Source organism: Phodopus roborovskii, unplaced genomic scaffold (assembly GCF_943737965.1).
Source record: "Phodopus roborovskii unplaced genomic scaffold, PHOROB, whole genome shotgun sequence".
In the NCBI taxonomy this organism is placed as follows: domain Eukaryota; kingdom Metazoa; phylum Chordata; class Mammalia; order Rodentia; family Cricetidae; genus Phodopus; species Phodopus roborovskii.
The window spans coordinates 12,902,666-12,955,568 of record NW_026125295.1 but is presented as its reverse complement, the minus strand read 5'-3'; the positions used below and the strand labels follow the sequence as shown (position 1 = coordinate 12,955,568).

The following is a 52,903-nucleotide window of genomic DNA, read 5'->3' as shown; positions in this document are numbered from 1 at the left end:
TCAGCTCTATTTGACCTCACTCAGCGCGCCTGACCCATCTGCCATGTATCCAGAGACTCTTAGGGAGGAGGCTGGAAGAGCAGACTTGGGGAGGAGGAATGCAGCTGTTCTTCTGGAAGCGGGGATCTTCCAGAATAGCTAATGTTTCAAGTATGTGTGTATTTGAGAAAAGTCTGGGAAGGGTGATCTTGAGAACGGTGTGCCCGTTTGGAGCTGCTTGAACTTTCATTTATTTCTCGGAGAGTCTTTAATGTCCCGAACGCTGGTTGTATAGAGATGAATGAAGCTCAAGAGGTCAAGGAAGGCTCCTTGTGAGTGGTCCTTGGATGGCCCAACAGGCCGAGGGAAAATTGGCAAGAAAAACGGTTAAGAGCCTGACGCATAATGTAACTGAGGAAAATTCTACTTAGACAAGGATACTAGGTAGAATTACTGCGGCAGACAGAGGTGGTAAAACTTCACAGTGAGTGAAGATTTGGGTTGGACTTGGGTATATGATAGGCTTTTATCAGAAGTGATGGACAGAACAGTTGGCAAGAATGGGGGATTAACATTAGAGACCAATAGGATCAGACTTTTCTACTGTGCTTCCTCGGTGCCAGAGTTAGCTTATGAGCCTATCAATCTGCTAAGACATTGGGTGAAAAGGAGAGTGTTCAGGCCTAGAATGCCTTAGGTCTTGTGTTTTGTTTTATAATATATGTTTTGCCTGCATGTATGTGTATGCACCTCATGCATGTCTGATGCCTACAAAAGTCAGAAGGCATTGGCTCACTTAGAACTGCCTTAGTTTTTTTGATTCAGCTGCTAGTAGTTTCCTTTAGCTGCCCAACGTGTTGACTGCTTAAGCCTCCTAGTCCCCTCCTTCCTTGTTGACAGTGCCTTGACATGTATCCAAAGCTGGTCTGGAACTCCAAAACATCTTTCCTCCCCCAAGTGCTTGGATTATAGACATGATCCACCATGTTCAACTGGTTTGTTTTGCTTTGTTTTTTTGTTTTGTTTTTTGAGATGGCCTCAAACTTTCAACTCCTGTCTCAGTCTCCAAGCACTAGAATTGTAGGTGCGAACTCTCATGCCTGGCTGAACACTCAAGTCTTAATAATTAAGGTCTGTGGTTCTGAAAAGAGAGAGGACTGTTCATTGTCAGGAGGGATTAGATTCCACAAAATAAAAGAGAAGTAATTTCTCTTGGGGGCAGATCAGAAAGCAGTGACTGCTGATAAGTTATTTCCAACAGCACAGTGCCAGGCTGGGAGTCAGGTGGCAAAATCTCATTTGTCTAAAGCCCAAAGAAGGTGCTCTTTGGAGATGACCAAAACAAGCTGATTTTTTAAAATTTGTTTTATGTGTTTCACTTACATGTATGTCAGAGACCAGAAGAGGGCATCAGCTCCCCTGGAACTAGAATTACAGTAAGCCATCATGGGGGTTCTGGGAATTGAACCCTGGCCCTCTAGAACAGCCAGTAGTGTTATTAACTGCTGAACCATCTCGCTAGCCCCCAATCTGGTGTTTAACAATTTTGATTCTCCTGCATCAGCTGCTGGGATTACAGGTGTGCTGGCTGGGCTTGGTGGTGAAGATCTGTAATGCCAACTACTCAGGAGGCTTAGGTTGGGGAAATCACACATTTAAGGTCTGGCTGAGCAATTTAGTGAGGCATATATATATATATATATATATATATATATATATATATATATATATGTATATATATATATGTATATATATATAAATACATATATACATACACACATATATATATATATCACATATCACACAGGGAAAGTTTATTACTTCCAGTTGTATGAATGACCTAGAGGGCAAACCAGAAGTCTTGTGTTTCAGTAATAGGGGGTGGGACAGTGTTAAAGTATTTGCATCCTGTCTCCCCTAAAATAGGGCCAGTTTCTGGCCATGATGGCACAAACCAGTAATCCCAGCATTATAGAGGCTGAGGCTGGAGGATTTCAAAGTCAGGGCCCATCCAGTCTATAAAGAGTTCCAGGTCACTTTGTGTGATAAGGTCTACCTCAATTCCTTCCCAAACAAGATTTGTTTCTATTCTGGGCTTTTTTCACTTTGTGCTTGGTAGCAGGTAACATTTGGCAGGAGCTGCCACTTTGCAGAGTATGATCGGGGAAGAGTCACTATTTGTTTTCTTCCAGAACTGGGGTCTGAAATCTAGGGCTCTTTGAATTATCAGGCCAGTTCTCCTTGTCACTGAGTCACATCCCCAGTCCCTTTTTTGGATGCGACTGTTACCCAGTCATGCCTTCAAGTTGTGATTCTCCTGCTTCAGCTTTTCAAGTAGTTAGGATTTTGTAAAGGTAAGACAGAAATAGTCAAGTTGGTGGAACACAGCCAAGGGCTTGGACCTTCTTACTGCTTTGCAAGAGGGTCTTTATATGTTTGTTTGCTATACATGTATTTCCTCACCACTAAGAAAATGTCCAGTATAAATATGAACAGAAAATACAAAGCTGGGCATAGTGGCTCATGCCTTCGATCCCAGCACTCAGGAGGCATGCCTGTTCTAGTCCTGGGACAGCAAGGGTTACATTGAGAGATCCTGTCTCAAACAAACTAACCAACAAAAACACAGTGAGGCTTGTCAGACCACTGTGGCTGCAAATGGACTAAAGGGTGAATAGTAGGAATCAGAAGGAAAGGAATGGTGTCCAGACTACTTCTCAACTGGTGGGTTGCCACCCCTTTTTGGGGGCACATATCAATAATTTACATTATGATTCATAGCAGTAGCAAAATTAGTCATGAAGTTGCAATGAAAAAAGTTTATGATTGGGGTCACAACATAAGGAACTGTATTAAAGGGTTAAAGCATTAGAAAAGTTGAGAACCACTGCCTTAGGGTCTGATTTGAAGAACTGTGGTTTTTGTTTTTTTAAGCACTGAAGAACTTTAAGCCAATGAGAAACAAAATATGAATTATGAGTTATGGCTTAGCAAGATCAACCTTTTCCCTCTTTGCATTTGTCAGATGTGTGACCCAAGCTTGGGAATCCTACTCACTAAGGCAGGGTGTCTCAAATGAACTCCAAACTCACTATATGGAGGCTAGCTTTCCAGCTTGCGTCTGCCGTGAATTAAAGTAGTTTGTCTTTCAACACAAATAGGGCAACTTGGATATTGTGAAAGACAGGTGTTTTTCTTTACAAAATGTACTTCCTTTATACCAATCTCTGTAAAAGAATACCATTAGATAAACAACGACACAAGAATGATAGCCTTTTAATGAGCTGGTTTAATTCAAAGTGATACAGAAAACAGAGGAAACAGCAGGCTCTGGTAGGATCCCAGACTGGGTTTACTTTAAATTCACAGCTGAGGTAGGAATTGCTGAACACTAGAGACAATGAGCCATTGTATTACTCATTTTATTTTTACAAAAGTTTATTACAATGTACAACAGGCTCTAAGATAACACTTCATTCTAGCTGTAGGTGGCAAAGATGTTATAGTAGGGAATCCAGATGTTTAAATAGGAATGGAAGAGGGTCACCATCATCTCAGATATGAGGAACAGCTTATTTTTTGCCAGATTTCTTAATTCCACCTGTGGCTGCAAAGAGAAAAGTTGATTAAGGAAAAATATAGATAGTATTACTTGGCTCTTGAACTGAGCATTTACTATGGCAAGAACAAACATAGTTCCTTTATCAATACCATCTCTCCTAGGCAAAGATAGCGCTCCGCCTACATTATTGTGTCCTTCAGATTAGCTTAGTAGCTTTCCTGCCACAGCAACCCACTTCACAGATAAGTCTTGATGTTTGGTGTTCAAAGTTTTAAGCTTTCATGTGAGAAGTCTTAATTCTCACCTGGTAGTCTTTCTATTTTTGTAGTTTTACTTTTTATTTATGGCAAAGTCATATCCAACAGTACCAGTAGGCTTCAAATTCACTCCTTTTTTGTACCCCGCTCCCCACGCTTTGTTTTGATTTTCTTTTCTTTTTTAAAACAGAGAAAGAACACAGAAATTGATGTGTAGGGAGGTGGAGAAAGTTGGGGGAGGAGAAAACATACTCAAATCATACTGAATGAAAAGAGTTTTCCATCAGGTGTGGTGTTGCATGACTTAATACTAGCACTTGGGAGGTAGAGGGCAGAAGGATCTCTTGTTTGTGGCTAGCCTGGTCTACATATTGAGTTCTAGAACAACCAGGACTATATAGCAGTAATTGCCAACCTTAAAGCTGTAACCCTTTAGTACAGTTCCTCATGTTGTGGTGGCCCCTGACCATAAAACTTTTTGTAGCTACTTCATAACTGTAATTTTGCTAATTAATCATGATGTAAATATCTGTTTTCCAATGGTCTTAGAAACCCATGTGAAAGAGTGGTTTGACCTAAGGGGGTCATGGTTGAGAACCACTGACATAGAAAACCCATCTCAAAAAATTAATCCTTCTGTCTCAGTCTCCATCAGCCTGGATAGCTGTTAGAATTAGTGGTGTACACCACCATGCCAGGGCTCTGCCTAAGTAATCTAACTTTTTTCCCTTCATATTTTATGTGTGCCTGAATGTGTGGGCCAGAGGCTCACCTGGGTTGTATTCCCCATCAACCTTGTTTTGGTTTTTTGGTTTTTTTTTTTTTTTTTTTTTTTTTTGAGACAGGGTATCTCATTGGCCCAGAGGTTGCCCAGTGGGCTAGACTGGTTGTCAGAGACCCCCAGGGATCTGCCTGGCTCTGCCACCACAGGGCTGGGATTGTAAGTAGACACCAGTATGCCTGACTTCTCTCTCTCTCTCTCTCTCTCTCTCTCTTTTGAGACAGGGTTTCTCTGTGTAGCTTTGGAGCCTGTCCTGGAACTTGCTGTAGACCAGGCTGGCCTCAAACTCACAGAGATCTGCCTGCCTCTGTCTCCAGAGTGCTGGGACTAAAGGTGTACCACCAATGTCTGGCTAGAACAAGTATCAAAACAGGCTCCAAAGTTACAGAGAAACCCTGTTTCAAAAACAAACAAACAAACAAACAAAAAAACAAAAGCCCAATACATTTGATACTCAGTAGATAATTAGTGAAATGTCTGTACAATTAATTATGCCTAATATAAGAATGAGAGGTCAACAAAGCAGTGATGGTGCACACCTTTAATCCCAGCACTCAAGAGGTAAAGGCTGGCAGAGCTCTGTAATCTGAGGCTAGCCTAGTCTACACAGTAAGGTCTAAGACAGCCAAGGCTATACAGACAAACCCTGTCTTGGAAAAAAAAAAAGTACAAATAAAAAGAATGAGTGTGCAAAAGAAACGTGACAAAATAAATCTTTTAATAAAGTCGGCATAGAGACACATCGCAGCATTTGGAGGCCTAGGTAGTAAGATAAGGAATTCAAGGCAAGCTCAGGTTGTATCAGGAGACCTTGTTTAAAACAAGAAGGCTGGGCAGTGGTGGTGCATGCCTTTAATTCCAGCACTAGGGAGGCAGAGGCAGCAGGCAGAGACAGCCAATCTCTGTAAGTTCCAGGAAAAGCTACACAGAGAAACCCTGTCTCAAAAAACCAAAAACAACAACCAAGAAATCCAAATAGATAGTATTCTAAGAGAAGTATTTCTAGTGGATTTCTCTTATCAGAAATAACTGGAACTGTAAGTGTTTAGGGTTTGGGGAACTTTGGCATATACATAGTTCAGGAATGGGACCAAATTATGAACACAACATTCATTTATGCTTCACCACCCCCCCCCCCCGCCCCCGCCATACAGACCCAGTGCACATAGCTTGAAGTTAATGTAATCTAATATTTCCACTTCCTCAGCAACTTGACTGCAATTCATTATCCATGGCTGAGAGTAGAAGTTTCTACTTCTGGTGAGGTTTTAGATCTGGAGCATTTTGGATTTACAGATTATAAATGTTCAACCTGTATAGGATTTCACCAAGGTTTAACCTTCTTATACATAATCACAGATTAAAGGAAGGCCCCAGTTACCTGACCTCATTCTAAAACGCAATCTTGACATCTAGAATTTCATTGCTGTGTGGATAAACAAGAAACCTATTGCAAGAGGTCTTGTGGTGACAATTCCAGTATCTGTACTGCACAGATACCAGACAGAATAATCACTAGTTAGAAAATAGAAAATAGTGCTTTTACAATGCACACAAGCTAGGCTGGTGGCACACACTGACATCTCAGCTATCTAGGAGATGAAGGCAGGAGAATCATAAATTCAAGGTCAGCCTGAGAAACTGAGCAACAACACGCCTCGATAGAATGACAGTATAGGTTTTGTCTAGCATGTGTGAGGTACTACAATTAAAAAAAAAAAAAAAAAAAAAAAAAAAACGGGCTGGAGAGATGGCTCAGAGGTTAAGAGCACTGGCTGCTCTTCCAGAGGTCCTGAGTTCAATTCCCAGCAACCACATGGTGGCTCACAACCATCTATAATGACTTCTGGTGCCCTTTTCTGGTGTGCATATACATGCAAGCAGAACACTGTATACATAATAAATAAATCTTTAAAAAAAAAAACAACAACAAAAAGAGGCACAAAAATTAAAAAACAAAACAACACAAAATGGGGTTAGAGTGACAGCTTAGCAGTTAAGAGTACTGGCTGATCTTCTGGGGGAACTGAGTTCCATTCCCAGCTCACAACCATCTGTAACTACAGTCCCAGGAAATCTGAAGGCCTGGTCTGGTATCTCAGGGCATTGCACATACTTGGTTCAGATATGCACGAAAAACTCCCATACACATAAAACACAAAAATACTCATTGTTAAAATTCGGAATTAGGACCACTGAGCCTGTGATTCATTCCAAAGATGTGAAACTGTGAGGAAGATTGGGTTAGCAAGGTGGAGAGAGCATGGGGCATAGGGCACGGCTCCCAGGCACAGCCACAAATAAACACAAAAATAACACCCAAAGCAAAATACATGTTAAGGAGCCTGGACTTTTATCTTTTAGTCTAGACACACCCAAAGGTGACTCAGGACTCAATAACATATAGATAATTGGAGCAGCAAATAAAAGTTCTACAGTCTAGCCTGGCAGTGGTGGTGCATGTCTTTGTCTTTAATTCCAGCACTCGGGAGGCAGAGGCAGGCTGAATCTCTGAGTTCGTGTCCAGCCTGATCTACAAAGTTCCAGGACAGGCTTCAAACCCACACACTGAAACCCTGTCTCGAAAGGCTAAACCAAAAATAAAGTTTTATGATCTAACGTAACAAATTATAAAGAATTTGTGGAGCCAGAAACTTTGCTATATGCATCTGTCTGTAGAGTATTTTTGTTTCCATTTCTGTGGCTGGCTTCCCTACACTGGGAGCCAAAGACTGCGAGGCAAGAGGTTTTATTTTCCTGGCCACGTTTCCGCTCCCATCCCTCCGTACTGCTGCTGCAGACCCAAGACAGGTCGGGGGCTTGGCCAGAGTGGGCACTTAGGATCCCGCATTTCACCAACGACCCTGGGAACGGACACACCAGTTCCGCCCTGGTACCCGCTGGCTCGGAGCATTTGTCTCACTTACCCAGGGGTCCCTTCCCCGCGGCCTTGGCTTTTAGCTCCTCGAGTTTCTTCTGCTCCTCTTTTTGCTTCTGCTTGAAAGCCTTATCTTCCTGCGGAGAGGCAGAGCAGGTTCACTCCAGGCCAGTCGCCCATTCCCTCAGCGCCCGCCCGCGCCTCCGCTCCCGTCCTCACCTCGTCCATCTCCTTGGCCTGCTTCTTGGGCTGTTTCAGGGGCTTCTTTTTGCCACCTGTGGGCGACACGAGCATGCTCGGCCCATCCCCGCCATCCATCGCCCTCCTCGTTGTTCCCCGTCCATCTATCCCCCAGACCCCAAACCTTACCTTCGCGGCCCGACATGGCGCCCACAGACAGCCCCTTCCCAAACCCTGATCCTAAGCCGGAAACGGAGCTCGCTGCCGGCGCCTATGCCGCGCAGCAGGCCCGCTGATTGGCTTCTAGGCAGGAAGTTACCTCAAATCTTTTAAATGACGCGTTACCCAGGGGCGGGCGCTAACCGGTCAGGGGTCATTTGAGTGGCAGACGCGGGGCTTACTGCTGGAGCGTAATAGGCTTAGGCTCTTAAGGTATGAGGCGGAAGGCACCTTCTGCCTGGGACAATCGGGAACCTCGGGGTGGTGGTGGTGGTGTGTAGCTATGAGGCCTGTGGTCGAGCAGAAAGAAAGCGTTGCAGGTGGAGGGGAGGGCACATGCAAAGCTCCTTTCCGGAACCGAGGCAAGCACAGCTGGCTGGGACGATAATAGGATGGGAGATGGCAGTGGCCAACATCCCCTGGTCCTCGGAGCCGCTGGGAAAAGTTTGGACTTTATGAAATAATGAGTGTAACTGTTTGCAAATTCTTTCCTCTTCTAGTTCATTTTTGTTGACTCTGGACTGGAGAGTGAGCAAAGCTGACATTGTAGCAAGGAAAACCCACAGCAAAGCAAATAAATAAACTATGTATCACACATTATGTGACCTGTGTAGGGAGAGAAAATAAGCAAAGAAAGCGGTTAAGGAATGTTTCCTCGGAGGTAGGATGTCAATTTGTGATAGGGTGGTTAGAAAAGACCTCTTCAGTGGCTATTTGAGCAGGACTTGAGGGAGGCCAGGGAGCCAGCTGTAGACAGGGAACAGCTAGCCAGTGCCAAGCCCTGAAGCGAGGGATTGCCTGCTGTGTTCCAGTCCTTCCCCCCCATTGGCGGGAAAGAGACACTAGTGGAAAGTGCAGTCAGAGAATGATCACGGATCCCCAGTGAGCCGTGAAGACTGACTTTTGCCTTGAAGGAAATGTGGGACCGTTGCAGGGTTTGAGCAGAAAGAGACATGAGCTGTTTGAAAAGACCACTGCTGCTCTGTTGATAGTTGATCAGAGAAGCAGAGGGACCTGTGAGGAGACCAGTAAGAGAGAGATGTGTGTCGTGTCCCGTGTCCCCCCCCCCCCATGTTGGTCATGGAGACCACTGTGTAGCCCTAACAGAGATAGATGGCAGGTTTAGAAAGTCAGTGAGATTTTACTAATGGGTTGAATTTGAGATAGGAGAGAAAATAAGTGTTTAGGGTGATGTGAGATTGTCAGCCTAGCATTTGTACCTGAATTGCCATCAACCACTGTGGAGAAGAGTATGGGAAAAGCAGTTTGTTAGGGAAAGATAGATTGCTATTAGATTTTCAACAGTGATATGGGTTGGACATTTAGATAATAGAATCCAGAGGAAAAGTCTTGACTGAAGAAGGCACAGATTTGGGGGGGGGGTGCAAGCTCGAATTTGTTCACACAGACAGACAGACACACACACGTGCTGTGCGTGACACAAATGCTGTACAATTGAACTGTACCCCCAGCTTTGGAAAAATATTTCTAATTATGAGTGTTTTATATGCGTGAGAGAAAGGTAGAGAGTGCTCACAAGCTAGAGTCATCAGGTACCCCAGGACTGGAGTTTCAGGCAGTTATGAGCTGCCCCGTATGAGTGCTAGGAACCAAACTCTAGTTTATATGCCCTCTTAACCTCTGAGCCATCTCTCCAGCCCAGTTATTATTATTTAATTATTATTATTATTTTGGATTTTTTTTTCAAGACAGAGTTTGTGTATAGCCCTGCCTGTCCTGGAACTAGCTCTGTAGACCTGCCTGCCTCTGCCTCCCAAGAGCTGGGACTAAAGTGAGATTAAAGGTCTATGCCACCACTGCCCTGCTGTTTGCTTTTTAAAAACAGCTTTACTGATATAAAACTTACTATATAACCCAGCTGTTTAATTTGTACAATTCAGTGATTTTTTTTTAGTATGTCAAAAATTATGCAAATATTACCACAACCAATTATAGAAGCATTTCCTCTTGCTCTCTCTGGGTTTGAAATAGACTTGCCAGAAGAGTCAGTACTCAGGAGGCAGAGGCAGATGGATTTCGTGAGTTAGAAGCCAGTCTACAGAATACCATCAGAGTGAGTTCCAGGACAGCCAAGGCTACACAGAACAAAACAAAACAAAACAAAAAGGAAGGAAAAACAGACTCACTCTGTAGACTGGACTAGCCCAGGACTTTAGGAAGTCTTCCTGGCCCAACTCCCAAGTGTGGGATTGCAGGTATGAGCACCACCTTGAGTATGCTGAGTACTTTTATTTTCTTCTCCAATACTGGGGGTCTAGCCCAGGACTTCTCCCATGCTAAAGGAACAATGTACCACCTACCTACCTCCCTAGCCTTGTGGCGTTTTGTTTTGTTTCATTAATGTATCTTTAATTTTTATGGGTGTGTGTGCCTGCTTGCCCATCCACATACCACATGGATGCAGTGCCTGAAGAAGCCAGAAAAGGGAATTGGATCCTCTAGAGCTGGAATTATATAGATGGTTGTGAGCCATGGGATATAGGTCCTGGAAACTAAACCTTGGACCTCTAAGAGAGCAGCAATTGCTCTTAACCACTGAGGTATCTCACCAGCTCCAAAACCAGTTTTTTGAGTTTATTTTTGAGACGGGGCTTACTGTGTAGCCTGGATTAGCCTAGAGCTCACAAAGATCTGCCTGCTTCTATCTTATGAGTGCTTGGATTAAACACTTGTGCCACACCCAATTATAATGTAAATTATTTAAAAATATTATATATAATATCATTTATGTATATACACATATATGCTTGTGTGTGTATATATATATGTATATATATGTGTGTGTATATATATACATATATATATGCATATATATATATATATATGTTTGCTTTTTGTTTTTCAAGACAGGGCTTTCCTGTGTAGCCCCTGCTGTTCTTGAACTCCCTCTGTAGATCAGGCTGGTCTCAAATTTATAGAGATCCTCCTGTCTCTACCTCCTGAGTGCTAGGATTAAAGGCATACTCCTGGCTTTTTTGAGACGTCTCACTGTGTAGTCTTAGCTGACCAGGAACTTGCTATGTAGACCAGGCTGGTCTTGAACTCACAGATATCTTCCTTCCTCTGCTTCTTGAGTGCAGGGATTAGAGGGTGTACCACTACACCTAGCCCTTATATTTTAATTACATGTTCATATGTGTGTTTGAAGGAATGCTCATGTACATGCAAGTGCCCATGGAGGCCAGAAGAGGGCATTGGTTGCCTAGATTTGGAGTTACAGTGGTAGCAAGCACCAATCTGCATACTGGGGACCGAGTTTGTCTCCCCTGAAAGGGCAGTGTGCTCTCTTCACCACTGAAACATCCCAGTGCCCTCTAGCATTTTCATTTTTTTATTTCTTTGTTTTCTCTGTATAGCTTTGAGGCCTGTCCTGGAACTCACCAGGCTGGCTTTGAACTCACAGAGATCCGCCTGCCTCTGCCTCCCAAGGCAGGGTCTGCTGGGACTAAAGGTGTGCGCCACCACCGCCCTGCTCCCGCTAGCATTTTTAAATCCAGAAAACCGTATGAGAGAGGGATGTGAGCCCTGCATCTTGGGCTGCAAAAGTGTCTGGGTTTTAGGGAGATGAGGGCAAATGGAAGCCAGGTGAAATGGCCATTGAAGGAAGAGGGAGCTTTCATAAGGCACAGGCTGATGAAGGACAAAAGAGGTGAGGGTCAGCTGAGCGGTGGTGGTGCACACCTTTAGACTCAGCACTTGGGAGGCAGAGGTAGGAGGATTTCTGTGAGTTCGAGACCAGCCTAATCTACAAGAGCTAGTTCCAGGACAGGCTCTAAAGCTACACACAGAAACCCTGTCTCGAATCCCCGACCCCCAAAACATATGAGGATCAAGAATTGTGCATCATATTTAGTGGTGGGGGTGGACAAGAACCAGGTGACATTTGGGACAAGGTGGGAGTGAAGGCCATTGCAGATGGTTTAGGAGAGATGGGAGGAGAACAAGAGGAGATGGCGTTCTAGCCATGTGTCAGAGGATCTGATGGCACACAGGGGCAAAGCAATAGGGCAGTTGCAGGATGAGGTGTTCCATCAAGGACTGAGCAGTGTCAGAGGCTGCCCACTGCTCTCCCCGAGAAGCATGTGTTTTTTGTTTTGTTTTTTAATCTTCAAAATCAAGGGAGAAAGTAAGGGCTAGAGACCCAGATCGCTGGTAGAATGCTTACCTAGCGTGTGCAAGGTTCTGGGTTTAACTCCCAGGCTCTGCTAGGTTTGATCACAAACACTGAGAGGGCTGGGGAGGGAGGTAGGGGGAGGTGTGAGGCAGTGGTAAATGGGAGGGCTGTGCTTGGCTGTGATGAAAGGTAGACTTACAGAGCTGTTGCGGGGCTGTCTCCTGTGTTCTGTGGGCCCTGGTGTTGGGACTGGGGATGCTCACCTAACCACTGGGGCATGAACGCTGTGTGCGCTCGCCTTGAGGCCACTTTGACCAGAAGGCATGCCCCTGCCTGTCCGGCTTTGTTTTCAAAAGGGCTCAAGAGCACCACAGATGAGAACAAGACTGGGATGCTGCGAGCAAGGCATACCTGTGTTTGTTTACACATTGATCAAGTCAATATGTATACAGAGAAGAAGTTATCAAAACTGCCGTCTCCTAGTTACCACCGGGAGAAGTTTTATCCCTGAAAACTAAGGAACAAAATTCCCAAAACAGTGTGAGGAAGCCCTTCCTCTCCTGTTGCCAGTTCCCTCTGCTTTCTCTTGTTGGCCACCAGGTGTCGCTGTGGTCACTGCTTCAGGGCTTAGTGTGGTTTGATCAGAGGACATAGCCAGTTTTTTTTCTGGGATTCTGGGTAACCTGGCCCTCCCTTCAGGGTTCTGAGTCCCATCGGTTCTTGGGCAGGGGTAATGCCTGACTCTGGATACTCCCCATCCTGTTCATGTCAGAGGAAGTAGGTGTTGTCAGGGCCCAAACATGAAAGCCAGGCTAAAAGGGAGCAGAGAAGCCTGACCTGCTGAGCGGTGACCTAGGCTGGGGGGGAAGGGGGCACATGTGATACGGGGACTTGGTAGTCTGAAGTTAGGTGGGAGGGCAGTGTGATGGTGTGACTTCAACCTAAGTAAAGCACACTACAGTGGGGGAAACAGGATTTCTTTTTTTCCTCCCCTGGAATTGCCCTTTCAAAGGAGATCTTAATGGCAGCCTCAGTAAGGCTGGGAGTTAGATGTGAGGGTCTTTCATAGAAATTATTCTGGAAGTTAACTAAGTTATCCTTAGTTCTGCCGTTCCCAGGGGGAATGGCTTTAACATAAATGTGTTCCCTTGTCCTACAGACCCATAGGAAAACCTGGCCTTCCTCTTGCTGTCGGTGCTGAAATTATTCTATTTGGCACTAGGCCTAGCATTTGAGACCTGCCTGATGTTTAGCCTTTCTCATTCAGGGGCTCATCTATCTGGTATCTCCCTCAACAGCTCCTCCGATGACAGGGTGCAGCCCTGCTTTTGCCATGCAGCACATTGTGGGCGTGCCCCATGTACTGGTAAGGAGAGGTTTCCCTGGAACAGACCTCTTCATGACAAGGACTCTGTGCAGTCCAGGTCCCAGCCAGCCCAGAGAAAAGCGGGCAGAAGCTGCAGCCTTAGGGCTGTATCACCGCCTCCCAGCATTGGGAAGAGTGTTGGGCCACAGCATTCAGCAACAAGCGTCCTCCACAGCCAAGGCTTGGTGGGACAGATATGAAGAGTTTGTGGGACTCAATGAAGTTCGAGAGGCCCAGGGAAATGTAACCGAGGTGAGGAGGGGAGACTGGCGGTTGACTTTGCCTTTGTTTTGGGAAATACAGCTTGGCCTCCTAACAGAGAAGTTCCCAGCTGCATATATGGACACTTTGGTCTTTCTTATTTGAGACAGGGTCCTGTGTACCCCTGGCTGGCCTTGGAACCCTCATGTAGACAAACTCCTGATCTTCCTTTTGTCGCCGTCCTAAGTCTCAGGACTGCAGTGTGTACCACCACAGCTAGCCTTCTTTTCTTTCTGAGACAGGGTTCTGTCTGGAAAGTCCAGGCTTGCCTGGAATTTATATTCTATCTGGCTGCGAACTTGTGATCTCCCTGCCTCAGAGCTGAGATTATAGGTGTGGTCACCACACCCAGCTCAGACTTGCCTTTTCTTAAACAAACCTCACTGTTTGAAATAGTTGACTCTTTCTCGTGTGGAAGTCTGGGTCTGCACTACTGGGGTGAAGGTCTCTATGAAAATAATCACATTCTGAAAAGTCCCTGGCTAATGACTCCCCCCTTGTATTAGGCTAGCAAATTGTCCTTTGTGGACTGTTTTTGCCTTATCGTGTGAAGGTAGAGGGCACTGGAAAACATCATATTGGGAAACAGACAGAGCTGCCCGTTGTTTTCAAGTCCTTGGTGGCAGCAGAAATGCATTCCATCACCTGTCTCCACTCAGATGCAGAGCAATGTAGCGTGGTTGGAAGAAATTGAGGTTTAGGCACGTGGTCGTCTCTTCTCCCTGGAAAATATTTGTAACAGTGAGTTTTGCTGAGCTGAAATTTCCAGGACCATCAGCTGGAGACTGTACTGAATGCTTTGATGGTAGTGTTGTAGGCCTCAGCAACACACAGCAAACAGCAAGAGAACATGGGTTCCTCATGGTGGTTCCCATCAGACAAGAGCTGGCTGGTTTTAGTGGACAAAGATTGTGTCACTGCTTTTTGCAAGTTTCTCAGGGGCATGTTATTTCTGCTTGAATGAGTAAATCCAGTGCTTTCCCATGGGCGTGGCCTATGGCCGCCTGTTGAACATGCCAGAGTGAGCTGGGATTAATAATGTCCAAGGTCTGTTTCTACCTTTCACAGTAACACCCCAGTGACCTTTATTCAGCTGCTGCCTTGTTAGCAGTGGAGCTGAGCCCGTGCGGGGATGGACAGAAAGGGCTGATGGCGTCTGACATTCTCTCTGCAGGCAGAGAAAGTGTTCATGGTGGCTCGCGGCTTTGTTCGAGAAGCTCGGGAGAATTTAGAGGCTCAGCAGGCTAAGCTGAAGGAGGTGAGGGACCGTTTGGACCGAGTCTCCAGGGAGGACAATCAGTACCTGGAGCTGGCCACTTTGGAGCACAGGATGCTGCAGGTGAGCCCCTCCGGAAGCAGCCCTCGCTCACCTGCACAAGGCCCCTAGCATGGCCAGGTGTGAGCTGGTAACCCTGACTGTGGATGTCATGGCCCCAGGCTTCCTGTCTGCTCTTTCTTGAGTCCAGCAAAGTGCTGACTGACACCCAAACTACTGAGGAGAGGATAGAGGTACTGGCTCAGGAAATACCACATTCTTTTCCCTATAGACATGCTCTGCATGGCCGCCCAGTGGGGAGATCATGCGGCTGCCTTTCACACTCCCCATGGCTCTGCCTCCACATCCAAGGAGGTATTTTCTGTCTTCGTTCTTGCAGCAGGTGTTTGTGGAGCCAGGGGCGGGGGAGTGGCCCCTGGCTGCAGTCACAAGGCTCCAGGCTGTCTGACACCACTTTGTTCCCACAGGAAGAGAAGAGGCTCCGAGCAGCCTACATGCATGCAGAAGACTCAGAGCGGGAGAAATTCTCTCTCTTCTCTGCAGCCGTGCGGGAGAGTCATGAGAAGGAGCGCACGAGGGCCGAGAGGACTAAGAACTGGTCCCTCATTGGGTCAGTTCTCGGAGCTCTGATCGGTGTGGCGGGATCCACCTATGTTAACCGTGTACGGCTACAAGAACTGAAAGCCTTACTCCTGGAGGCACAGAAAGGGCCTGCGAGTCTCCAGGAGGCCATCCGTGAGCAGGCTTCCAGCTACTCCCTCCAGCAGAGAGACCTCAAGGACCTCATGGTGGATCTGAGGGGCCTGGTGCATGCTGGGCAGGGCCAGGCCTCTGGGTCACCAACAGGTACTTCTACCAGAGGAAAAGACATAGATGCCCTTTCAGCCGCCATGAAAGAGCAGCTCAGTCATTCCCAACAGGTCCATTCCTGCCTGGAGGGCTTACAAGAGCGGCTTGATGGCCTGGAAAAGACGTGTAGCCAAATGGCTGGGGTGGTTCAGCTTGCAAAGGCTACAGCACATCCAGGCACAGTGGAGCCAGTAGATGGGGCCCTGCCCAGCTCTTTGCTGGAACAAGGGAGCATGATCTTGGCCCTGTCTGATGTGGAGCAGAGACTAGAAGCCCAGGCCAACAGGAATTCTATCTGCAGCACACTGGTAACCTGTGTGACTTTCATAGCTACGTTACCCATGCTCTACATGCTGTTCAAGACCAGTTAGCCCTGGGGTCCTTCTTCAAAGGGGCCTGAGGGTGAATGTGGCGTCTGTTGGTGACAAGATGAATCCTGAGGTACACACAACCTCAGACTGAGTACCATTTGAGGGGCTCACTGGCAGGTTTATTTTATTTTGTAGGTAATGCTTATTTACATTAATTATCAAAACTTTGCAAATGTCCAATTAAAATACCTAAAAATTTGTATTATTTAAAAGAGTTTTACATCAGACTCAGTTTTGTCATTGACTTCAGAAATTTGGGGCTTGGGGTTTGACCAGGAATGAGAAAACTCACCCCCTTAGTTCCTTTCTTATCCCATCTTGGTCCTGGCTCAGAACTGTTAGGTGAGGTTATCCCTGAGGTCTAGATTCACACTTTGAATATCCTGACTTGCCCTTTGCTTGTTGGGCCTTTCTGTCGTCTAGGGGATCAAGTGAATAGAATGTGGTCTGGCGCATAGCTTTTTGCCATGGGGAAGGGAGGAGAGAGAATTCCTGGTTCTATTGCTGAAGTATGCTCAGAAGGAAGGAAGAGGCCAGGACATCATCACAGATCCATGGCTTATCCACAGCACTGACGCAAAGTACTCCCCATGTAGCCTGGGACCTTGAAAGGCATGGGCATAGTTCAGACCCGTGCTGGCAGCCGTGTGGAGGCGTAGTTAAAGGTGCCGGGAAACACCACCGGAGTGGACTGCCCTGAGAACCCTGACCTCTCTTCAGAGGGACCAGTGAGTGACCCTTGACTTCTCAGCTAAATGGCATGGGTGGCCTTGTGTAAACAATGTGTGGAGCATTGCTCGGTGCCTGAGTATTACAGGACTAGAACCACAGTGGGGAGTCGGTCTAACAGCCCCCACCCCAGAGGGCACCACAGCCGTCTGCTTCAGGTGGGAGCTTGCTTGTGCCTTTGGAGCCAGAAGTGTTTCCCACAAGGAGCCTCTACACTTGGATGCTGGTGCTCATTCCAAATGGCTCCTCACGTTCTCACCTTTGAGAACCTAGGCTCGTGGCCATTTGGTCCCATCATTCTTAGTATACAGTGGTTCCCTAGGGGGGAAACAGCCCCAGCACCTAAGGGTGTTGCTACTCCCGAAGGGCCAGGAAGTGCCTTGCTGTCCCTGTACAGATGAGGAAGGCTGTGCAGATGTGTCCAGGCCCCCACTGGGACAGTTAGTTGAATAAGTGGGTTTGAAGGGGAACAGACTCCCCACACATGAACAGGGCTCCTGCACCTTGCAGAAGCAGGAAGGCCAACGTAAATGGGAGCCATGGTGGATTTGGGGGAGTTGTGGAGCACAAGGTTAGAGGGAGGGGATAAGGAGTTGGGAGTGCTGGGTTGGCAGTTTGACTGTCGGGATGTGCTGACCACACACTAGGGGACTGGAGTCAGGGGCTGAAAGTGGGTGTGGAGGAAGGGGGGTGCTCTGAGACCTAGGGGAAGGGCATTTTAGAAAGCCAGGAGAGCCAGAGGACCCTGTCTGTTTCTATTGCTGCGATGAAACATGACCAAAAACAAGTTGGGGAGGAAAGGTTATTTATGTTCATCATTGACATAAGTCAGAACAAGAACTCAAACAGGGCAGGATCCTGGAGGCAGGAGCTGATTGATGCAGAGGCCACGGGGGTGGGGGGGTGGGGGGTGGTGTTAGTCTGCTTTCTAATAGAACCCAGGACTGAAGGCTGCCTAGGGGTGGCGCCACCCACTATGGGCTGGGCCCTCCCCCATCAATCACTAATTAAGAAAATGCCCTACAGCGGGATCTTATGGAAGGATTTTTCTCATTTGAGGTTCCCTCCTTTCAGATAACTCAAGCTTGGTCAAATTGACATAAAACAAGCCAGCACAGCCCCTATCCCACCCTTGAGATGGGGAGGGGCGGTGGAAGAGAAGCCTGGCTATGTGAAAGGCTTCCCTGCTGAGAGCTCTCTAACCTAAGAAGCGTCTATATATGGCAGATTTTTGTCTTTCTGGATGTTGTGCCTTGAGCTAAAGCCTTCCAAAAGCCCCTCAGGATCGGTCAGGTCCTGGCCCCAAAGATTGCCATTGGCAAATCCGGGTGTGAAGAGCCCTACATAAGGCACAGTGCAATGTGCCTGCCCAGGAAGACCCAGGTGTTTTCCAAGGAGGAAGTCCTTGGATAGTCTAGGCCTTGGAGGACAGGAAGGAAATGAGACGCCACATACGCACCTCGCAGCCAGTGTTCCCCGCTTTCACAGCCCAGCAATGGATGGTATCAACCCCACTTTTGGGTGAGCAAATAGGTGGGGGAGGAGTGTCAGGTTACATGGCTTAGTGATGGCGCAAACTCGGGTCCAAAGCCCGGGCTCTCCTCAAACAGCCAGGGGCGGGGGCCGGAAGGAGAGGTTGGGTGTTGCGGAGTCCTGGGAGAAGGAAAGGTGGGCAGGGCCAGGTGAGAAGAGGAGAAAGCCGGCGCCTAGGAGTTCAGGTGAAGAAAGTTGGGGGAAGATGGCCACAAGGGCCAGGAACTAGAAGGGAAAGAGGGCGCTCGGGGGCTGGGCGAGGCGCGTTGGGGGTGGTGGAGATGGTGGGGCAGGTGAGGGGCACGAGTCCCATCGAACTGTGGCAGGATGAGGCTCCGGTGCTGTATCACTACACCCGGGAGTAAGGCAAGCAACCATGGCCGCGGCCTCTTGCGTTTGGGAAGTGGGGCCAGCGGCTGGTCCAGAGCGGCGCGCAGGTGAGGCCCGGCTGGGCGGGGCGGACCGCCCACGCTCCGAGCTACACGTCCGCGTAGCCATGGCTACCACCGGGGTGCAACAGCCCCCACTTAATGAGAGGGGCTGATCCCCCCCCCAGGCCCTTCACAAACTCGGGTCCCGCGGGGCCGGAATGCGGGGTCCCGGGGGGCTGGGGCAGCGCACCCCGCTCTCCCGGCTGCTTCCGGCCTGACCCGGGCGGCGCGCGGGGGGAGGGAGGCCCGACGGGAGGGAGGGGTGGAAGGAGCGGAGCTCGGGCCGGCCGACGCGGCTTTGTCTCCTTTGTTCCCAGCGGTGGCAGAGCCGCGGCGGGAGGGGCGGGCAGCGGGCGCAGTTTTCCGCCCCTCGGTCTCCGGGTAACAGCTGCGGCTCCGCCAGACCCACCTCCGGGGGGAGGGAAGGTCGCCGCGCGCAGATCCCGAGCGAGCCCGGAGCTGCCCGCCGCGGACGCCGCGCCGCGCGCATCCCGCAGGCAGGTCGGGCGGTGAGTCGCGGGGCTTGGGCTGGGAAGGCGGGGCCGGGCCGAAAGCCGCGCGCACCCAGGTGGAACGACCCGAGGCCTCGGTCCCGCCGGGTACGGGCAGCCCGAGCGGAGTGCAGTGGTGGGAGGCTTCGGTCCAGAGAGTTGGGACCACACTCGTGCGCGCGAAGGCAAACTCTGGCGGCACCGCCTGTAACGCGATTGGGAGACAGAGGAGGTGGAGCTGCTCCTCCGCGCCCCCTCCTCGCTGCCGCCACCACCGCCGCCGCCGGGACCGGCCGGCCCCTTCCCCGCCCTCCCTGGGCCACCGGTGGGGTCTTTGTCCCGCGTCGTGGGGGAGGGAGGAGGGCCGAGGATGAGACGAAGCAGGGAAGTGGAGGCTTTCCCCATAGGATAACAGACCCTTCGGGCTGAGGCTGACTGACAAAGGAGGACCACGAGCCTTCTAATTCTGGGACTCTGTCTTGATACCGACATACCCAGCGGGTGCTTGATGAGCGCCTTAATTTATCGCGGGTGTCTGTCTGGTAAATGATGACTCCCCTCTGCCCCACTCAGCATCTTGAAAGCAGGTGTGCGGTGGTCACTTTTTCACTGTCAATGAGTTACGCTCCCTCCCTTTTAAGTGGATACTGGATCAGGGACTCAGGAAGGGAAGGCCAGTTAACCCCCAGGCAAGGTGCATGTGCAGGTGCAGATGGACTGAATTAGTGAGCCCTCTTGGTTAGTGAGAGCAGCTGCCGGAGGGGGTCAGGTGGTGCTTGTCCTTTGCAGAAGTCAGGCAAGCAGGCCTGGGCCCCGCTGAAGGGTTTCAGGGCGTGTGGGCTGCGAAGAGGCCTGTAGGGCAGGCCTGGGCACAGGCAGAGTTAGACTTTGGCTATGAGCCTGGACAGAGCCTGAGATGTGGGGAGTAGGGAGGAGATACTGGCAGTGCAAGTTAGGGACGTGAGGCTTAGCTCCAAATAAGCGTTTTCAGTCTGCTCTAGTCTGATCATTAATAAAACTGTCCCGATTCCTTGTCTTTTGAGAGACCAAGAGGCTTGGGAAGCAGTGTATAAGCTGCATATTTACCCCTACTGGCTGGATCTCCTGGGCAGTGAAATGGGGGCTCATTCACGACGGAGGGAACACCCGCTCTGCTCTGCATTGGGGTTGCCGGTTACTGGGGCCTCCTAATTAAAAGTGGGCACACTCCTCTTTGCCCAGAGTGGGAGGATGCGATGGGAGAAAATGGCCTCGGGACCCACTCATGCAAGGTCCACTCTTAACACATTTACTGTTCAGAACAGCCCTACCTACCTCCCCTCCCACTAGCGGGAAATCTGAAGCTCCAAGCCCAAGGAAAGTCTGGCTGGTGGCTAGGTGTGTCCATTTCATCTACCACACAGGGTCACCTCCTCAGGAGCCTGGGAAGGCTGGGATGGTTCCCCAGGGAGGTGATGGCTGGGCGTGGGAGGTAATGGGAGAGAGAGGGAGTGGGCATTCCAGGCTGAGAGACCTGTCCTTGTGATGACAGGGAGTAGAACAAGCCCGCAGTCTAGGCGGGAACGAAGAAGATCATGTGTGTGGGGAGCCTTTATCTCCCCAGCCCTAGGGTACCCCAAAAGCTTGAGGAGTGTGTGCACTGCATTTTTGTTTAAAGGAAATCCAGAGATGTCCTCAGAGATCGGAGGGATTAGGGATGCCTCAGTAGCTGAATTTAAGTGAAATCTGTGCATTAATGTGGAGGAGAAAAATGTCACTACCCTTTGTCCTGCCCCCTGCCCATGGTATGTAGGCCTATTGACTAGCTCCTTCGAGGGGGTTAACCTCTGACCTGTGTGCTGAGCTTTTCAGAGCCCTCGCGTTTCTCTGTATGTTCCCCTCAATGCAATCGTAATTTCAGTTTGGGGAGTGGTGTGGTCACTGCCCCTTGAGGGCTGAGAAACTTTGGCATGCAGTAGGCTCTGAGCAAATATTTACAAGCCAACGAAACAGCAAATGCTGGTCTCACTGTGGAACTCCGTGCCCGAGGCACATCTGTGGCCCAAGGTGGTAGGAAGGTTGGGTCGTAGCAGTGAGGGGGACTGGCTCCTGCCTTTCCAGGGGAGGAAATTTGGTCTCTCTGTCCCGTGGAAACAAGGTGGGGGGCTCTTTAGTCGCCTGGCCTTGCCACAGCCCTGGGCTTCTGGCTGGGTTCAAGACTTTTTCTGCTGCCTCTTCCCCTCCACCCCCTTGGGTGGCAAACAGAGGCAGCCTTGTTCCCGCTTCCATAGAGCTGCCCTGTTCTCTCCACACTAAAAATGGAAACCCCCAAGCTATTTTGGGAGCAGTGCCCAGCCAGCCTGTGGCCATGGCCCCCTGCTCCCCCTGGGCTGTGACCACAGTGTCCTTGCTCCCACCAGGCTGCTGGGCCTTCCTCTTAGCCTTGTGCCCGGCCCTGCTGATGATAGTGCCCTGCTGAGGCCTCTGATAGTATGGGCCAGTCCAGGCTCAAGGAAGAGAACTTTGGGAACATTCTGCGTAGACAGCCTGGCAGCTAGGCGGTGGGAGGGGCTGGGCAGTGTGGCCTGGGCACAGGCAAGGAAGGGAGAGTATTTCTCAGTGTAGAACGGTTCGTCCCACAACTTAACCAAACTGTGGTCCCACTTGAGGACCATTGGAGTTTGGGGAAGGTAGTGTTGCCATAGTTACTTAGATCTAGGATGTAGGAGCTCTAGCTGGGGCCTGCAAAGTGGGAAAGCAGGCACTCAAAGTCTGGAGAGTCCTAGGTTTGGACTCGGGTCCAGGGCACCGCCAGGCACGATCACCTCAGAATACCCAGCCTGCCACTCATACTGCACTCTGGGTTCTGACTCTACAACCTGCAGGGGGAGAAAATTCCAGGAGATGGCCTGCCTTCCACAGCTTTCTAGGACTTAGTGCTGGAACCAGGGAAGTGTGCGTGAGTCTGTTTGTGCGGGTATCTAATGTGGATGATGTGTGTATGTCTGTCTCGGGTGGAGGTCCATGCAGTGTCTGTAGGGGGCAGAGTTTTATATGACTGTTTTCATGTGGTGTCTGAACATATAGATACATGTGCCCTGTGTGATATGTTTAATGTTTGCATGTGTGTCTACTGTGTGCATAGGTCATGGCTGCATGCGTTGTCATTGTATGTGTCTGTATGTGCAAGTGCTCCTGTGGAGATGTATGCATTCAGGGTAGGTAGCATGCATATACCTTTGTGTGTGCGCGTGTGCACCTGCTGCTGTGTTGACACCTGTTTGGGTTAGGGTAGCCCCTAGTTTGTGTGAGTGGTGTAGAGCTGAGTGCCCTGACAAAGCAAAGTTAAAGCCAAGGGCGGATGTAAAAAATGCCGAGAAGGGACCTCAGTGCTGGGGGCCTGGCTGGGCCCAGCTGGCTGTGGGGTTCCTTTCTAGTTGACCTTTCCCAGGCCCCTCGGGTGCCTGGCTCTGCTGCCCTCCCCCTCCCTGTGTGGGCTCTGAGGAGGCGTCCTCTGTGGAATGTGTTTGGTGGCTGAGGGCCAGGCTGGGAGGAGAGTCCAGGGCTCCCACATGCCTGTAGCCCAGCCCCCAGTTTCAAACTTTGCTTTCCCCACTGGCTAGGTGACTCCTGCTCAGGTCATGCTGTTATCTCCTGACCCAGCCAGCCCTGCCAGGTGAGCCAGACTTTACCCTAATGGGGAAGAGTGTAGCTGTCCCTGCAGCTCAGGGCTCCCCAAGGTGGGGCCCTGTCCTTCAGCCCTCACCCATCCCAACATAGCCTGCTGGTTATCACCCTTTTGAGTCCCTGGCCCAAAGAGCTCTGCATCCGAATTCTTTCTTTTCCGTTTATGTATTTTGTTGTTGTATTGAGACGTGGTCTCTGTGAGGCAGTCTGGATCCCTCTGCATAGACCAGGCTGGTCTCGAGCTGACAGATCCACTTACCTCTGGCTCCCAAGTGGTGGGCTCAAAGGTGTGTGCCATCACACCCATTCCTGCATCCAATTCTTTCATTGTTATGACGTGCTGGTCGTCTGTAAGACCTCATCACCCCTGCTCCCCCTGACCAGGAATCCAGCGCCCATATAGAGGGGCCCTTTTCCTCCTCAGAGACCTCTTCATCCCTTGAATCAGAGAGCAGGGTCTAGAAGAAATAAGGAGATCGGGTAAGGGCTAGGGTGGAGTATGGGGAGGTACAGGTCTCCTGAGAGTGTAGTTTCTACAGAGAAGGAGTAGTGTTGGGTTTTCCAAGGGCAATATCTTCTGTTTCTGCCTCAGTACGTGTGCAGTCCTGGCATCACTTGGGCACCTAAGCCTAGTGAATCCTGGGACTCTCTCAGTAGCGCAGGTTAGGAGGAACATCTTGGCAGTGCCACAGCCCTATCCCTTTTCAGTGACTTCTGAGTGCCCTCCTGGCCATGTGAGCCTCATCCAGCCTTTCTCTCTGCCAGGTGACCATGCCTGTCCTCGGCCCAGTTCTTCTCCAGGTGCTCTGGGCCGGGTGTGTCCTCACCCTACAGTCCCCTCTACCAGCTGCTTTTACTGCCAATGGCACACATCTACAGCACTTGGCAAGGGACCCCACCTCAGGTACCCTTTATGTAGGGGCCACCAACTTCCTGTTCCAGCTGAGCCCTGGGTTGCAGCTGGAAGCCGTGGTGTCCACAGGCCCTGTGAATGACAGCCTAGATTGTCTGCCACCTGTGATACCTGATGAATGTCCCCTAGCCCAACCTACTAACAACCCTAACCAGCTGCTCCTGGTGAGCCCAGAGGCACTGGTGGTGTGTGGGAGTGTCCACCAGGGTATCTGTGAGCTACGGAGCCTGGGACAGATCGGGCAGCTGCTGCTCCGGCCAGAGCGGCCTGGGGATACCCAGTATGTGGCTGCAAATGACCCTGCAGTTAGCACAGTGGGGCTAGTTGCCCAGGGCTTGTTGGGGGAGCCCCTCCTGTTTGTGGGGCGGGGGTACACCAGCAAGGGCGTAAGTGGTGGTATTCCTCCCATTACAACCCGGGCCCTGCGACCACTAGACCCCCAAGCTGCCTTCTCTTATGAGGAGACAGCCAAGCTGGCAGTAGGCCGCCTCTCTGAGTACAGCCATCACTTCGTGAGTGCCTTTGTTCGTGGGGCCAGTGCCTACTTCCTGTTCCTGCGGCGAGACCTGAAGGCCCCTTCCAGAGCTTTCCGTGCCTATGTGTCCCGAGTGTGCCTTCAGGACCAGCATTACTACTCGTATGTGGAACTGCCCCTGGCCTGCCAGGGTGGCCGCTATGGTTGGATCCAGGCTGCCTCTGTGGCCACATCCAAGGAGGTGGCCCGTGGGGAAGTGCTCTTCGCAGCCTTCTCCTCAGTGGCTCCTCCCACTGTGGACTGGCCCCTGTCGGCTTCTACTGGGGCATCTGGAACCTCTGTGCTCTGTGCCTTCCCCCTGGATGAGGTAGACCAGCTTGCTAATTATACTCGAGATGCCTGTTACACCCGGGAAGGCCTTGCTGAGAACGGGACCAAGGTGGCTGACATTGCATACGATGTCCTTTCTGACTGTGCACAGCTGCCAGTGGTGAGTAAAGGCATTTGCCACCGGTCACCTGCCAGGAAGGCTGAGGAGCAGGGAGCGGGTGGAGGCTCTCGTACAGGTGCTAGGCATTTCCTGTTAGGCCTGAGTGAGCAAGATGGCTGCCTTACTGCAGTGGCTCGGCCAGGCAACAAGGAGCGGTGCAGTGATGGGCTTGAGTCGGGGTGTGGAGGAAGTGACCGTACAAGTTGGCACAGAGGGTGTTTGGGTTGGAGGGTCTGGCTCAGGTGTTGGAATGAGCCTGCGTGTTTTAGGTTCTGGAGCACAAGAAGAGGTAAAAACTGTGGCTGTGGCCTAGGAAGGATAGGAGGAGGAACTGCTCACTGAGTGAGTGAGGTGCCGAGGGCACAGGCAAGTGGGCTGGGAATGGGGAGCCAAGCTGGGCGAGCTTTAGGAGGTGACTTGGGAACAGGTACTGAGTATAGCAACTGGAGGACGTAGCTTCTAGGAAAGGGATGACAGAGGATGGGGGCCACTGCTAGGATGGAGATGGAAAGGATGCACCAGAGACGTGGAGGATGAAGCGCACTGGGGTAAGGCTAAGGATGGATGTGTAGGAGCCCAGTGTGTTGCCAGGGCAGGACTGTCGGGGAGACCTAGCAGAGATTGGGGCCTAGGTGAAGGTTACCTGGGAGGTCACCCAGGCAGGGTCTCAGTGACGCTTTTTGCTACCTATAGGATACCCCGGATGCCTTTCCCTGTGGCTCAGACCACACACCCAGCCCCATGGTCAGCTGTGTCCCTTTGGAAGCCACACCAATTCTGGAGCTGCCAGGGGTTCAGCTAACAGCTGTGGCAGTCACCATGGAGGATGGACACACCATTGCCTTCCTGGGTGACAGTCAAGGACAGTTGCATAGGGTACGTCTTTAGGAAGTATTAAGGTTGGAATGTGTGACATGTGATATACCACATGCCTTCCATCCCTGTCCCAGCTCTGTTTATGCTACTCCTGCCCGGGTTGGGTGTATTTACCTATGAATCTCCCCACACACACATTTCACCCTACGTAAGGCTGCTTGTAATAACCTGTCTGGCCTGGAACTCACAATGTAGACCACGCTGCTCTCAAACTCACAGAAGTCTGCCTATCTCTACCTCCAGAGTGCTGAGATTAAAGACTCCCCCCACCCCACACACACACACACATACACACCTACCCAAAGAGAAGACTCGTATTTATTAATTGTTCTAGTTCTGAGCGGTGGAAGATCTTGAGTTTGTGGCTTTAGGCTCTGCCAGACCTTGTGGTTTTTCATCTTAGGTCTACTTGGGCCCTGGAAGAAGTGTTGCCCCATACTCTAAACAGAGCATCCAGCCAGGGTCTGCTGTGAGCAGAGACCTTACCTTTGATGGTACCTTTGAGCATCTGTATGTAGTGACCCAGACTACCGTGAGTCCTGGACACAGGCCCGGGAGTGGCTGTCGGGAGGGGTCTCTGGGCAGTACGGGGTCGATATGTGGGTGAGCCACTGGTTTTGGGGTTGCTAGTCTCAGGTCCTCTTTGCTGTCACAGCTTGTGAAGGTTCCTGTGGCCCCTTGTGCTGAGCGTCTGGACTGTGACTCTTGCCTTGCCCACAGGGACCCTTACTGTGGATGGTGTGTGCTCCTGGGCAGGTTAGTGCTCCTCCAACTCATGACCTGGCCTTGCGCCTCTGTAACTGTTGCACACAAGATTCTTGGCCCTTGTCCACCGACTCTCAACCTCTGACCTCTGGATGGCTCCACCCCTGCTCTTTATCCCCCTGCTCAGGGCTTCAGTCCCCGCCGTGGCAGACACAAGAGCCTGCTGTCAACCCGACATGAGGGCTGTGGCCAGGGCTTTGGGACTAGAGATGTATTTGCTTTGTGACTTCTTGGTTAACATGTTGCTTCTTCTTAGATGTACTCGCCGGTCAGAGTGCTCCAGGGGCCAGGGGCCAGAGCAGTGGCTGTGGAGCTTCCAGTCGGAACTGGGCTGTCTTCGAGTGGTGGCTGTGAGCCCTGCCAATATCAGTCGGGAGGAGAAGAGGGAGGTAAATGACCGGAGTTGGCGGAGCTCCAACGGGGAGACTGGATAGAGACCTTGGATTTTCACATTATTGCATCAAATGCCACATGGCCTTGCTCAGCCGCTTCTCTTGGACCTTGGATTTCTCTGTAACAATCAAGATCAGAGGATGATTGTGAGGGCTCAAGAGCCGGCTACAGGATGCTAGTGCCAGTCTGTACTTGGTGCCCCTTAAGTGAGAGTTCCTGGTCTACCACCCAATGGTCCCAAAGTGTGCCCTTGGCTTTCTTGGTAGGTTTCCTTGTCGGTGCCAGGCCTGCCGTCTCTTTGGCCGGGGGAATCATATTTCTGTTACTTTGGAGACCATCAGAGTCCTGCTCTACTGACTGGTTCTGGTGTGATGTGCCCCTCCCCAGACCCTAGTGAGGCTCCGATGCTGCACAGAGGAGCCGGTGGGTGAGAGAAGGGGCCAGCCCCGGACCTGGGAGCCCCACCCTGCTTCCACTTTGCTTTAAGGGGTTTTGTTGGGATGAGAGGTGAATCCACACATAGCCCTGGTTGTGCTCTGAGTCGCCTTTCTGGCTCCGGTACCCCGCACTCACTGTCCGTGCTGTGTCCTGTGGACTTTGTTCTCTGACCCTCGCTCCTGTCTCCGTTTGGGTGTCGGCCTCATTCTGTATGGGTTCTCTGCTCTTCATTTCTGGCTTTTCTCCCTTCGTGCTGCAGACCACATCTCCGTGAACGTGGAGCTCAGGTTTGGTGCCGTGGTGATCGCCAACACTTCCCTCTCGTTCTATGACTGCATGGCAGTTACTGGGCTGTTCCCATCTGCTCCGTGAGTTCCTTACCTTCTGCCTCTGGCACTGGGCTCCCTTACAGTGACCTCCATTCCGTGACTGTACTGTGTGCACGCAGGTGCCGGGCCTGTGTGAGCAGCCGCTGGGGGTGTAACTGGTGTGTGTGGCAGCACCTGTGCACACACAAGGCCTCGTGTGGTGCTGGGCCCATGGTGGCAAGCCAACAGGTGAATGGGACTCCCGGATGAGGCATGTTGGTGGGTAGGGCTAAGGCTCCCCAGGGTGAGGTTTCTAATGGCCTGGGGTCTGTGTGCCTGCCTGCCGGCCTCCGGTGAAGCTCTGTGCTAAGCATTCCAGCTATTTTGTGTGACAGACGCCTGGAGAATGGCTGCTTGTCCATCCCATCTGTTTTGGGAGAGGACGTTTAAGCTAATAGGCAAGAGGTGTGGCCTTGGCTCACCACCTCAGCATAGACACCCTGGAGCCTTCCCCCTGTGTTCCTACTTTAGAGAATTAATGGGATGTTTTTGTTTCTCTTTTCCTCGGTCTTCTTCCCTCTTAACATACCCTTGCCGCCTGCTCCTGCGCCTGCCTGCTGAGTGGCCCTTCTTGTCTTTCTTGGCCTTCCCCCTCAGAGCCCACTCCTCTCCCTAGTCCCTCCTGCAAGGGATGTGCTCACTCCGTCCCCACCCACAGTCCCCACAGCCGCAGTCCCCCCTGCTCCCAGCACCTTCCCAGTGGAGCCTAGGGCTCCCTCCACAGTTGCAGATGTCCTACCCGGGGCCAGGCGGGCGGGTCCTGGCCCCATACTTTCCCCTACCTCCACAGAGTCACCTCTCCCTGAGAAGCCCCTCCTTTCTGACCTCCCTATCACACCTGGAACCACTGTCCCTACCCCTGCTGACTTGGAACCAGGGACCACACCTGAGGACCTCTCGGCCTCCTACCCATTCCCCTCAGATGCAGGCACAGTGCCCCCTGCAGAGCCTGGCCCTGAGGCCCTGCCCTCCATGGGGGCTCTGGACCAGCCCCCTGGCACTGCTCCTGTCACCACTTTCCCAGGGGCCAATGGCTCCATGAAGCCTATTCTGGATTGGCTCGTGAAAGAAGGCGGCGAGCTGCCCGAGGCGGATGAGTGGATGGGGGTTGACACGCCCGCCTTCTCCACTTCCACACTCCTCTCAGGTGATGGAGACTCAGCAGAGCGCGAGGGCTCTCCTGCCCCCCTCATCCTCCTGTCCAGCCTCGACTACCAGTACGACACCCCCGGGCTCTGGGAGCTGGTGAGGTCCAGCCCAGGAAGGAGGCCTCGGGAGGGGATGGGAAGATGCAGCCGTTTGCGCTCCCTGTGATTCTGCTTTGGGAGGGTAGGGACAGGGCTGCCATTGGAGTCAAGCGAGATAGAAGGCTGAGGTGGGCAGGGTGGGAGCCACAGACTGCCTCACTATTGGTGCCTACAGGGAGAGATGAGTCAGAGGGTGAGCTCCTGCCCTTGTGTGGAGAATGTTCAAGGCTCCTTGCTGATACCGGTCCACGTGGAGCGAGAAATCCAGCTTCGAGGCAGGAACCTGTGGCTCTTCCAGGTGTGTCTGCCTGTCTTGGCTAACGTCGTCCCCTTCAGACTGCTCGGCTACCTAGCGACTCTACCCAAGCCTTATAAAACAGAAGAGGGTATCGGCAGCCCCAGCCTTCCCTCCCAACCGGGGCAGGGCCTGCACTGCAGCCTGCTGGGGCTAGCTTCTGTCCTCTGTCCCCAGGATGGCCCAAGGAACAGCGAATGTGTGATGGAGCTGGAGGGCCTGGAGGTTGCAGTTGAGGCCCAGGTTGAATGTGCGCCACCTCCAGACACCTGGTGCCACATCAAGTGCCAGCAACACCAGGTGTGGGCCACAGACAGGAGCCGGGGTGGACATGGATGTACTGGCCACAGGCTGGCTGTTAACCTCGGCTGGTTACGTTGTCCTTGTTGCAGCCCAAGCCGGAAAACAGATGGGCATCCCACCGTGCCATATGCCTCGTGGGTCCCCACATCCCACTCTGACCTCTAAGTTGAGGGTACCCCAAGGGGTTTATATTCTAGTTCCATTTCTGATCTCCTGCCCTTTCATCCTGGGATCCCTGAATTCCAGTTCTGACCTCCAACGCTACACCCATAACTAGTCATTTTGGCCCTTTCCTGAGCCACACCCTCCCCAGGCCTGGTCCAAACTCTGGGCTCTGACTTCACTCCCGTTTCTCCAGTTCAGCTACAAGGCTTTGCAGCCAGAACTCCAAGTGGGGCTGTTCGTGCGTTGGGCGGGCGGCCTGCGTGTGGACAGTGCTGATGGGCTGTATGGTGAGCTGCCTAGGGTCCACAGGGCAGGCGAGCGGCATCGGGGCTCCGCTCGGCCTCCCCATCACGAGTCACTCCTGCCGTCTCTAGTGGTACTGTATGACTGCTCCGTGGGACATGGGGACTGCAGCCGCTGCCAGACTGCCATGCCCCAGTACGGCTGTGTGTGGTGTGAGGGGGAGCACCCGCGTTGTGTGGCCCGGGAAGCCTGCTATGAAGCTGAGACAGTGGCCACTCAGTGCCCTGCACCTCTCATCCACTCGGTATGTTGTAATGCTGGCGTGTCCCCTCCCTTACTGCTGGTCTTGGAAGGGAGGTTGTCTGTCATGGATGCACGGACTCAAAATAGGAAGCTGGGCCTGCCTCAGACCATGGAGGTTGACAGGAAAGTAGAAGTGAGTGTCCCTTGTCCTGGCAGGTGGAACCACTGACTGGACCTATAGACGGAGGTACCCGTGTCACCATCAGGGGCTCCAACCTGGGCCAGCACGTACGGGACGTGCTGGGCATGGTCAGAGTGGCTGCAGTGCCCTGTGCTGTCGATGCTGGGGAATACGAGGTCTCTAGTAGGTGAGCTGTTTGGGCCCAACACGGGAGGGCATGTGGCTAGATGGCTTCCTATCCAGGGCCTTCTTCCTCTGTTTGTCTGCTTTCCTTTCTCCTGTCTTTAATTATGGTGTCCGTGTCTTAGTGCTGGGTTACACGGAGGCCTGGGACCCTGGCTTCCTATGTATACCTGCTACAGGTCCCTCACCTGGGCTGCTTGGGGATTCTAGTCTGTTGGGCAGAAGTCACTGCTTGTAGCTTGCTGATGGCTCTGCTTAGATGTACTTCTTGGCTTTCTTAATGGCCTTGGATATAACTGTAGCAGATTCCTCAGCAGCCTCCTCCCCAGCACTTACTTCTGCAAGACCTACCCTGGCAGGGCTCTGGCGAGGGACTCCCATGGCACACCTCTAGAATGCCACAGGGAATATGGAACGTTCTCCAGGAGATACCCATGAGCAGCAGGGCCCAAACTTGGCAGAATATCAGGGTGACCTCTTGATTGCACCCTTAGAAGAGCTGTTGTAGATTCCCACGGTTTGCATTTTAGACAAGGGGTCACTTTATAGGGGCATGCACTTTCCCTCCAAATGTTAGGTAACTAAGAGCCCCCAGTGCCTCTTGACTATTAATAATTCTAGAAACATAAGACTTGGGTGATTTATGAAGTAATTTATGAAGTGTAAAATACATTCTGGCTGGAGCCTCCCTAGCTAGTTCATACCACTTGCTCTGTTTTGTTAGTGTTTGTGTTGACCGTGACAATGTTAGCCACTGTAGGCTTAACATTCTGGAAGTTAATATGCCCCAGGCTTCTGTTTTCTGGCCAAGAACCAGCATTCTTCGACAGCTCACGTCTGCCCTCAGTCCTGACTAGAGGCTTTCAGGAACTTTTTGTTCAAGATTAAATCAAATTTCCATCACTTTGCAAGTGGTTGCTGACCACGCAAAGATGGTGGGGGCTTGGGGTGGCTGGTGAGGCCTCTTATTCGCTCAGCTCTCCAGGGCTCCTTTGTAAACACTTGTCACATCAGAGAGATATGCTCCTCCGCATTGGAGGTTGTACCTGAATGACTGAACCAGGACTGTGACTTCTCTGATGCCAAAGCGTGCTAGTGTGCCGTAGGGACTTCCCTCCAAAGCTAGAGGGATGCTGACCCGTCTTATGGGGGATGGGTATGACAGATCACCTGGCAGTGGCAGGAAGAGGGTCTGCCAGGTCACTTTGAGGGACATCTGTGCTATCCCTTGCCTGTCTTGTGCCCTCAGTCTTGTGTGCGTCACTGGGACCACCCGGGAGGAAGTGACTGGCGCTGTGGCAGTGGAGGTGCCTGGAAGAGGGCGCAGTGTCTCAGAGTTCAACTTTGCCTACCAGGTGCCTGATGGCTAAGTCCCGTGTCCCCGTCCCCCCCTCCCCCCCCAGCTGCCACTCTCTGTGTGTCTCAGCACATTTGGCTTTGCCTTCATAACACGCCCCAAGCTGAGGCTGCCCTGTTTGTCTGAGGTGCCCCTGGCCTCTTATTTTGACCTGACTTTGTCTCTCCCCTTCCTCCTCCCACAGGATCCAAAAGTACACTCCATCTTCCCAGACCGAGGCCCCAGAGCCGGAGGCACCCGCCTCACGATTCATGGTTCTAAGCTCCTGACAGGGCTGCTAGAGGACATCCGTGTGGTGGTTGGTGACCAGCCTTGTCACTTGTAAGGGTTGTTTCTTGTTCTGTAAAATCCATGCACTCTGGGGAGGTGATTGGACAAGCCAGTGTGGAATAGGTCAAGTCTGCCCCGGGAGAAAGTTCTGGCATCCCCACAAAAGCTGGGCCTGTGGGAGAAGTACAACTTCAGGGTTATGTGATGGAGACTGCAGTTGGTGAGGAAGCAAAATGAGCCAAGATTTGAGCTGGTCACTGAGTCCTGGATCTGACCTCTCTTCTACCCCAACCCCAGGCTGCGGGAGCAGCAGTCTGAGCGGCTGTGCTGTGAGACCAGCCCTTATCCCGTGCCTGCTGAGCTTCCAGTGGCTGTCTGGTTTGGGACTACTGAGCGGAAGCTGCAGCATGGCCAATTCAAGTATACATCGGACCCCAATGTCACCTCTGTGGGCCCCACCAAGAGCTTCTTCAGGTGAGGCCAAAGTGTGTGTGTAGTTGTCCTCATGGTGGGGGAGATGGGGTCCTGGGAGTGGGAGTGTGAACCCCTTACTGTTGACAGAAGGGGTCATGGAGTTTGGCCTGAGCTGGCTAGAACTGGCTATGCTTTAGGTCCTGGTTTGTAAGTCATGAGTGGCTGTGTTTCAGTGGAGGACGTGAGATACGGGTCCGTGGCCAGAATCTGGATGTGGTACAGATGCCAAGAATCCGAGTGACTATGGTCCCAAGAATGCTACAGCCTGGCCAGGAGCTTGGACAGAGGCATCCTGTGGTCCCTGAGAAAGTATGTTGGTCTGGAGCATCATCACATAGCATGTCCATGACCCTCCCCTGCTTACAGCATGCTGCCCGTCTCTCCCCTCCCCTGTATACAACCTGTGGGCAGCCATGAGGTCGTTGGTACCAAAGGAGATGCTTTCCACCTTTGCTCACCTGCACATCTCCTGAGGTTCCTCCATGGAACTGCTCTCCTCTTCCTCTACAGATTGAGGAGCCTTGTCTTGTGAATTCCTCCCATCTTATCGTGTGCCGCACACCTGCCCTCCCCAGCCCACCAGAGGACCCTTGGGTCCAGGTGGAGTTTATCCTGGACAATGTGGTCTTTGACTTTGCTACACTGAGCGCCATACCCTTCTCCTATGAAGCTGACCCTACTTTGCATTCTCTCAACCCCGAGGATCCCACCACACCATTCCGGCACAAGCCAGGGAGTGTGTTCTCTGTGGAGGTAATGCACTTTCTTGGGCTCTTTCATAGGAGGACAGTATGTGTATGCTGGAGAGGTCAGGGTTGAAAGAGCAGGTCCTAAAGGGGGTTGGTACAGCATAGGTGCTATCCTGGGTCCTGGCAGGGATCTGAGGCTGTTTGGTTAAGTAGTAAATCAGTGGTTGGGTTAGTATGGTGCACATTAGGTAACTGGGCTTGCAATGGTGACACTAGATGTTTGTTGTGACACATACGCTGAGTAGCGTGTGGGCACTTGGACAGTCAGGTAATCCGTCATCATCTAGGCAAAGGTAACTCAAGAGTTAGTTAACTGAGGCTGTCCAGGTTTCAGCCATGAGAAGAAAGGTTGGAAGCACAGAGGAGGTTAAGGCGAGCAGTCTGACCATGGGCTCCGCCTGCAAGGGACACAGGCCTCTGGGCCATCCCTGTCCATTTGGGAAGGTAGGCTTCAGGTGTCAAGTGCTCTAACAGATCAGTGGCCCACTGTTCCAGGGGGAGAATCTCGACCTTGCCATGTCTAAGGAGGAGGTGGTGGCCATGATAGGAGATGGCCCCTGCGTGGTGAAGACACTGACCCGACACCACCTGTACTGTGAGCCGCCTGTGGAGCAGCCCCTGCCACAGCACCATGCCCTCCAGGAGGCACCAGATGCTTTGCCTGAGTTCACGGTCAGTGGGCAGAACCTGGGCAAGGTTGGCCATCACGGTATCTGGGGCCCAGACTCACAGGTAGCTTCCCACACAGGTACGGATGGGCAACCTACTCTTCTCCCTGGGCCACGTACAGTATGATGGCGAGAGCCCTGTGGCTTTTCCTGTGGCGGCCCAAGTGGGTTTGGGAGTAGGCACATCTCTCCTGGCCCTGGCTGTCATCATCATTGTTCTCATATACAGGTGCGTGTAGCCAATTATGCCAGGTAGGGAGATGATGCTGGACAGAGAAGGTACAGACTAGAGCAGGGCTCTGTAAAATTGTTTTGGTTTTTCGAGACAGGGTTTCTCTGTGTTGCCCTGGAACTTGCTCTGTAGACCAGGCTAGCCCCAAACTCCCAGAAATCCACCTGCTTTTTGCCTCCTGAGTGCTGGATGCTAGGTGCTGGATTAAAGTTGTGCACCACCACTGCCCAACTTTTTTTTTTTTTTTTTTTTTTTTTTTTTTATAGTATTTATTTTTTTACTGGCTGTGGTGGTGGTGCACACACACAAAAAAATTATGGGCATTGGTGTTTTGCCTGCATGTGTATCTATGTGAGGGTGTCTCATTCCCTGAAACTGGAGTTACAGACAGGTGTGAGCTGCCATGTGAGTGCTGGGAATTGAACCTGGGTCTTCTAAAGCGGCCAGTGCTCTTAACCTCTGGGAATGGGTGCAATAGACCCAATGGTGTCCCACAATCCTCCGTTCTGCCCTTGGGCATAAGAACAGCCATGGACAATGTGTAAACCATTGATTATACCTGAGTTCATAAAGATAGCTTGTGACCCCTATATGGCTTAGTCGGAGTTCACTGGGGACACGAGTGAATAAAGGGTAGATGTGCTTTGATGGGAATGGGACACAAATTGTTTTGGGTCAGGTTAACTGAGGTTGGTTTGGAGTAGTTAGGCAGGCCTGAGCCAAAACGAGCCCAGCAAGGGCTGGCCTTTCCCCTCTGCCCTCGGTGCTGAGTAGGAGGAAGAGCAAGCAGGCCCTGAGGGACTATAAGAAAGTGCAGATCCAGTTGGAGAATCTGGAGAGCAGTGTTCGGGACCGCTGTAAGAAGGAGTTTACAGGTGAGGCTGACGGTAGGAGCCGCCCCCGGGCTCTGGCGAGGCTGCTGTGGTCACATGGGATCCACTCACATTCCTCTGCTCAACAGACCTCATGACCGAGATGACCGACCTCACCAGTGACCTCCTTGGCAGCGGCATCCCCTTCCTTGACTACAAGGTGTATGCAGAGAGGGTCTTCTTCCCTGGGTACCGGGAGTCACCCTTGCACAGGGACCTCGGCGTGCCTGACAGCAGGCGACCCACTGTGGAACAGGGCCTGGGCCAGCTCTCCAACCTGCTTAACAGCAAGCTTTTCCTCACCAAGGTACACTCCCAGCCAGGTCTCCCCATCCCTTCTTACCTCCTCCTGTTTCCGAACGCACCCCTCACTCTTCCCCTCTCCCTGACCTTAGTTCATCCACACGCTGGAGAGTCAGCGAACCTTCTCTGCTCGGGACCGTGCCTATGTGGCATCTCTGCTCACTGTGGCACTTCACGGGAAGCTTGAATACTTCACTGACATCCTCCGTACTCTACTTAGTGACCTGGTGGCCCAATATGTGGCCAAGAACCCCAAGCTGATGCTGCGCAGGTATGTGGCTGTCAGAATGTAGGACAACCAGAGCAAGGAGTAGCCCTGGAGTCCCCTGCTGACCTGGCCTTCCCTTTGCTGCCATCTCAGGACAGAGACTGTGGTGGAGAAGCTGCTCACCAACTGGATGTCCATCTGCCTCTACACCTTTGTGAGGGTGAGGGAGGGGCCAATGTCTCTTCACTGGGGAGGGTCGGCCCTTTAGAACACTAAGTCTCCAGCCATCCATGTCACTTGCCCACTAATGCCCGAGGCAAGCTTTCATCCATCATGCCCTGTGTACTTTTGCCTTTTGCCAGAGGACCTGACTGCCCACACTTTCACAGGACTCTGTAGGAGAGCCTCTATACATGCTCTTTCGAGGGATTAAGCATCAAGTGGACAAGGGGCCCGTGGACAGTGTGACTGGCAAAGCCAAATATACCCTGAACGACAACCGCCTGCTCAGAGAGGATGTGGAGTACCGTCCCCTGGTGAGGGTGTGCTCTGGGCAGGTGTACATATGTCTGCTTACACCGACAGTTTCCACTGGCTTCTGGGGTGTGTACCCGGATATAGAGCTTATCTGACCTCTGGTTACCTGCTGGTGAGGCTGTTTATTCATTTATTGTGGTAGGAACACATGACCTCCCACATACTAGCAAGCCCCCGTCCAGCACGGAGCTACAGCCCTAGCATGGTAGGATTGAGATGGGGGTCTCAGAGGGTCCCTGGCTTAGGAGGGAAGCACAGCTCTGGCCCCAGTCAGAGTATCTTTCTTGCCATCTCACCAGGGATGCAGTCTGGTCCCTTAAGTCAGTAGCCACTTGGCAGGCTAGCCTGCCTGGAGCTTCCCTGTCACACACAAGGGAGGTCCTGCCTAGCTAGACTCCTCCAAACAGCTTCCCCATCAGGCTGCCTCAGACATGAAGGAGGGTTATGTGCTCCCTTGGGGGTTCTCCCATTCACCCCGTGCTCATTTGCATCAAGGGTGGAGGCAGACAGGTGAAGAGTTACAGCTGCTTGGTACTGGGCTGGGCTCAGAGGCTGCAGCCATTTCATGGGTTGTCCCTGCCCTTGACCTATGTCTTGGTCATCCTGCATGCAGAACCACTCCTGAAATTACTTGCATTTCTTGTGTAGACCTTGAATGCTCTTCTGGCTGTGGGGCCTGGCGCAGGAGAGGCCCAGGGTATAGCTGTGAAGGTCCTGGACTGTGACACCATCTCCCAAGCCAAGGAGAAGATGCTCGACCAGCTTTATAAGGGAGTGCCTCTTGCCCAACGGCCAGACTCTCGCACCTTGGATGTTGGTGAGTGTCAGGAACAGGGTGGCCTGAGGACCCTGAGATAGTGCTGGGCCTGAGTTGGCCTAAGATTGGTCTTAAGGGGGCAGGTGGGATGTTGGAAGTTGCTACAGAAGCTGGCTCTGGAATGTTATCAGATGAACTTTCACCTGGAGAGGGTGGGTGCAGCTACCTCCAGGTGGAGGAGAGGCCATGTCTCCATTCGAGGATGAGATGAGCTGCAAGGCCGGAAGAGAATCCTCCAAGCCTCGAGCCAAGTCCTCCCTTGTCCTTGCAGAATGGCGGTCTGGAGTGGCGGGCCACCTCATCCTTTCTGATGAAGATGTCACTTCTGAGGTCCAGGGTCTGTGGAGACGTCTCAATACCCTGCAGCATTACAAGGTAGGAGGGTTGGGAGCTGGAGGCTGGATAGGGTGGGCTAAGAGTGACTGGAGGGTCACCAGCTCTGGTTAGCAGGTTCCAGATGGAGCAACAGTGGCCCTAGTCCCCTGCCTTACAAAGCATGTGCTTAGGGAAAACCAGGATTACGTCCCTGGAGAACGTGAGTACCTACCTCCTCGTCGTGGTTTTCTGCATTTGTGTTGCCTAGTTGTGGGTAGCAGGGAAGGTCTCTCAGGCTGAGGGATGACGGGTGTCTCCTCAGAGGAGCCTCAGCCTGGTATCCCTCCTCCTGAGTGGTGAGAGCACCATGGGGGGGGCACCTAAACTCTTACATCTTGGCACAGGGACGCCAATGCTGGAAGACGTAGATGAGGGGGGCATCCGGCCCTGGCACCTGGTAAAGCCAAGTGAGGAGCCAGAACCTCCCAGGCCTCGGAGGGGCAGCCTTCGGGGTGGGGAGCGTGAGCGAGCCAAGGCCATTCCTGAGATCTACCTGACACGCCTGCTGTCCATGAAGGTGGGGCTGGGTTGTTACTAGGAAGAATGGCTTCCCAGAGGACATGGGATGATGTGGGGCTTGTACAAGGGAGTGGCTGCTGCTGTGGTCTCTTCCTCACTGGGCTCTCATTCCGTTTCTTCCCACAGGGCACACTGCAGAAGTTTGTGGATGACCTGTTCCAGGTGATTCTCGGCGCCAGCCGCCCCGTGCCGCTGGCTGTCAAGTACTTCTTTGACTTGCTAGATGAACAGGCTCAGCAGCACGGCATCTCCGATCAGGATACCATCCACATCTGGAAGACCAACAGGTATGGGAGGAACAGGCTCAGGACATACGTCGGGCCCCCCTGCCTCCCTCCCAGCATAGTTACTTGCCCTTTCTCCCCAATTTGCAGCCTGCCGCTGAGATTCTGGATTAACATCATCAAAAACCCACAGTTCGTGTTCGATGTGCAGACGTCTGACAACATGGAGGCAGTGCTCCTCGTCATTGCACAGACCTTCATGGATGCCTGCACCCTGGCCGACCACAAACTGGGCAGGGTGAGCAGGCTGGGATCACCCAGGTGGCCTGTGTGGGTGTGGAAAGTGGAGTGTAGGTCGTTTTAGTTGTAAAACTGTGAGGATGCTGGGAACCTCAGGTGCTGATCACCTTGAACTTTGACCTTCTCTCTGCCCTCTCTGCCGGTGTCCAGGACTCCCCCATCAACAAGCTTCTGTATGCTCGAGATATTCCCCGTTACAAACAGATGGTAGAAAGGTACTGACTGGGGAGACGGAGACATGGGGGTATGCGTGCAGCTGAGGCCCTCGGTGGGCCCTGATGAGGCCAAGGAAGTGGTTTTTTTTTTTTTTTTTTTTAGCATCTGCTCTCCCTGGCAGGTACTATACAGACATCAGACAGACTGTCCCGGCCAGTGACCAAGAGATGAACTCAGTCCTAGCAGAGCTGTCCCGGGTAAGGCCTCCCCTTCGTGTGTCTTGACTGTAGAGAAGCCCCTGTCACTTCTATACCCCTGATCAGGCTGGGAAAGGACACACACTGTCACCATATGGGCAGAGTATTCTAATGTCAATGTTACTCAAAAAGGCCAGGCCTCCTAGCATCTCAGAGTGAGTGAGCAGGGATCTCATTTTGATAGCTGTCATCTAATCTGATCTAGCCAGGTGCTTGTACCGTTGCGGCCCTTGTTAGGGTCTGCTGAGTGGATAGAATTCAGCTCTAGGCCTTTTCAGTCTACCTGCCTGTGCTGTCACTGTTCTGCTACCATGTGGCACTGTCCGCATACACACGAGAACTTTAGGAACGATGGACAGTGTTCCTCAAGTGGTTACAAGGATACCCACACTACCAATAGCAGCTCTGCTTTGGGGTACAGCTGTGTCAAGCCCTTCATGAGGGTGTACTTCTGCATTTGATCCCTCTAAGAGCTCCATGAGTTACTTAGGCTACGTCAGCATTACTGTCCAGAGAAGGAGGCTGAGGGTCTGCTGTCCCAGTAAGGCCTTGGCCTCAGGAAACATTTGAGAAAGAGCAGAGCAAAATGATGCTGCGTTCCCAGCCAGCCGCTTGGAGTGAACGGGAGGGATATCTAGCAATATAGCCTTGCCTGGGAAAGGCAGGCGGGGCTCCCGTGGAAAGTCCAGTCCTGCTGAAACTCGTCCTGGGGTTTCTTCCTCCACGGATTCTTGACCTTAGCCTGCCTGAGCTGTAGTCGCGCTGTGCCTTGGGTCCCTGCTTGCTACAACAGGACCCATTCTTTCTCAGGTCCCTTCTGTACTCTCATCCTTCTCTGGGGTCCTGGGCCTCTTCCCCCAGCTTCCCTTACTCTCACCTTGTATTTGCCCTCTTTCCTAGAACTACTCTGGCGACCTTGGGGCACGTGTGGCTCTGCACGAACTCTACAAGTATATCAACAAGTACTATGACCAGGTGAGCACACCCTGGGCCCTGTTGTTCTGAGCATCTGTTAGTCATTCTGTGAGTGCTTAGAATCACCACATTCATGTGGCACCAGCGATGTCCCTGTCACTGTTGAGAGGAACCTGTATCATGGCCCACAGCCTCCTTCCTCCCATACCATATCCTCCTGGTCTTGGCACATAGAATCATGAGATGCCATTGGCAGGCAGGGCCGGGCAGGCAGGCAGGCAGGGCCGTGGGGATGGCTTTGGCAGACCTTGTGAGAAGGCCATGTATGTGTAAAGCTGGCTTCTACCCGAGATGAGCTGGGCAAGGAGAGAATGTTGGGGAATGAGTAAAGTATGCCATTCCCTAAGCGCCTACTCTCTAACATCTGTGTGGCGGTACATGCATGACTGTATGTATGCTCAGCATGGGAGTAAGGCCATACTGAGACCCTGTCTCAAAAACCAAAGCACGCTGTGATGACCTTGTTCTGTTTTCTCCCTGACAGTAAGGGAGGTGATTCACTGGGTTTCTCGTGCTTCACGCTGACTGTGCTATCGCCCGTAGGCCTGCCGAAGTCCATCCGCAGCACTCGTGGGGGCCGGGGACATCTTACCTGATTCTGTTGCTTCTGCCTTGCAGATCATCACTGCCCTGGAGGAGGATGGCACTGCTCAGAAGATGCAGCTCGGGTACCGGCTCCAGCAGATTGCTGCTGCTGTGGAAAATAAGGTCACAGATCTATAGGGACCAGGGAGTCCTGGCCGGCTGTTGTCTCAGCACCCCCTGGGCAGCCCTGGGATCGCAAGGAGAGGCCACCCTCGTAGATGCCTGTAGTGACTGAGAAGCGGAGTTTAATGAAAGGTGGCTCCCAAACTCCCGCTGGCTTCGGCCTCGGCCCACTTGGGCCCACCTTGTAGGCATGGGACCTGCTGGCTCAGTTGGTAGTACCAGGCCTGCCCCAAGAATGGTGACTCTGTGACATACTTGCTGGGTGACGCCAGCCTGCAGGAAACTGAGGACTTAGGGTTTCCAGAGAATGTCTGGTAAGGCCCCTGGGGAGACTGTACTGTTGTTAAGCACTGGCCTGTGTCCTATCAGAAATCAGAGGAAGGAAGAACGCCCTCCCACTTCCTGTCCTCTTCATCCATCCATCCTCGACCTCAGTTTAGCTTCCTCTGCCCTTGTTCCCGGTTGCCAATTGAGGGGGGGGGGCTTTCTGGGCTGCTGCTGCCTGAGCAGGCACGGTGCCTCAGGCCCACCCTGTCTTCAGGTGGCTGGTGGGGAAGGACAGCACTGGCCCACGGATGCTGCAGCTCTTCACTCAAGGGGAACACATGGTGTGGAGTCTGAGATGGACGCACTGGCCCTTCCGCTAACTGGCAGTGGTTGGGGGACATGGGCACAGTCACACTGAAGGGTCTCCTGACCTCTCTGAAAGGCCCTACACTGCAGGCAGGCAGTTTCTCGCTGGCTCCTCGGTGGGGTCAGCTTCCTGGAAAGGAGCATATAGGGCTCAGGGAGATCTGGGCCCTGGTGAGGAGGGCAGGTTCTCCATCTCCAAGGGGTCCCCCTTGGTTGCAGGTTGTGCTAACTTCATGTTCCATACATTTTCTAAGGAATTGGGAAAGCGTGGCATCATTAAAGGTGACTGCAGGCACTGTGGGTCTCAAGGGTCCTGGTCCATGGCCCTGTTTCTAGACCTGACTTCCATGTTGCTGTCCTTGTCAGGGTACTTAAGGCAGGGCTCACAGCCAACCACCTGCCTGTGTGGTGGCCCCGTAGCTGGTATTTCCCTGTTTGAAGCTGTAGATGAGCTTCAAGGCCACTGTACGGAGATGTCCGTGGCCAGCTGGGTCAGTAGTGCTGGAGGTTGAGGACACACTAGGCCTTTCTAGGTGAGGGCCTCAGTGTCGTCCTCAGAGCGCTCCCCCTGGGCCTTGCTATTGTATACCACCCGTGATCCAGCCACCTGTGGGGCCTTCCCTGAGGGTTTGAAGAGATGGGCTGATAGGGTTCCAGGAAGAGTCCTTTCTTTTCATCCCTAAAGTCCTTGTCCTCAGGATAGATAGCAGGAGCCATGTTGGTTTTCATTCCAGGGGTAATCACAGCTGCTATTTCTGTCATCTCTAACATCCTGTCTGCCCATGCCTGCCAGATGTGAGGAGCCACAGTCGCAGATGGGGTCAGCAGTCAGGCCCTCACTTGGGAGCATGTGAACCTCAGTACTAATCATAGCTGCCTTAGTCCAGATTTTATCCTCACTCAGTGTTTCTGCCTCCCCCATGGCTAACCATGGGGTTGAGTCTAGGAACAAGGCTGACAAGGGAATGAGGTCTTGGCTAGACTTCAGACAGGCAGAGAGGGAGCGACAGAGCTGCACCTCTGCCCCAGGCTTGGGCTTCCGCGGTCTTTGGGAGTCTTGTGAGGAGGTGCAGGTTCCTGGGGAGCAAGGCTTTCAAGTACCTGCACGCTTGGGCAAGCGCTCGCGGGAAGGGCGGGCACTGAACGTGCACTGAGTCACTCATGTCTCACCCTCACGGAACATTGTGATAGAGGATGTCATGAAAATAAAAACCTTACCACATAAGAGCTGAGTCTTCACTCAAACACCATGGCTAAGAATGGCAATGCCAGAGCCAGCAGAGTGTGGTGGTGGCTCCCCTGGGTCTCGGCCAGCTTCAGTTATAGAATGTTTATAATGTACTTTGACTTTTTCCCTTTTCTCCCCAAGTTTGCAAAGGGGTGCCCTCCTTGTCTCCCACAAACAAAGGCCCTTTGTTTCTCATTTTCCCTACCAATTTAAATACTGGAATAATTGTCCAGATGAATATGTGTATTCCTTAAGACAGGGCTTCACTGTTTCTCCTTGGCTGGTCTGGAACTTGCTGTGTAGATCGGCTTGGCCTTGAATTCAAAGTCAGACTCTGCCTCCTGAGTGCTGGAACTAAAGGTGTGCGTTACCACAGCCAGCACATTATATATTTGTATTAATTCTTCTAGAAGAATGGGGCTTCTGGGTGTCACATCTACTGTGCTGATTAGCACCAGGGTCACTTTGGAGGTCACTTGAGCCTTGGGAAGGAGCAGAAGCACTCTAGGAGACTGCTGACTGATAACCCCAAGTCTGGACTGTGCTGGGCCATAGTGTAGACCGACCTGGTCTTTCCTCTTGTGCAATAATGCCTATGAGTGTGTGTGTCATCACACTCCTGTGGGAGAACACATTAAAAAAACACATATCCAAATCACCTCGGTCAGCTAAGGCATGGGTCCAGGGCTTCGTCTGTTTTCAAGATCCTGTATCAAAAATAAAGGGCTGGGAAGGCCATACAGTGGTTAAAAGCAGTTGCTCTTCCAGAGGACCTGAGTTCAGTTCCCAGGTACCCACATTAGGCGGCTCACAAGTATGTTTCCATTTCCAGGGGATTTGATGCCACCTTGCCTCTAGGTCACTGTCACTCACACACACATTTCCCATGACACAAATACACGTGATTACACATGATAAAGTCTTATATCTGGCTGGGCATTGGTCTCAGTATTTGGGAGGCAGAGACAAGAGGATCTCTGTGAGTTCGAGGCCAGCCTGGTCTACAGAGGAAGTTCCAGGACAGGCCCCAAAGCCACAGAAAAACCATGTCTCAAAAAACAAAAAGTCTTATCTGTGTAGGTTTATTTGAGAAAGGGTGTCTGACTAGGTTAGCCTAGTTTTTGCAGTAATGTTTCTGCCTCAGCCTCCTGAGTACAGAGATAACAGCTCTGTGCTACCAGGCCTGGCTGAATCTCAGAAGTTGGCTCTTGCAGAGGGCCCAGATTTTATTCCCATCACCCATATGTTAGCTCACAGCTGTCTATAACTCTAGGCCCAGGAGTTCCAGTATCATCTTCTGAGCTCTGTGGGCAGCAGGCACACACATAGTGTAGAAACATGTAGGCAAAACTCATTATTTTTGTTTTTAAGACAGGGTTTCTCTGTGTAGTCCTGGCTGTCCTGGAAGTCACTCTGTAGACCAGGCTGGCCTTGAACTCGAGATTCTCCTGCCAAGTGCTTGGGTTAAAGTAGTGCACCACCACCTCAGTATTAACTTTTTAAAAAGCTTTCTGTTCTTGCCCAGTGGTGGTGACATACACCTTCAATCCCAGCACTTGGGAGGCAGAGTGAGTCATATCTGTGCGTTAAAGAACAGGCTCCAAAGATACAGAGAAACCCTGGTCTACACATTAAATTCTAAACCCGTCAAGGGTAGACAGGCATCTTTTCTTTAAAAAAAAAAAAAGGGGGGGTGTGATAGTTTATCCCATTCCAAACTTACCTGGGGGGATGGGGGAGACTCCTTCCAAGTGCTTGGATTTTCTGACTGACATACTACTCCTGAGACCTATGTACAGGCTGTCTACTCCGGAGAACCAGCAGATGTAGGAACTGCTGGTTTCTGGCTTCATACTGCCATCTTCTGGCCGTGGTGTAGAATTGAGATGGCTCTGCAGTTAAAAGCACTTGGCTGTTGTTCCTTGAGAAAGAAGCATGGTCCTCAGCGCCCATATTAGGTATCTTACAACCATCTGTAACTGCAGCTCCAGGAGATGCGACAAGTCTGTCCTCTGTGAGCACCTGAACTCAGGTATACATGTGGGCACAAACATTTACACATAATCACAGTGGACTCCAGTGCTAAAGCCACGCTCTAGAAGCAAGTTGGGAGCCAGCTACATTTAAGGACAGAAAATGATAGCATAGCAGTGAGTAGCCCGCAGGAAAGCCATTGTGGGTGTTCCCAACAGTGGTGGTGACTGCTGTTACAGGAAGGGTGGCAGAAGAGAAGTTGGAGGTTAGTCATCCACAGCATGGGCCACAGGCGCTTACAGCCTGCAAGGATGAGCGACGGATGTAAGGAGCAGGGAAGTTGTTACCATACCCTTGGCTCAGGCTTGGGATTTGGTAGGTTGCTGATGCCAGGATGCTTTATTGCCACGGTGAATATCTGCTACCAAGAGGAGGATTCAAGTTCCTGTTACTTCCCTCCACACTGGACGTTAACTGCCTTCCCAGATATAAGGCCCAAGCCCTGGGTTGCAGAGTGCCTGGAACCCCAAAATGGGAGGTGAGAGACCAGAGTCTAATTTCACTTCCCTGAGTGGCTGGGTATCTTCAGAGAAGGGAAGCAGCATTATGGTGCAGGGCATGCATCCTGTGGCGGGTGACATGTTAAGCTGGCTTCTGGAAGGATTTAATGAAGCAGTAACTACTAGATTGGTCCAGGTCCAAGCAGGGCATTGATGGCATGGACCAGGAAAGAGGTGTTTGTCCAGAGCCCTACTTAACAGGTGGTGGGCATTAGAGAAGCCACTGAGGGGGTGTGAATTACAAGCTGTCATCAGTCCAGGTCTCTGTATCGGAGATGGAGCAGCTGTCACTAGCCTTGAGCTTGGACAAGAACAGGCAGCTAGCTAAGGGGAGGACTAGCTGAGGGAAGCACACTACACAGGTACTACATCTACTCCGGGAGGATGCTGGGGGGATAATGACCCAGGTCGCTTTCCCCCGTAGCCAGGCTTCTTTTAGTTTGAAAGCTCGAGGGCAGCTCTGCAGTGCAGAGCCAGGTGGAAAGCAATAAAGGACAAATGGTGTAACCGGCCTCAGCACCTCGCATGCCAACCCTGTAGGTGAGCAGTGGGGTCTCTGTGCAAGGCTGTTTCCTGCCACAGCAAGAATGGGCCCTGAGTCTCTTGGCTTTCAGGACCCTCGCTCTCCCCCATTCCCTGGTGCTCCTTGAGAGGAGCCGCACAAACTACCTGGAAGACGTCGGAAATTTCAACTTTCAGAGCTGGTGGCGCTCCTATGCCGTCTGTCCAGGCTGCAATCCAAGGACAAACACCAAGCTTCAGGCTGTGGAAGACAAGGTCTCAGTCTATAGCTTCATCTCAGGGCCTAAGAATTCAGCCAGAGCTTCCCCTTCCATCAGTCAGTCCTAACCCTGCCCAAGAAGCCCCCGTGAGGTAGCCTTCATTGTAAGAGCCCTGGTCAGCTCCAGGCTCTCCTTGCCCAGAGCCCACTCCATGCAGGTTTCTCAGAAGATGGGAAAAAGAGGGAGGAGCAGAAGGTGTAAATTCCATTTTGGCCCCTCCCGAGGGGGAAGGTAGAGTGATTGTATGAAAGGGCAGAAGACCTGGGTCTCCACTGAGACGCTGTCCTTATCATACACTACACAGGGCCTTCTGTCCACAGGGCCGCTCTGAAACAGAATATTAAAATCTAATGTTCTCCCTCCGTCTCCCCTTCCCTTTCCCCCTCTCTCCCCATATTTAACTCTACCTGACCTTCTCTTCCACAGTAATCAGATAAATGGGTTTTTTGGAACTCACTGTAGACCAGGCCGGCTTTGAATTCAGAGATCCACCTGCCTCTGCTTCGCTGTGGATTTGCTGGTCAGGAACAGGCAGGCCTCTAGGCAGCTGCCTGCTCTAGCCTGTCCACTGCGTAACATGCCAGGAACTCTGCACAACTAGTCAGTAAGAACAACCTGAAGAAATAACCATTTTGGCAAAAATAATTAAATATGCAGAACTGGAAAATGTGAGCAGTGATTAGGTCAGGTCTGTGTACCTGGCCATGGACTGCAGCCATGAGACGGTGCCTACACAGTCTCCAGTCATCTCTTTGTAGAAAATAATCCTGAAAGCATTGTCCACTGACCGGTCATCTTGTGACCAGCAAGCTCATGAATTAATAAATTCTTTGTCATGGTCAGGCAGGGATGGCTCACACCTTTAATCCCAGCATTCAGGAGGCAGAGGTAAGCAAAGCTCTGTGAGTTTGAGGCCAGCCTGGTCTACAGAGTTTCAGGACAGCTGGAGCCACACAGAGAAACCCCGTCTTGGAAAAAAACAAAACAAAGTTTTTTTGTTTGTTTTTTGATTTTTGTTTTTCATGTACCCTTGCTTGGTTGGAGTTTTCAGGCTTTGAGCAGAATATGTCACCATACACATGTGGTCAGAGAAAAACTTGAGGGAATCAGTTCTCTGCCACCAAGTAGGCCCAATTAAAAACAGGTCATCAGAATCTCAGGGGCCCCCACCTGCCCTTTTAAAAAACAAACACACACACACACACACAAGCATCTGGCTTTGTATTAAGTCGCATTCTCAGTGGGATTTTTGTTTGGTTTTGAGACAGGGTTTCTCTGTGTAACAGCTTGAGCTGCCCTGCAACTTGCTTTTTAGCCTAGGTTGGTGGGCCTCCGACTCAGAGATCTGCTTGCCACTGCTGCCTGAGTGCTGGGAATAAAGGTGTGTGCCATCACCACTTTCTTGGTGGGATTTTTTGCAGTGTCAAGGCAGCACAATAAGACTTGTATTCATTGGTCAGTTTTTGACACTGGGCCCAGCCAACATAACTGCAGACTGAAGAGAACTCATGCAGCCTTTCCAGCGCAAACAGTCCAAGGTCAGCATAATCTTAGACCATAGAAGTACTCACATCTCATTATCATTCGTTATGGGGAAAAGTATTTGCTGAGTGCCAGCCACCCAGAGAACCCTACTCTCAGAATGTCCTTCTCAGAGTTCAAATGGCCACAGTTGCTAAGCTGTCTCAGTTAGGTTTCTATGGCTATGATAAACACCACAACCAAAAGCAACTTGGGAAGAAAAAGTTTACTTGGCTTACAGGTCACAGTCCATCACCAGGGAAACTGAGGCAGGAACCTCCAGGCAGGAACTGAAGCCGAGGTCATAGACCATGAGCTTGTTCAACCTGTTTTCTCATATTACTCAGGACTGCTCCCTGAGGACAGAGGTAGGGTGGGTGAGGGTGGCATCACCCACGGTGGGATGGTTTCTTCCACATCAATCATTAATCAAGAAAATGCCTATAGTCTTCCATTCAGGCCAGGCTGATGGAGGCATTTTCTCAATGCGGCATTCTTTCCCCAGATAACTCTAGCTTGTGTAAAGTTGACAAAATTAAAACAACAAACCAACCCAACAAAACAAAACCAAGACAATGGCTAACTGCAGATACCAGTTCTCGGGCCTCAAGGTCTAGAAGGGGATTCCACATCACCCACTTTGCCTTGCTTTGTTTCCAGTCAGAGTTTCTCTCTGTAGCCCCTGGCTGTCCTGGAATTCAGATCCGCCTCTGCCTCCCAAGTACTGGGATTAAAGGTGTGTGCCACCACCTTGCTTTGCCTTGTTTTTAAATGTTGACTATTGATGTCATTTCCAATGTCCTCAATTCTTTGAGCAACTGGTCTACCCCAAGACTAATGACCTTACGTAGGGCTCATTTCTGATCTTCTTGCTGCTGCGCCAGTATTAAATTACTGGTGCAAAACCATCACATAGAAAAAGAAGCATGGTCTGTGTGTGGGTCGCAAATGTCACCAGACCCAGGAAAGAGGCAGACAGCCTGGGATTTCAGACTGTCATATGTTTGTTGGGGGACTTCTTACCTGCAGAAGCATGTTTCTGGGTGGCATCGAGGCTAGTGGATCCCACGGTCTGTGCTAGCAGAAGGGAGCACAGGACAAGTGAGGGAGGACAAGCTAATATCAGAGATGTCAGGATGGTCCCTGGCACTGCTGGCACCAGGTGTGGGGTGTAAAGCTTCACTTAATTATCATCCAGTGGGAGAAAATGGGAGGGGACCAGAGCAGTGGCTATGGCTACAGCCAGGTCAGATTGAATCCCTCCCTACACATTAGAGTAAGCTTACAAGAACACAAGACACATCAGTATTGCTAATCGAAGCACTCATTTATAGCCCAATTCACAGGAACTCAATAGTCAAACAAATTAGAAAATTTAAATTAACTATCAGCTGAGTGGTGGCTGTGCAGGCCTTTAAATCAAGTACAGACAGATGTCTGTGGTTTGGAGACCATCCTGGTCTACAGAGTGAGTTCCAGGACAGCCAAGGCTACACAGAGAAACTCTGTCTCCAAAAACAAAAAAAAAAAAAAAACAACAACAACAAAAAAACCTTGTTAAATTAGCTGTCACTGCAGAATTTTGTCATCAACAAGAAAAAAAAAAATGATTTGAGGCCAGCCTGGTCTAAAAAGTGAGTTTCAGGATATCTAGGACTGTTAATATTGAGAAACTCTGTCTTGAAAAACCAAAGGAAGGAAGAAGGAAGGAAGGAGGAAGGAAGGAAGAAGGAAGGAAGGAGGAAGGAACAGATGACAGCTCACCTGTTCAGAGGGAAAGACACTTGCAACCAAGACTCACCACCTGAGTTCAATTCCCAGGACCCACGAGGTAAGAGGAGGAAACCGAATTTCAGAAGTTACTCTCTGACTTCCACCTGTGTGCCCCCAATCAATAAAAAAAAATGTGAAATATTTTAATGGGGCTGGAGAGATGGCTTACCCATTAAGAGCATAACACTACTGTTCAGAGGACACGAATTCATTTCCCAGGACCCACATCCACCTTGTACTACACCTCCAGGGAGCTGTGTCTGATCTTCATCAGTTCCCGGGACCTGCAGTCATGTGCATATGCTACCCCCATATGCATCATTAAATACTTTTAAAGCTTTTTAAAAAATGAAAGACATCTGGGGCATGGTAGCTCTTGGCTATAACCTCAGCATTCAGCAAGCCGAGGCAGAATTCTTTTACCCACTGCTAAGTTGGGCCACATGCTGAGTTCTGTCTCAGACACCCCCTACCAAATCATCCTCAAACCAAATCAAAATGGGGAAAGGAAAATCCAGCCAGAAAATTCAAGCAAAGTAGAGCTGGTTTGTTAGTCTTTCAATGGAGGCCGCCCACCAGTGGTCCTGCCGCTACCAAGGAAGCAAGACAGCACCAAAAATGTCCGTTTTATTTCAGCAAAAACTCTTTGGGAAAAACCAGAAGTCTTGTTTAACTCCCTACCCTTTGAACATGTGTTCCTTGGGCTGACCTCACCCAGAAATACACAACTGAGTCTGTCCTGGATTGGGATTTTGGATTGAGGATGCTCAAGGATGTGCCTGACCCTGCCTCCCGGTGTGAATATGTACAGTGCCCTGAATAAATCCCCACACTTCCTGTTTGAGGAAAGCACTGCTCTCCCATGATCTCAGCTGTGTTCATTACACTGATACTCTGACGGTTTGTCCCAGAAGGCAGGCAGCCACTAAGCCACTATTGAATGGGAAGTGTATGGAGCGGGCGTATGTTGGGATGATTCGTGCCCTGGATGGAGCTGAGGAAGTTATCAACACACCACTTAGAATGGTGTGGGTGGTGGCTAATGTCCAAGCCTGACTGGACTTGGAATCACCTAGGAGACACGGCTCCCGGCAAGTCTAGGTTGTTTCCAGAGAGGTGTTACTGAGGGAAACCCACCCTGAATTCAGGTAGCGCAGTCCCATGCCTGCGGTTATCCACTAAGAAGGGACAAGGAAGTAGAGTGTTCACCTCTGCCTCTTGAATATAGATACACTGACCTTCGTCACACTCGTGACAACATGATTGCATTCTGACAGACTGCTTCTCCCTTACACCATTAGCCCAGATAAAGTGTCCCTTAGGTTGATTTTTATCAGATATTTTGTCACAGTAATGAGAATAACATAGGATACTTTATTTTTTATGTGTTTTTGAGACAGGTTTTTCTGTGTAACCCAGGCTGTCCTGGAACTCACTCTGTAGAACAGGCTGGCCTTGGACTCAGAGATCCAAATGCCTCTGTTTCCCAAGTACTGGGATTAAAAGCTTGTTCTACTACATCAACCCTGCAATTTTTTTTTAAGATTTATTTATTTTTTGTTTTGTTTTTGAGACAAGACTTCCCTACATAGCCCTAGCTGTACTGGAACTTGCTATAAACCAGGCTGGCCTTGAATTCAGAGATCCACCTGCCTCTGCCTCCTGAGTGCTGGGATTAATTATGCTCAGAAGGTAAAAGATTTTTATTTTATGAGTTTTTGCCTGCACCACATACATGCAGTGCCCACAGAGGCCAGAAGAGGGCACTGGATAGCATCCTCTGAAACTGGAGTTCTGGACTATTGTGAGACTCTATGAGGGGGGGTAGGGGGGTTGGGGATGGGAATTGAACCTAGGTTGTCTGCAAGAGCAGCAAGTGCTCTTTACTGCTGAGCCATCTCTCCAACCTCCAATCTAAGAATTTTTAAACTTGTGAATATTGCATGTGGTGACAGAATCAAACCCGGGGTTTCGAGTATGCTAGGCAAGCTCTTCACCACTAAGTTGTAGGCTCAGCCCAGCTTCAGAACTTTTCATTTAAGATTTTCAGATTGTGCAGGGCAGTGGTGGTGCACACCTTTAATCCCAGCACTCAGGGGGCAGAGGCAGGCAGATCTATGTGCGTTAGAGGCCACCTGGCCTACAAAGCTACACAGAGAAACCCTGTCACAAACAAAAAAAACGAAAAAGATTTTCAGATTGTTTATCATGGGCAACTGAAATAATGGAAGCCAGTTCTGTGCCTAGGGAAAGGTGACTACAATTCACGCTGTGTTAGGAACAGGTCCAGATCTGTCCCAAAGTGCTTTTAACACAGAGTTTATGTAAATAAGGACTTTTCCTGTGAGATGCTTACTGTATGCAGTACACTAGTCAAGTGTGGGGCTAGGAATTGGTTCCTTGAGTAAAGTGCTGGCTGATGGGAGTAAAGCCAGAGTTCAAACCCCAGCAGCCTTGTAAGAGCTGGGCACAGCAGTGTGTGTCTACAGCTCCAGTGCTGCGGGGTGGGGTGGGGGGTGGATGTGGACACGAATGGGTCCTAGGGGTTTGCTGGCCAGCCACGAAGGAGAGAGGGTAAACTCCCAAGGAAAAAAGGCAGAGGGGCTGCCAAGGAGGTTCAGTCAGTGAAAGTGCCTGCTACCAAGCCTCATGAATGGGGATCGATCTCAGGGACCCACGGGGTAGGAGGGAACCTGCTCCTGCGTGTTGTCTTCTGACTCCCACGCATGCACTGCAGCATGCACCCCGCCCACGGTACATGTATAAACGGTTCTTTAAGCTGTAGAGCAAAAGAGGGAAAGTCCAACACTGCTCTTGGCCTCCCTGTGCATACTCACAGGCCAGTGTACTCGGATCTATGACTTCAAACCATTCACTTATGCTTTTTAAAGTCAGGAGCCTTTTCAGAGTTAATCTTAGGGGTATGTGATTTTAATTTTTTGAAATTGATGTGTGTTCTGTCTAAATGTATGTATGTGTACCATATGTATGCATGCCTTATGCCAGAGGAGCCAGAAAAGGGTGCTGATCTCTGAGAACTGGAATTATAGATGGTACATCGGGCTGTGAGCCACCATGTGGGTGCTAGGAATCGAACTTAGGTCCTCTGTAAGGTCAGAAAATGCTCTTAGCTGCTGAGCCATCTCTCCAACCCCTCCCTATGCTATTTTAAGTGCCACTAAATGGTATCTGGTCAAAGAGTTCTAACAAAGGGAATGACATAGATTAATTCTGTTAGCAGAATATAATCACATAGGGAAGGGAAGGCTTGATTAGTTACCACTGGAGGATGCCTCCTGACAGGGCTTCTGTGACTGAGGAAGAACCTGGATCAGGCCTGGACTAGCAGATCAGAAGTGGACATCATAGGCTACACTTCAATAATGTCTACATAGATGCAAACTCAATAGGTTTGCTTTCTGCATCTGTGGTTTCTCTAGTTCTTTGTGTGCCAATCCCCCCACGTGTGTGTGTGTGTGTGTGTGTGTGTGTGTGTGTGTGTGTGTGTGTGTGTGTGTAAGCATGCAAATGCCTCACTCATGCCAGCTTTGGGAGTTAGATCTGTTTCCATGTGGGCTCCAGGGATTGAACACCCAAATCATCAGGCTTGCCTGGCAAGTGCCCTCACCCACTGAAGCCATCCCAGTAGTACAGCTGTTGTTTTTAAATCCTTGTTTCAAATTATCTTTTCAGGAAACCTTCCTCAAATTTGTGACACGTCAATCATGCTGGGACCTCAACTGACAGAAAGCCCAGTGCCAGGAGTGGGGGCATCCTTACTGTTTGAACCTTTTGGAGAGTCATTTCTGGTTTTGTTCTGAGTCAGCCACCACCATCTCCCTTTTCCAAGGGGAAAGAGTCTGCCACTTTGTCTGCAGGAGTATATTAC

General features: G+C 51.0%; 2 protein-coding genes and 1 long non-coding RNA gene across 6 annotated transcripts; 2 read left to right on the top strand and 1 right to left on the bottom strand.

The window, feature by feature from the left end:
- Positions 1-3,227: 3,227 nt before the first annotated feature.
- On the bottom strand, positions 3,228-7,957 carry LOC127236311 (uncharacterized). The gene is made up of 4 exons (XR_007835766.1): positions 7,827-7,957; positions 7,677-7,732; positions 7,507-7,594; positions 3,228-3,586 (listed from the first exon to the last, which is right to left on the bottom strand). It is a non-coding gene; the product is annotated as an uncharacterized LOC127236311 (long non-coding RNA).
- Positions 7,958-16,341, top strand: Ccdc51 (coiled-coil domain containing 51). Its single transcript, XM_051203861.1, has 4 exons — positions 7,958-8,069; positions 13,290-13,609; positions 14,793-14,957; positions 15,362-16,341. Exons 2-4 carry the CDS (start codon positions 13,298-13,300, stop codon positions 16,112-16,114), a joined length of 1,230 nt encoding a protein of 409 aa, XP_051059818.1. The 5' UTR covers positions 7,958-8,069; positions 13,290-13,297; the 3' UTR covers positions 16,115-16,341.
- A 2,123-nt stretch (positions 16,342-18,464) lies between these two features.
- On the top strand, positions 18,465-42,403 carry Plxnb1 (plexin B1). Of its 4 annotated transcripts, none has more exons than XM_051203767.1 (38): positions 18,465-18,561; positions 22,901-22,953; positions 23,730-24,842; positions 25,536-25,718; positions 26,122-26,250; positions 26,374-26,474; positions 26,740-26,872; positions 27,143-27,299; positions 27,574-27,682; positions 27,763-27,871; positions 28,280-28,927; positions 29,105-29,227; positions 29,402-29,524; positions 29,886-29,979; positions 30,067-30,239; positions 30,395-30,546; positions 31,792-31,897; positions 32,084-32,220; positions 32,467-32,643; positions 32,817-32,952; positions 33,154-33,396; positions 33,888-34,064; positions 34,141-34,289; positions 35,067-35,167; positions 35,254-35,471; positions 35,560-35,738; positions 35,829-35,895; positions 36,065-36,211; positions 36,861-37,029; positions 37,301-37,404; positions 37,480-37,564; positions 37,749-37,921; positions 38,050-38,210; positions 38,298-38,445; positions 38,598-38,662; positions 38,785-38,860; positions 39,761-39,835; positions 40,454-42,403. In XM_051203767.1, the coding sequence occupies exons 3-38, from the start codon at positions 23,736-23,738 to the stop codon at positions 40,556-40,558; spliced, it is 6,339 nt and encodes a 2,112-aa protein (XP_051059724.1). In that variant the 5' UTR covers positions 18,465-18,561; positions 22,901-22,953; positions 23,730-23,735; the 3' UTR covers positions 40,559-42,403. The 4 variants fall into 4 exon arrangements, with proteins under 4 accessions (XP_051059724.1, XP_051059742.1, XP_051059716.1 ...); XM_051203785.1 differs by lacking the exon at positions 18,465-18,561 and adding an exon at positions 18,691-18,813; XM_051203759.1 differs by lacking the exon at positions 18,465-18,561 and adding an exon at positions 19,104-19,316.
- The last annotated feature ends 10,500 nt before the right edge of the window (positions 42,404-52,903 follow it).

Coding starts and splice junctions, on each gene's coding strand:
- Ccdc51 (XM_051203861.1), top strand. CDS start 13,298: ATGACAGGGTGCAGCCCTGCTTTTGCCATGCAGCACATTGTGGGCGTG. Junction 13,610..14,792: donor CCCAGGGAAATGTAACCGAG/GTGAGGAGGGGA, acceptor TTCTCTCTGCAG/GCAGAGAAAGTGTTCATGGT. Junction 14,958..15,361: donor TGGAGCACAGGATGCTGCAG/GTGAGCCCCTCC, acceptor TTGTTCCCACAG/GAAGAGAAGAGGCTCCGAGC.
- Plxnb1 (XM_051203767.1), top strand. CDS start 23,736: ATGCCTGTCCTCGGCCCAGTTCTTCTCCAGGTGCTCTGGGCCGGGTGT. Junction 33,397..33,887: donor GGAGTGTGTTCTCTGTGGAG/GTAATGCACTTT, acceptor CCACTGTTCCAG/GGGGAGAATCTCGACCTTGC. Junction 34,065..34,140: donor ATGCTTTGCCTGAGTTCACG/GTCAGTGGGCAG, acceptor CTTCCCACACAG/GTACGGATGGGCAACCTACT.